The sequence below is a fragment of the Saccostrea cucullata genome, unplaced genomic scaffold (genome assembly GCF_032062105.1).
Source record: "Saccostrea cucullata isolate Sc308-1 unplaced genomic scaffold, CSIRO_AGI_Scuc_v1 ctg125, whole genome shotgun sequence".
Classification (NCBI taxonomy): domain Eukaryota; kingdom Metazoa; phylum Mollusca; class Bivalvia; order Ostreida; family Ostreidae; genus Saccostrea; species Saccostrea cuccullata.
Window position 1 is genome coordinate 133,089 of NW_026936290.1, and position 72,089 is coordinate 205,177.

At 34.3% G+C, this 72,089-nt stretch overlaps 5 protein-coding genes across 6 annotated transcripts in view; 2 read left to right on the top strand and 3 right to left on the bottom strand.

Annotated features, from left to right (window-relative positions):
- The first annotated feature begins 199 nt into the window (after positions 1 to 199).
- On the top strand, positions 200 to 7,114 carry LOC134245292 (uncharacterized). 2 transcript variants are annotated; one of them, XM_062727599.1, is made up of 11 exons: positions 200 to 343; positions 2,474 to 2,641; positions 2,922 to 3,144; positions 3,357 to 3,471; positions 3,614 to 3,805; positions 4,059 to 4,206; positions 4,383 to 4,531; positions 4,727 to 4,991; positions 5,542 to 5,737; positions 5,880 to 6,243; positions 6,351 to 6,435. In XM_062727599.1, exons 1-10 carry the CDS (start codon positions 289 to 291, stop codon positions 6,217 to 6,219), a joined length of 1,851 nt encoding a protein of 616 aa, XP_062583583.1. In that variant the 5' UTR covers positions 200 to 288; the 3' UTR covers positions 6,220 to 6,243; positions 6,351 to 6,435. The 2 variants fall into 2 exon arrangements, with proteins under 2 accessions (XP_062583583.1, XP_062583584.1); XM_062727600.1 differs by lacking the exon at positions 5,880 to 6,243 and having other exon boundaries at positions 6,351 to 7,114.
- A 12,097-nt stretch (positions 7,115 to 19,211) lies between these two features.
- LOC134245295 (uncharacterized) lies at positions 19,212 to 32,220 on the bottom strand. The gene is made up of 10 exons (XM_062727604.1): positions 32,184 to 32,220; positions 30,302 to 31,542; positions 29,773 to 30,162; positions 29,245 to 29,454; positions 28,054 to 28,121; positions 27,594 to 27,854; positions 22,403 to 22,671; positions 22,028 to 22,171; positions 21,449 to 21,635; positions 19,212 to 19,978 (listed from the first exon to the last, which is right to left on the bottom strand). Exons 2-10 carry the CDS (start codon positions 31,506 to 31,508, stop codon positions 19,868 to 19,870), a joined length of 2,847 nt encoding a protein of 948 aa, XP_062583588.1. The 5' UTR covers positions 31,509 to 31,542; positions 32,184 to 32,220; the 3' UTR covers positions 19,212 to 19,867.
- Positions 32,221 to 32,257: 37 nt separating this feature from the next.
- LOC134245294 (lambda-crystallin-like) lies at positions 32,258 to 36,479 on the top strand. The gene is made up of 6 exons (XM_062727603.1): positions 32,258 to 32,348; positions 32,888 to 33,122; positions 34,408 to 34,569; positions 34,950 to 35,144; positions 35,460 to 35,565; positions 36,208 to 36,479. The coding sequence occupies exons 1-6, from the start codon at positions 32,320 to 32,322 to the stop codon at positions 36,426 to 36,428; spliced, it is 948 nt and encodes a 315-aa protein (XP_062583587.1). The 5' UTR covers positions 32,258 to 32,319; the 3' UTR covers positions 36,429 to 36,479.
- A 9,753-nt stretch (positions 36,480 to 46,232) lies between these two features.
- Positions 46,233 to 48,957, bottom strand: LOC134245293 (uncharacterized). Its single transcript, XM_062727602.1, has 2 exons — positions 48,908 to 48,957; positions 46,233 to 47,784 (listed from the first exon to the last, which is right to left on the bottom strand). Exon 2 carries the CDS (start codon positions 47,745 to 47,747, stop codon positions 46,332 to 46,334), a length of 1,416 nt encoding a protein of 471 aa, XP_062583586.1. The 5' UTR covers positions 47,748 to 47,784; positions 48,908 to 48,957; the 3' UTR covers positions 46,233 to 46,331.
- A 21,920-nt stretch (positions 48,958 to 70,877) lies between these two features.
- LOC134245296 (nacrein-like protein) overlaps positions 70,878 to 72,089 on the bottom strand; it is a 4,081-nt gene continuing 2,869 nt past the window's right edge. Inside the window, exons 6-8 of the mRNA XM_062727605.1 lie at positions 71,616 to 71,973; positions 71,360 to 71,520; positions 70,878 to 71,109 (exon numbers count right to left, since the gene is read on the bottom strand). Of these exons, the coding sequence (XP_062583589.1) occupies positions 70,936 to 71,109; positions 71,360 to 71,520; positions 71,616 to 71,973 (693 nt within the window). The 3' untranslated portion in view covers positions 70,878 to 70,935. The remainder of the gene's footprint in view (positions 71,110 to 71,359; positions 71,521 to 71,615; positions 71,974 to 72,089) is intronic.

The window sequence follows — 72,089 nt, forward strand, 5'->3', positions numbered from 1 at the left end:
AAACCTCCCGCCGTTATCCCCTCATAATTAAAATCACATTCAGGGACGTGCAAAATTAATCACGTGCTTTTAATCTCAAAGGAACCGTTCTTATGCTAAATGTTGGAACATCCATTTCCAGAATTTTCACGTTTGATCAGAAATAGGTCCCGCCCCTTGTCCACGAGTGATGGCATGTGTTTACCGGTGTGTGTCGGTGATCCGGTATATAACACAGTGGGGTACAGGGGGTAGTCAGTTCGTACTGTGGACCCGTCATCCTAAGGCTGTTACAGAAGAGAGAATTCAATGTTCGGCATTGCCCTCCAGTTTGTTCTGTACTTGTTTCTGCTGGATTTGGGAGGTTGGTTTATTTTTACTTTCACTGTACATGTGTATATATTATATTATGTCATTCTAATCTCAATTTATCATACACGTGGTCATATCACTTAACACTTATGTCGAATGCTGGTTCAGATAAAGTTATTTTTATATCTTTAAATTTTATTTAACGTTGTTTATATGAGATTAGAAAGAATATCTAAAAATTTAGCTAATAAAAATACTTTATTCAACTGAACTTTTAGTGACTTGTTTTGATAATTTCGTTCTAGCATACTTTTATCATATAACATTTTCCATCATATATCAAAACCAACTAAATTAAGTAAAAAGCTGAATTTTGAATTGAATGTGAAAAAAATCTTCATATATAATTTGATTCAATAATTATATTTTTGAACTCATTTTTAACTACATATCTTTAAAAACAGTAAATACAAGCATATACCGGTATATGCCGTCTACCAGTTTGTAACAATTTTATTTTACACTATATTCCAAATATGAGAGTATTTAGTATCTTGTTAAACTATTTCCATTCAGTAAAAGGTTAAATTCAGCAGAACATTTTAGGATTCCTATCTGCATTAAATCAAAATATCCTGCTGCAATGTGAAGAATTTAAGTTTTTTCGAAGTTGGAATTATATAAGTACTGAAACCTTAGATTTATTCTTGCTATAACTACGAGTAAGCTTCAAATTTTAAAAGGATAATAAAATCAGGTAATTGCTTTGTCTTAAAATTGATTGTTTTAAGCAGATTTTTTTTTTAATAAATTTTATAATGTTTTAATTTAATTATTTTGTCGAAACGATACATTCATGTGAACTTAAAATAAAGACACACCAGAATTTATCCTGTCTGTTTCATATGAAGAGATTTTAATGACTGTAGATGGCAAGGATCTACTAATAAACTACCTTGTTTGACTGTCATCATGACTTCAGCTTTTTCATCGTAAACTTTCCCTATATGTGTAGGAATAATTCACTATCACCTGCTTACTAGTATGATGTTTATATCTTTTATAACTTTTATATAACTTACAAATCATTTATAAAAAAAACATAACTTGAAATAAGCTTCATTCCTTATAATTTAATTTCAATGTAGACAATGATACAATTTTTCCATCGGAAAAAGGCTTCAAATATAGCATATTTTAATAGTTAACGGCAAGCGGAGTAATACGTTTTTGACGTAACTCATTGTGACGTAGGCAAGTTATGGTATACAAAATGGATAAAACTGTTTAACCAATCAAATGACGTGTTACAACTAATATTAAATAATTTTAAAACAAAACATGCTACTAACTTATAAGTTGATGTAACAAGGATTTTAACAATCTTGATCAAAGTCGGCATTTCGTACATTTTATGGCCAATATAATTATGATCTTGTTAGCAAATATGACCAAACATTTGGTCTTTGGTCATATTTTGGCTGACGTTGTTTCATACCATCTGAAAATCCTTTAATTCCATAGTGAATTGACTTCAAAATGTTTCGCCCACCTTATCAGTAAAGAGAGATCACAGCGACCGTGACTGATCAACAAGGGAACATTTGCTCCTCTCAGGCTCCCCATCACACTATTTCCAAGGGCCTATGTTTTATGCACTTTTTACGTGTTTGTATTGCTTATTAGATTATTTAAAGTCTATCTCTATTTGTTATTTGCGCTTTTACATAACATTTGGATACAGTACTATTGAAAGCCTCCTCCGTCGAGCGCTCACACCCTTCGTAAGCCCATAGTATCAATTAGATGGCCGAATATTTCGTAAAATAAAAAAAAAAAAACATTTTGATATAAAAAAGTTTTAAGATCAGTCAAAATATGATCGACCCAGTGGTTAGTTTTACTTGCTTAAAAGGTCATTATAATAATCAAAGACTTTTCATGAGATCGTTGAAATCTTTGTAACATCAAGTTATCCATCAGTAGTCTGTCCCATTTTAAACATTGATCACAAAGTCTACACTCGTAATATCATTCTGAGTATGGAACAAGATAAGGAGAGGCCTTATTTTGATGTATAAAGTTGCCAAAATTTGTAGATTTTCAAAATTCGACTGCTAAAATTACAATATAATTCAAAATAATAACATGATTGAAGCTAACACACAAAAATATTATTCAGGGATATATGCAAAGCAGGTGCAATTTGGCGACACTTCAAACTGTCCGTCAGTGTGGCTGCCCGTCAACGGACAACGCCAGGACAACGTACTGTATAAGACCAAACCTATGTTTGTATTGGACGACAGAAGTGTCAAAGAGGGTTATCTTCCCGGAAAGTCATACTCACGTAAGTTCTGATCTGTTGCAACTCTTTGTAACTGAAACAAATAAAAAGAATTAGGAAATTAAGAAAATATGATTGTACTGTGAGATTTAGGGCGAAACTATTTTGCGAATGGTGTTTTGCATCATTTTGGACTCATTGTTCGCACACTAAATGTCTCAGTTATAGTAGCTTAGATAGATTTGGTTGAATCGGACACCTTGGCTTAAATTTGAAAACAAGCATTGTGTACCGAGACAACCACAAAATAAAACTTGTCAGCCAGCCCTGTCCATTTCTACAGTTCACGTGAATGCCCAGGACAGCGATAGGAAGTTCTCGGACGTTTTGGTCTGGGCAGAAGGAAGTGGGCTACAAGGTTGTAGCACAGGCAGTTTTGATACAAACCCAACCTACTACCATCAACCGGAAAACTGCTCTCATTTGGTTAGCCGGAACTCCAAGTTACCAGGGCACACGTTCCTTTTCACCTGGACAGCACCACTGTGTGGTTGCATTACCATTAGGTGAAGTTTCAATCTAAAAAAATAAAGTGATTCCTTGAAATGCTTAGAGTGGTTGATATTGCATTGATAGGTGTATATACATGTACTGTATATGAATTTGCATCTATTCATACGCTTTTTATTGTTTTGCAATGCAATGTCTGAATTTTAGGACAATAAATCAGAATAAATAGTTCAAGTGATTGAAACCAGCCGTATTCTTTTACCTCTAGGGCACGAGTGTCCATAGCTGATACTGGTTCGTTTGTTCTGGATGACAAATCTACAAAGGATGGGTATCTGACGTCACAAATTTGTCCCAAGGATGTCCATCCAATGTTGTCAACTGTAAGCATCTGTGTATTTCAAAAGAGAGATATAGATTATAATGAATTAAATTCAAAACAGTTCATTTCAGATAGACAGGTCCTAATATAATCCCTTTGGGGTTATAATTTAATACTGACAAATCCATCCTGTTTTCTTGTAGCTCTCTCTAAGGGAGAAGGAAGACCTTTTGTGTCGAGTAGTCAGTGACATCACTGGGTCTGACATAGCAACCAGGAAAGATGTTCTGAAAAGGCGTAAAATGGAATACAACGCCATGTCCCAACTCCAGAAAGAGGCTTGGGAAATTGCCCTTGGCCAAAGAGTTTACAACACGAAGAAGTGCTGTGGTCTGGTGTGTACCGAAAATCAAAAACAATGACAAACTGAAATATTAAAGTTTAAATGATAAAATAGCAAAGAAAGACCAATCCTAGAGTAATAAAATCCAGTGATGTACATGATATTTTTCTAAAAGCTTAAAAGCTATTAATATTCATTAATGACTGTTTCGTTATAAGACAGGGATGAACCATAAAAAGGTAAAATGCCAAACAAATTCTTTGAAAGCAATGATTGTTTATGAGGTTTTGATCTCTTTCTTGCAGACTGGAAGTGAGAGAAGCGAGTGTCTGGGAGATGACCGGCGACATCGCGTGGACAGGTTCTGTGCCTACGGAGAATCCGTCATTCCATTCACCATTAAGAGGCGTGCCTTTATGGACAAACGACGGGAAGAATGCTGCTGGAAACTAGGTAATGCCATGTGCTTTCATGAAAGACTGTGTACATTTATTAACAAAATCAATTTACATTTCTTAAGATCAAAAATTGGTCTAGTAGATTTTTAGCCCCATTTCGTTATAATACATGTAGATATTTAACTACTCATGAAATAAGGGAAACTTACGTTTTAATCATTTAATACACAGGTGAACGTCGCTACCATTGTTTTGCGTATGTGCCTACTCAGCAAGCCAACAATCCCAACAGTCTCTGGAATGTGAAACACGTCCAAGAAATGGACGAGTCGGATCCAATAAACGACCTGGAGGACTATGCACCAGAAGTCCTGAAAGAGGTATGTAAATCAGACTAAGAGAAAAATAAATACTTAAAATAATTTATTCATGAAGATAAAATTCACGATTGGGGCGTGTCTCTTTAGAATCATTGATGATAACCAATCTAATTAGATTGTGATGATAACTTGAAAAAAAAATTTGCCATGTATCTGATGAAACATGTCGTTACGTTTAATTGCTTTCATTTGCAGCTATCAAAACTACCTGCCTTCATGAACGCATATGCTGATAGTGCAACCTTAGAAGTAAATCTCAGTACAGAGGAACAACATCAAAAAGACCTGAAGGTTTCCAAGGAGACCAAACCTGTATCCTCTAAAGAAACAACCAACCTGTTAACAACAACTGCAACAACTAAGGCACGTGTTGTCCAGACAACTACTGAGTCGCCAACGACTGTCTTCGTGACAACTACAGACATGGAAGAAAGCAAGAAAACAACAGACACAAGTAAAGGTAAAGTGACCTTATTTTACGCATTTTGTATCATCACGACTTAGTAGAAAATTTGCCATGATTTAGAAGTTAGTAGCATTAGTTTTATTAACATTTCTTAACGTTCTGTCCTACGTTCTACCCTTCAAAATACTTTATCATTTATTCTGCATCTGATTAAAACTGTTGGGAGTCCCTTCATCACTTCTGGGTTTTGAACTGCCAACTATTTTCACATTATATAATCTATCATGAAAGCAAAGATCTTAATTTGATGACATACTTTTAGTATTCTGTACAATCACATATTTTCATGTGTGTTAATTTTCGATGTTTTCGAGGTTTAAACAGACACAAAAAATGGAGTCCACCATAAAATATATTACGCCAAATTATTACGACTCAACAATTCTTAACCCTTCAAAGCAAATCCTCAGATCACACATTATTATTTTTTCTCAAACCCCACAAAATACATGTACATGTATGTGATTTTACAGTTATACATGTATTATTCGAAAGAGTTGATTTATGAGATTTAAACTTAATTGACATAGCTTACCTTTTGTAGATTTGCAAAGGAAGATGAGAAAACTAAAGCTTCGTCTTGATTGCTGTGAGTCTGGACGTCAAACAGCGGAGGATGTGGAGGAGGATCCTTGGGGGAAATGTACCACTGCCTCCTATAAATACACCAGAAAAATGAGGGGCGGAAGGCGCATGTGCCGAACCTACTTCCTGAAATGCTGCATCGAGGAATCCCAAAGGTGAGGGACCTCATTAGACCACTGAAGATTGTTTGTTTCTAATTAATAGTTGTGGCGTATGTGTTTCTTTTTTAATTTAATGTCACTTTTTGTGTTGTCCTGTCCATGTGTTCCTATATTTCTTCTTTTTATCAAATTTCAGTGGATCCTTTGGAATAATGCTTCTTGAGATGAAGAATTTAAAACGAACTCTAGATATTTTAAACTTGAAAATGCGTCAGAATTCTAAATCAGCTAAACTGAGATCGAAACAAAAAGTAAAATATTTGATTCAGAAGGCACAAACATCGATAAAAGTAATGCTGAAGATTTTAACAAATAATGCCAAAGACAACAATATGAACAATATGCCAGAATCAAAGTTATGGAATTTTGATATTTCAAATGAAGTTCCTGAAATGTTAAACCAAGTGAAAATGCGTTCTCCCAATGATTTTGAATCTTTCAACCAAATTGTTTTGCGTCTTCATCAAAAACACTAACCAAGACAATGACAGCTGTATGTGGTATGTGTATATAATCATATACATACATGTATGACTGTGATTTTGTAAAACATATAACTTTATACTCACCCTGATGTTGTTACCAAATCTAAGTTTGATATTTTTAGTGAGGAAGAAAATTCCGGCCATCAAGATGACGACGATGAAGACGATGATATTGACGATGAGGATACTTCAATGGTGAATTCTGAAGAAAGTGGCGATTACAGCGACGCCGGTGATGGCAGCAACGAGGATAACGATGATTCTGATTTTAAGACAACTAAATCTGTGAGTCGAATAAATCGGCGAAAATTAAATCGAAGAAAGAATAGCCTCAGGGGAAGACGACGAGGGCGAAAACGAAGCTCCATAAAACGCAAGAGAGGCTGAAAACCACGTGACCATAAATTCTCACTGCCTTTGTTTAGAACATTGTACCTGTAGTCATTTCATAGAATAGGTAGTTCTACCTCTAAAGGAATAGTCTTGTCCATGTATGAACATTTAAAGGAATAGCTTTGTCTGACCTTTGTAGTTGTACGTACTTCTAAAGGGATAGATGTGTCTGATTTTGTAGTTTGTGTGTGAAATGTGTTGTAGGTCTAACCTTGCAGTTGTGAACTGTATTTTATTTCTGGTCGCCTCTTAGCATCTTGTTTCGTGCCATTTATGCGAAGACAGTGCTGTTTATGTTCAGTTAATGAGATTTTTTTTTACCTGAAAGACGCTTTTTTAAAAATATTTTTTGTTGTACTTTTCATAGGTGCTAGAGGATGTGGCATATACGTTTTGTGTTATTCTCTGTGAGAATTTGATGAGCATGATAATTGTTTTACAATATTATTTGTAGTTTTTTAATGCATTTTCAAATAAATCATTTTACAATGAATATATGCCTTAAATTATTTCTATCGAGTTTTAAATTGAATTCAAAATTTAAAAAATGATGGATAACTTTGACATACATATAAAATATAAACTAAAGAGAAATCAACAAAATCTAAGATCCTCAATCTGTTTTTTAAATAAAATTATTCATACTTTCGTGTTTCGTAGTCAAATGACTTTGTTGTACATTTGGATATTCTCTTCGAAGAAAGTTCTTGTTTGACCAGCTTGAGTTTAATTTGCTTGAAAATTTGCAATTTTATATAATATGTTAAAACATGTTTGAAGTATAATATATGATTTTTTTGGGCAAAAGTTTCATTTGTTTGAAGTATTTCAAAGTATATTCTTAATTCATCATGGTCATGGGGCAAGGTCTCATCTACTTCCTTACGTATATATTTAAAAAGTAATTTTAAATAAGTAGCTTTTGATATTAATGATACACTTTTTAAACTCTCGCTGTAAAAAGCCGCCGTAAACATACTCCTAGAAAACGTAAAGTTTGGTTATGACATGTTTGAGTAGGACTGTGGTTGAAATCTCCATTCAGTAAAACGGTGAAAAGAATAGCTTTCTATCCTTCAATTAGTGCATTTGGACGTATAAATATCAGAATATTTTAAGGCCTGCGATACCTTTTCTAAACGCTTTCAGAGATAATATTCCTTATATTGTAAAGTTGATTTTTTATTGCCTTCGCCAGTTACAGAGCAAAGGTGTAATGTGTCATATGTGTTTTGTCAATTCTACATGAGGATTTTAATAACTAACATCATCGGAAATTTAAATGCTAAAAAATCTTTTATTATATATTTTCAAATGCAAGTAAATCACTTTGCATTTATTGTATTGTTAACTAATATCTAATCTTATTTCAACAACTATTTCAGTAAAAAAAACTAACTTCGTTTAAAGTCATCATTTTGCGAATTTTATGGCCGATGTTATGGCCTTGTTTAAAAAATGCAATAAACTAGTATAGCATCTTTAAGTTGTATTTTAATCAATGTATGAAACATATGAATTTAACAAACAGTATTCAAGATAAAAAATCCATTTAAAAAATCCAAAATAGGAGCAGATTAAATACGGACATTTCAAACACCAGAGATTGTATCAGGTGCCATGGAGGAGTGAGTATCCCCTGCCGACCGGTCACACCCGCCGTGTGCTCCTTGTCATGACCGTGAAATAACGGAAATACCGTCGTCAATTCAGTGTATGAATAAAGGACTAACAATTCTTATGAAAAACGTCGGTCAGCATTTGTCTCGATGATAAATTGTTTTTGCTGACAAGGTCATTGTATGTACCATAGAAGTTACGAAATGATTACTTTAAACGAGACTGCTGATATTCTTGTTTCAACAACTTGTTTTTTTCAAATAATTTACCTCGGTTTAGAAATTGTTCATACGTAGAATATGCTCTTGCGTATCGAATCAACTGAGATATATAAACTTCGTAAAAGGTGATGAAGGTATATTGCTGGATTAGTATGGGGAGTTGACGATTGAAAAGGTAAGGTCATCACGTTTATCATAAAGCTTGTTGTTAGATTACCGTTAACGTATTTTTCAAGTAAAATATCCAAATATGAAACAGATGTGTCGGAGTCTTTTATCTCAAGCTCACCAGGATATATTGTATCCAGATCAGAATGGAAATTGCCATTGTTAATTGACAATACGTCGTCTATATATCTGTATGTGGAGTTGAGGGCCACAACAAGTGTTTTCTTCTAATATCACTCATGATACTGGACAAAATTCTACTTCATATGAAAACAAAAATAGGTCAGTTAATAACGGGGCGCAATTGGTACCAATGGGAATTCAAATATATTGTTGGAAGATCTTGTCTCCAATTGTAAGGCTTTTTGTTTTATACTATAATCAGTACACAACACTCACAGGGGGCGCTACAAGTCGATAGAGAATGCTACCTCCCCTTGAGCATCTGATCCCACCTCAGGACTTTCCAGGAATATGTTTTAAGTCCTGTTTAGAGATTTACATTCTTTTTTCAGAGCACTTTTCATTTTCTTCATCTATTTTAAATTGAATTACATATATACTTTGACATAACAACATTAATCTTTAGTTTGATTGGTTTGATAGCATTCAACAGTCTGATATTCCTAGGCTTATTTTTCTCAATAAAATCATTCACGGTTTTGGTGATTTATAAGAGCAAATTAATTTGAAGTTGAAATATGTTAATCTCTATTCCTTGTAATTTCCTTTTTAAAAAAGTCCCTACGTGCAATTTGTCCAGCGTTGGAAATTATCTAATCCAAAACAGAGAGCAAAGATTTATATTTAAAGGATTCTTAATTATATACAAAGTAATGAATGAGTAAATATTGTCGAAAATAAACTTCCTATAAGCTTTCCACTGTGCTGTAGTCTTAGATAATAGGATGACGTTTCAAAAATGATAAATTGTCATTCGGATGTCAAATCGATTTATTTAAGAAATGAATTTCATTTTTGAAGATTCATGAGGTTATGAACTACGACGCTTCACGCCGGCATATTTCATGAAGCGCGTTAGCGCTTCATGATAAATATGCCGGCGTGAAGCGTTGTAGTTCATATACCTCATGAATCTTTAAAAAATTAAAGTCATTTCTTATATTTACATTATTTTCCTGATAACTTGCCATAAATTTACGCCGTTCAACTGTCATTTTTAAAACAAAACAGTGTGCACTATATTTTTTGACTTTTTGACGTCAAGAGCGGTATTATGACGTAACAATGCAGATATTCCTGCTTATTCGTGATACATGATATACGAGGGCTGTTCGAAAATTATTGAGACAATTTCATTTACTGCATAAAGGACGGAACGGAGATACTTTCATGAAAATTCATCAACATTTTATATATAAAACTCTTATGCAAAATTTCTTATTCCTATGATAATAAGAAAAGTTTCGGTGAAATGATAAACATGCATATGTCTATCGACCCGGAGCAGCATCGCTACGTCATTTAACGTCACGTCAGCCTGAGATGGTTTCACACGTAAAACGATCAGGAAGCATGTATACTTTTCCTTCTTTGTAATTACATATAACAGTACAAAAATCAAACAGTCTCTTTTCTTAAACTTCCTTAAAAATGTATGCTGTTGCTACCTGAGTGTAAAATTTTCATTTGTGGAAAAAGATGACTTAAAACCATGCAGTTCTGATTTGTGCAATGCATGTCAACGATATTAATACCGTAACTACGTTAATACCGTACGTAGTAACTGATGGTCGTCCGGAGCTTTTGATTTTACTCTGGTTGACTTTAAAAAAAATGTATACCAATAAAATAACAAACCCTAACACATTTTTCCTCGTTGTTATTGTTTTAGCAGGTCGTTGAGTCTGCAAAAGAGTTCTAGATTGCGCTACACAAAGTTTTAGGTATGTTCGCTGCTCCGCCATTGACATCAAAATCCATTTTTTCGTTCTAAGCAGATTTCTCTACCGCGCTTAAATTTTTTATGATCTTCGTATTCCTGATCAATATTCTAACAAATTTGCACAACATGAATTTGAATGACAGCTGAAAAATTATAACATAAACAGAATTATTTTTTGCTCTTATTATGGGTCCACGAAGAGTTAGAACGTTGGTGTTACATATTTTCAATATCTGATTTTGAGACTGCTCCGGGTATCCCTACTGATGACGCATTTATATACCATTGTACAGAAAATATTTAATGTTTGTAAAATATTTTTTGCTGATATCAATTTTTAGTGTATGTCAAACGCATATGCAAATTTTCACCGAAAGACGTTCATTAGAAAGCAAAATATACACAGTGTCTCAATAATTTTCTCGTATATATACTGCATTTTATTTTGTAAAGAATCATAGGGGAAATTTATTGAAAATGTAAATATATATATACCTTTGAACATGAGATTTAAAAAAAACGACATCGGGGATACAACATGTACAATGACCTTTTTAGCAATTTAATACAATTTATCGTTCAGTCTAGTGTTAACTTTTTTTTTTCAAAGAAAATTGTTAGGCCAATATTTTCATTCTGAATTGTCTACAAGTTTTCCTTTTACCTCGTCATTATAGAAGGAGCACACGGCGAGTGTGACCGGTCGGGAGGGGATGCTTATGCCTCCATGGAAACTGATCTCATCTCTGATGTTTTAGACTGTTCTCAATTAGTACTGTTCTAAATGACTTTTGAGCTTGATTACTGTTCTTTATCACAGAAACTTTTATTTTCATGAGGAATTAATACAATGTAATACTTTCTGAGAAATCTGTGACAAGTGCCTAATCTTTCAATATTACGAATAACGACTACAGAGTATCCCATACTGACAATGTAACATTGTTTGCTATGTGCTAGAAATACATGTAGTTGTTATGGATGAAATGAGTTTAAAAATACTTTCGAAAAACAAACATTTCAACATCATTTATTTTTCTTCATGACATGATTTAGATAAAGATTTACAGGTAACATGAATAAAGGTCAAACTTTCTTTGTGTTGTTGCTAGGGGAGTGGTGTTGTTGCTATGGAAATAAGTCATCGAACAATATTCAATAACTTGATACAATATTTTAAAGTCTTTCCGAACTATCAACATGCAATTATCAGCATATTACTTAAATATCCAATTCCATGACAAACAATACAATCTCAAAGTCAAATCTGTTTTACAGGAGACATAGGAACTTTGGTTGTCATGTACACAGAACCCTTGACATTTGGGTTGATTAAGTACCAAAAAACAAGATGTGTTTGTGAAACACTATGCGCCCGGCGGCAACAAAGTTCGGAAAAAGCTATTTTTAGCATTAAGATCACAGTCAAGGTCACAAGGTCATTGACCTTGGTGTCACCTGAAAGAACATAATTAGTGGAGTTTGCATACCAAATATGAAGTATCTATCTTTCATAGTTCGAAAGTTATGGCGAAGGTTAAAGTTTGCAGAAAAAAGCTATTTTTAGCATATAGGCCACAGTCAAGGTCACAAGGTCATTGACCTTGGTGTCATTTGAAAGAGCTTAATTAGTGGAGTATGCGTACTAAATATGAAGTCTCTATCTTTCATGGTTCAAAAGTTATGGTGAAGGTTAAAGTTCGGGACAAACAAACAACAGACAGACAGCTAGACAGACGGACAGACAGACAGACAGGACAAAAACAATCTACGTCCTGGATCTATCGATCCGGGCGCATAAAAAATAACAATATTAAAACCAACATTTCATTGTCAATTTGCTCAACCGGATTTTTCTGACTTATTTTGAATAAGCCTTAATAAGATTACACGAATACATGCCAAAATTACCTTTCTTTGCCTTGTTGCTATGGAGAACCTGCTGTTGCTATGGAGATAAAGAATTATGCAATATTCAATTATGTGCTATTGAGTCTAAATTTAATTAAACTATTTTAAAATTGGAATCTCGTTTATCATCAATAACCGTTCATTTGATTTTTCCCTAAACTTTTTACATTGTTTCTCATTTTATGCATCAAAAAGCCCATTTTTGTTGCTAGGCAACAGATTCGATTTTCAAAAGAGCCCATGGAATTGACTTCAAATTCTAAAAGAGAAATACCTCTGCTTTTATGTGAGATACATGCAACAACTGTATTAATCTGGCCATTTTTGAAATTTGGCCTTGAATATTGCCAAAATCACGAAAAATGCTGAATCAGCAAAACTTGTAAAACATGTGTACCTTCCAATGTCTACCACGGAACTGACTTAAGACCTAAATATTTTTTATTACATTATTAGAACACAATAAATGTGTATCTTTATTACACTCATAAATAAGAATAATTCTCATGGTATTAACGTGTTATTTTAAGCCTCAAAGATAGATGATTTTTTGTCCTTCAACACTGAAAAATCCGCCCGTTGCTAAGGAAATTTCTTTGGCCGGGTTTCCATGGTTACCAAGACTCAAAACATTTTTCATTTTACATACATTGTTCATACTTCAAAATAAATCTATGAGTGAAAAATCATCAAATTCTGAGAACCCTCATATATCACCCTTTGTCTGATTTTTATGTGGACTGGTACTTAAATATATATGTAACCGAGCAGAAAGGCAGATGTTGTTTTTATCATTAATTAGGTATATAAAGGCATTGATCTAAAATGAACAAAGTACATAATAAGTCAAAATTACAGAAATGGTGAAACAGTAGACGTTTAAGAAAAATGAACTCCATGAAAAAATGTGTACTGTAAACAATTCAACTTGAAATCTTACAGACTCATTATTATTTCAGTAACAACTTTGAATGCAAAAATACAATAAAGTAAAACTTTTGCAATCAAAATAATAACACAAATCGAAACTTTATATGGTAAGGAAACACATAATTAAATATATGTTACATACCATAAGATGCGTATGATGGACACTGGATCATAAATTTAACTTCTTTCTTGAAAACGTAATACTGCTCTGACACACATAGGTAAAGCGCGGTAAATTTATACTTATAATGAAAATGTATTATTGGATGAAAAAATAGGAAATAACCAAGCAAATGAAAGAGCCAATGAAATGAGCCATAGAATAAAACTTTACTCAGGCAACTCAATCCAGATGCGCAATCGAAGTTTTAGTTAATCAAATTTTAAGATTATATTTCTGAAAACGATATGAAAATATAAATAAAAACGAATAAATACATACAGAAATAGATTTCATAATATCACATATACAAAACTTGAAGTTATACCGGCTGTCCACAATCATTAGAATTGTGAAATGAAAGGCCCAAAATAATGGTCTTACAATTGTATGAAGAACCTCAGTCGCTTAATGAAAAACTTTTCTTGCTGATTGGGTCACTGTGTAGACCATAGAACTTGCAAAATATGATGTTTAAACTGAAAATGTAATATGCTTAATCAAATTGTTTGTAGATAGCTTTCCTCATTTTAGAAATTGTTTGTACATACAGCAAATTTTTATGAATTAAATCAACTGATAGATATAAACCATAAATCCATTAGAGTGATTAGGGTATCTTGCTTCACAAGTAAGGGAAGTTCAATTCCTTACCTTTACCTTAATTCTCTTCGTGCCAGAAGGCACACAAGGCCTGAACATCTCTTTTTCACTGGGGCCGGTCTGCGGCTGCCCGGAATGCCGTGTTCCAGGAATTCCAGTCTGCATTATTTCGCATCCACCACAATCCGTCGCCATATTGTCTTGGGGCGGTCTAGTTTCCTTCTCCCCTTAGGCGTCCTCCCGAAGGCCACAACACAGCCATCTGTGGGATCCTTTCTAAGCACATGGCCGATCCAATTCCATCTCCTCCTCCTCACCTCGCTACTGATGCTTTTTGATTCTGACATTTCCAGAACTGTCTTATTTAATATATGATGTTGTCATCTGACATTAAGATCCCTCTGAGGCACTTGGTCTGAAAGATGTCAATCTTCTTTTCCTCTGTCTTGATAAGCTTCGAAGTCTCACATCCATATAACAATACAGAGAGGACCAGGCTCTTAAAGACGGAGACTTTTATCTTTCTACTGATGTCTGTAGTGTTCCAGATGTTAGCAAGCATCCTGAAGATTGTACCGGTCAGTGCTATCCTCTTCCTGGTGTCAGCAGTTCCTACTCCCTCTTGGTGACATTGGCGCCGAGGTAAGTAAAGCTGTCCACCTCGTCGGCTTCGCTGTTTCCATCTGTCGGGCTGATTTCACTCCTGCTTCAACACTTTGCACTTCTTGGCATTAAGCTTGAACTTTTGCGGAGTTTTCTTCCAGTTTTGTTGTCTTAGATTGTAGATCGTTCATTACTAATGACAATAAGGCAATGTCGTAAGCAAAGTCAAGGTCTCCAAGCATAGTGGTGAAGTCCCATCTAATTCCTTTTCTCTGACAGTCTGTCGCATCACCAAGTCTATATAACTAGGAGAAACAAGAAGCCTGACATGTAGCAGCTTTGTTTGACACCAGTCATCACAGGAAAAGGGTCTGTGGTCTCGTTGTCTTCAATCACAGAACACCGAAATATGTCATACAGGGCTTTGACCATTAATCAATTTTCTGGGTATTCCATATTTCTTCATTATGACCCAAAAGCTGTCTCTGTGCACCGAGTCAAAAACTTTCTCAAAGTCCACAAAATTGATGTACAGTGTAGCATTCACCTCGTTGACTTCTTCCAGGATTTTCCTAAGGATGAAGATCTGGTTAACAGTCCCTCTTCCTTTCCGGAACCCTGACTGCTCTTTCCTCGGGATGCAGACAACTCCAGCCTGTATTCTGTTGATGATGATCCTGCTGAGTGCTTTGCTGGGTAGGGGCAGCATTTAGACTCTCCTCCAGTTGCTGCAGTCCTGTAAGTTGGCTCTCTTGGGAATTTTACAGTTCAGTCCTCTGGTCCATTCTTTGGGTACCTTTTCCTTCCATAGCTAGTCAAAGGTGTGATTCAATTCCTGGTTGCCCTTATCAAGGTCTGCCTTTAACATTTCTGCAGTTATTTTATCTGCTCCAGTGACCTTCCTATTCCGAAGCGTCTTAAGTGCAGTCCTTATTTCCTATGTGGCGGGTGGCTCAAGCTAGATGTCTAGCTCTTCTCCCTCCTCATGTTCATCTTGTGGTGGTGACTCCAGAGTTTCTCTGTTGAGTACTTCCCCAAAACGTTCCCTCCATCTGGCAAGCCCTTCTTTATTTTTCAGCAGCTCTCCATATTTGCGCTTCACCGCTGCTGTTTGTTTATTACTCTTTCTTCTCAGCTGCTTTACTATGCTGTACAGTTCCTGCTGTCTCCTGTTCTCGGCTGCTTTCTGTGCTCGCTCAGCTTTCTCTGCCATCCATCTCCTCTTGTCCTCTCTCGCACTTTTCTTGACTAGTAGTACTTTGTCTTTCTCCCTGTAATTTTCCTTCAACTTTGCCTTGACTCTTTCTGATCTTGTGCTCTCTATCTTTGTCTTGATGTCTTTTCTTTCATCTATCAACTTCCAGGTGTTTTCGCTGATCCAAGGTTTACTTTTGCCTTTCCTGTAGCCAAGTACTCCCTCTGCTGAGTTCACATATGCCATCTTCTGCTGTTCCCAAATTTTATCAATAGGTCTTTCATATCCATTATTGTTACTCCCTACCTTAGAGTTGAGGTCCCCCATGATAATAATGATGTCGTTGTTATTACATCCATCAAAGGTCTCTTGTGACTCCTGATAGAATTTGGCTTTCTCTTCCTCTTCCTTTTTATCATGTGGCGCATAAGTTTGGATCACCGACACCCTCCTGTACCTTGAATAGAATCGTGCTGTAATGATTCTTTTACTGACAGGTGACCTACCATGAGTGATTTCATGCCTGCCGGTTGGTCATTATAGAAACTCCTCACTCATGGAGTTCTTCATCCCCGCTGTATATGACGGTCTGGCCCAAGGTCAGTCTCATCTTCAAATTGGTGTTTTTTTTAATAGTAAAATACAGATGGGTCAGATGGCTTAACACCAATGGTAATTTAATATCAAAGCTCTATAATAAACGTGACGACTAACTTTTCAATCGTCAACTTCCCTTACTTTTGCAGCAATATACCTTTACCACCTGTATACGGAATTAACATCTCTAAGTTGATTTGATACCCAAGAGCATGCAAGAATATCAACAGTTTCATTCAAAGTCATCATTTTATAAGTTTTATGATCGATACATTAAACTTGTCAACAAATACAATTTACATTTAAGTCAAATGGTGACTCGCTTTTTACATACTGTTAAGCCATTATTTGCACACTGAGTTTTCGATGGATTTTTCTGGGTTTTTTTTCCAAACAGAACAAGGAGCACACGGCAGGTGTGACCAATCTGCATAAGACGCTAACTCCTCCATGGCACCCGATCCCATCTCTAATGTTTTGGAGGTCCATGTTTGCTCCATGCACCTTTTGTAATGGTTGATGGACTTATGAGCTCGATTGCTGTTCATTATCTCAACATTTCAGTAAGAAATTTAGCTGATATACGGATACATAATGTTATAGAAAATGACTAATTTCTGTCTCCCGCGTGGCACAGTGGTTAGAGCATCTGCTCTAGAGTTGTGAAGTAAGGAGTTGATCCTTACGTCACAGGTTCGAATCTCATTGTAGGACATGGAGACTGGTCCTTTGGATAAGACCGTATAAACCAAAGTCCTGTGTCCCAGTGGGTGCTGGCACGAAAAAGATCTCTCCCTGCTCAATGGCCCCGAGTGTCGAGTATAGGACAAACTTTGCAGCTATCCACCGGCAAGTGGTAGCGTCTCCATATGAGTGAAAAATTCTTGAGAGGGATGTTAAACAATATACAATCAATCAATCAATGTACATATTTCATTATTTATAAATAACAAACCTTTTTGATCCAACAAAGATTTAGAGGATACTAGTAACATGGGTTCTTAATTTGTCTTAGTTTTACCTTGGGCAGGAGGAAAATCATTTTTCCTGTAAACTTTGTATAAATATCACACAAGCAGTAGTTTGAATGTTGATAAATTTATTATGACTTCTTGTCATCAAATATAATTATCTGAAAAAAATCAAATGAAGAACAAAAAAGAATAAAGAATCTATAGAGCCTGAGTAGAGATACAGGGACTCGACAGATCACAGGGTACAATTAGCAATCTGCTAAAACAGTGAAATGTATAAAAAGAATCTCAAAGAATGAAATAAAAAGTGATTATAACAAACAAAGATGGAATAAATACAGGTAACAATGAGAAATCCTGTCTCTACACTTTGGTCTAATCGGACACTTCCATGTTACTTAAAATAGCCCCCATGACTAGTGCACACTGGGAAAAATAAAATCCACCATCTCCTACTCTGTAATTTTAAAGTTTTAGAGGACCAGGTAATAAAGTACAATTTGACTGGAACTGGTCCATTTTACAGGTACACTGTGTACTCTATTTTTATGTCATCTGATAAATAAATTTTATGTTCATATTCAGTGATCAATGCATTGAATTACTACTGTAAACGTATTACATTTGGCTGTGTATTCTTTTTAGCATTTTTGGCGGAAAGCAATATCGGCTAATTCAAGTACTACGCTAAATGTCTGGCACATATACCTATAAAGAAGTAGATTAAGATATAAGCTAAATCAAATACACACTAACTTGTTCAAAATCCAATTTCCACCAAATATCGTACACGCTAAATATAATACATTTATAGTATTTAAATTCTTAATTCATTTTGTGACCAGTTAATATAGTTTATGAATTTTTTGACCTTAGAGGTATAAGTTAATAAAGATGCATATATTAAGCACTAATTACAAAGCCATATACAATCATTACATGTATATGCATGTATTACCAATTATATCCCAGATTTGTTCAACAATGAAGTACAATGTACTCTAAATTCATTCAAACATATACATGCATTACACAGTCATGGACATCTCTAAGTGACTCTAACTTAAAAAAAATAGGAATAAGAAAAAAACACAAAACACAAACTAAAATTACATTTTGTGGCATAATTCAAACAAATGTGACCAATCAAATTACAAACAATTATTATTTTATAGTATGTATGACACCTTTGCATGAATTGTACATAATGAGAAGATCAAGTTTAGAATTGGCACACGTTGTAGTGATCAGAATGTTGACAGAGGTTTGATTCTTAACAAAGATGGACATGAAAAGGTAAGTAGATTCATTGCCAATAGTTTATGTTCATGAATCATGATATTATTTACAGTAACTGATACACAAAACACTTTTTTTTCTATTTTACAAAAGTATTTTCATAACATAATCTGTCTTCATCATGTTTATTATACAGTATTTGATTTTTACAGGGCAAAAAATTACTTTATGCTCATTACTACACTGTAATTGCAGAATGGTACAAAAAATATTTGTGTTGTAAAACAAGCATCTTCACTAGTACTGAACATAACCACAATTAAAACTCAAGATTACATGATTGATTGAAAGAAAGTGATTGGAATATTTACACATGAATCAAATAGAAAACATAGGAATCCAAACTACATGTATATGCACACCAAATTTATATTTTAAAACATTCTTTAAACAGGAATATTAAGGTTTAAAGTTTGCAACAATTTATATTCATTTTAATTAGGTTCAGAAAAAGATGCCAAACAACTTAGAAAATTTAATTACTGTTAACTGAAATTAGAGTTGAACCACAAATATGAAATAATTTATTCTAAAACTAAGTTCTAATAAATATATTGCTTCTAGAATCTACTGCACCATAGATGCCCTATATAAAATCTCCTGCTAGGGTGTAATTCATTGCATAATCTACCTACAATCTGAGCAGATTGGACACACAAGGACACAGTGTTACACACTGATATCCTGGGTGTTGAGATCAGGGCTTGGAAATGAGCTGCTTTCAGGTGACTTAACCATTTTAAGATGAAAAGTAAGAAAACATAAAGATGGATTCTCCCTGCCACATTTCAATTCTGATTTCAGAAAGAAGGAATTTAGAGATTACAGAAAATGGTTAAACCATTAAGACCTTGAAAACATTATTTCCATGGTGAATATCCCTACAAATGGTGAAGTTCACTTCAAATAGAATTCTTTCGGCACACATTTGATGTTCAGCTCATACAAAGGGACACATTCCTGAACTAAATGATCACAGATCAGTTTGTCAGTACACTAAGAACCAGCAGTCAGCATGGTTATTGTGCGTGTTTTATGGATTTCCGTTATCCTCGGGCTTCAGCTCTTCTTGCTGAAGTAAAATACTGCTGCTATGGCAACCATACAGGATCCTACAACGATAGAGAGAGTGGTAAAACTCGGAGAGGGGGAGTACTGGAGAGCCGCACTCTGTAACGAAAAAAAAACAAAACATTGTAATAATCAGTTACCTACACATGTTTGTCTGGTGTTTTGATGCATTCAGAAATTGGTGTACCAGTAAACTGCACACATCACTGTATTTGTTAAATATACCCTATACAGTAAATGAAACTTTACTGAACATTTTTTTTGGTGAATGCTTTTCACATTAATTTTTTCTACTGTATATATATGTCATTGAAAACACAATAAATTACACAAATGTCAATATAAGGAGAAATGATATTGCTCCTATTTAAGCAATAATTGTATATATATACATTTGTGGTATCTCTCCATTATGTAAACATACAGAGAGCAAATATCTTCAATTCTGTATGAAGTTTGTCAGAGGTCAGAGGTCAATACGTGACCTAATCACACGGCGCAATAATATCTACCGGTACACACAGGGACTGGGGGCAAGTCCCTGTGCAGTACATAAATTATAAAATGACCTGCTCTACTTGCTTTTCTCGTATAAAAATGAACAAAATAAGCAAGTAAAATGATAATTATTTTATTTACAATGTAAACAAGTATTTCTTACAGTTTTTTGGCTATCGACTCAACCTATGTACATAGAGAAAACTAGCGTTTGTTTACATTTTTTTTTTTTACACTTTTGTCAGCTGCACAGTCTTGACGTTCATTCTTATTTTTTTGGTAGACCTTTAGTTAAATTTTCATGATAAACTATTATTTTATCTTTAAATTTTACTCACGATAAATGTGTAAATCTAATGGAAAATATCATTGCATTCATGCCATGAACAGCTGCCAAACACATTGGCATTTTCGTAGTTCAAAGTAAAGCTGTCGCCAGTGTCTCCGTGTTTACCAGTGTTTTACGATAAGTATGCCTCTAGTTATTACTGAAATGGTAGAATGTTTTCGATCAAATTGCAAATTAACTGGCTCGGGAAAGTGTCTCAATCCATCGGATCCATCCATCCATTTCCGGCGACCGAAATTCCTCCAACTTTTATCATCAAACCTCGTACGTGTTTCTTGTGTCTTTTCAGCATCGATTATCAATTTTCACGAATAAAAATATTCCCAGAAAACACTCTGTTCACTATTACTGATCACAAGTAGCCTTTCACAAAATATTCCCTTCGAAATAGATTTCTTGGCCGAAGCGTAACCGCCATACAAGCCGATTTACACATTGCGTAATTTTTCAAAATCTACGACGGACGGTTAGTACAATGATTTAAATTCGAAAATATTCAATTGTCTGTCTCAAATGTATATATAAGTAATAAATAACAAGTTTATAAACTTCAATGGGAATTGAAGTGGGTCGGTACGTGATAAAATCTTCTGAGAAGACCTTCGGCCTTCACAGGATTTGATCACGTGACCGACCCACTTCAATTTCCATTGAAGTTTATAAACTTGTTATTTATTTCTTAAATACATGTCAATTATATATTGTATACAAGGATGACATACCCATCCCCCTTGTTGAGCAATCCATCCAGCTATCTTCTCCTTGATGAATCGAACCACATGACTGACAATGATCTTCAGGAATTGTGCAAACTTTTTGGCTCGTTCCTTGACTACTGTCATGGTGATTCGGTAAGCGAGGCACATAAGAGCGGCTACACGTCCCCAATTAATTTCATCAGCAAACAGCCTGCAATGGTACAAATAAATCATCATAACAGTATGTAGATGGATTTTTTGGGTGAAGTATCTCAAAGATGATGGTAAATGCTGAAATAACTTTAGTTTACTTCAGCTATACCTTGCAACAATTGCTCAACTTGCTAAACATAACAAAACTTGCATAAACCATAAGCATCCTCTGCATGTACACTTAGTTTTTCAAAGTAAAGTTTGCAAAAATTAGAACTCTTTAGTCCCCTTTGGGAATGGTGAAAGAAGCTCGTAAATGTTAGTGATTCATACCAAGGAACACAGTGTTTTACAATTATTTCGAGACAAAGCTAAATCCATTTATTTTTTAACTCTTCCATTTTGACATTGATATAAGTGGGACATAATCTAATAGAAATTTATACCCACTTTTTAGCCACTCCAGCGAACACGTCGTAAGCCGTTTCCTCCGTCACATTCAGCTGAGAGATCATGTCTTTGAAATCATCAGCGTATCTCCTGTTAATATCGTCACCTATTCTGGCCAACTGTCTACCAACCTGGGAGGCTCGACTACAAAATAGAGGACATTTATAAAATAATGTTGATTTGTAAACAGTTTTGATAAATTACAGAAATAATTTATGATAAAATTAGAACATAGTAAGATGTTATTATAATTATTTAATAAATTTTCTATTCTTTTTAACATTTGAAAAATTCACTAAAAAGATAAATCTTTAATGCGACTTTGACAATCAGTGGAAAACTAATTCAGTGACTATTTATCTCCTCTTGACAAACCTGACTGGATCTGTTGTAAAATTACACAGCTCCGGGACTGTTGGCGTGGAGGTGTCGGGCGGCTCTTCCTCCAACTGATGCCGATAACTCTCGTAAATAAAATTCCTGATCACGTCCTCCGCCTCGTCAATTACGTTTTCCTCTGTGTCTGGAGTCATTTGCTCGGAGTTAGGGGACGGAATCTGTCGGACGTCGGAGGTGGGAGGTACTCGTCTCCCATCGTGGGTCCCAGACCCTCCGTCCCAGTACGCCATCTCTGGGGGGTCTCTCTCCTTAATCACACCATCCAAACTCAGTTCTCAGTAGGCTGGAAGCAATTAAAGACTTTTTATTATAAGTTTGTGACCAAAAAAAAAAAGGATGGTGCAGGAAATACGAGAATATGTATAAAACTTGATTTCTCAATTACCTCAGTTAGAAGAGAATACTAATTATGATGTCATAATGTGTATTGAATATCATAACATGTCCAAGGCATTGAGTATGCATTAAAGGTGAGTTTAATAGAGAAATCTCTTATGCATTTAAATTGACTCATTTGCATAAAAATGCCCATACTTAGATTACACTCACTTATATTGATATAAGAAGAAACCATAGAGGGAACTAAATATATATCATAAATACACGTGCTTATTGAGACAGTATTAACTTCATAAAGAGACAGTGTTAAGTGGATGGCACACACTTAATGCATGTGACATAGTGTGACCGATCAGAACTTAAACAATGGGACAATAGTGAATACAACACCAGACTACTTTACTATTGGTCGAAAAACATGATAATGGTAAGTATTTTTTTTTTTGGAATGCAATAATTTCATTAAATTTGGGAAAGGTACACCTTGTGCAGGAGAGGGTATTTACATTGTGTGTATGTTGTCTATTCTGTTCATTAAATAATTAGAGTACAAGAGGAGGGTAGGGTGCTGGATATTCATGGCTTCATCTTCGTCTGGTCACTGAAAATTCAGCTGTATAGAGAATAACCTGAATGATTTAAAACCTTATTGAAAAAATTTTGTAGTTTATATTCAGTGAAGTCTACAGACAGGGCATATTTGGTGGACAATGATTTACTGTTAAATCACTAAATATTTGTGATACTTTATTTTCGTGAGATTGCCATCAGCTCTTTATTAGCAAGACAAAATTTCCACGAATTGTGGTTTTTGCTCTATATAATGGAATGCTATTATATGCGAAAATGAAATTTTCCCAAGCAAACTGTTCTTGCATAATTACAGTATTTTACTCCATGATTGACAGTGTAATTACACAGGTTAAAATTTGTTGCACAAATGGTGAATAAAATCTATAGATTAGAACATGAAAGAATAAACTTGGTTAGAGGAGTTCGGGTTTGAAATAAAAAGCCAAACACAAAGAACAGACAAATAGATTTTCATAAAAATTCCTCATCACAAGTGTCCCCACCACTGATAAGTGAGCTCTCTGACCATTACCTGATCAGACGGTGATGGGGACACTTGTGATGAATTTTCATGAAATTCCGCATTAAAGCATAATTTATGAAAGTGAGCTTTTTGATCATGTTGATCAAATTGTAAACTGTGCTAGTTATTAATATATTGTTTTCTTGAGGGTCCTTCATAGAAGTTGGCTTTCCAAGGAGGTGCAATGACTAGCACTCAAAATGATTCAAGATCAAGGGAGGATATTTAGTAAGGGATTGTCTCTAAGACCTGGAGGCCAGGGAATTCCCCACCTAATAATGATGTAGTCCCCTGGCTATTTTGGTTTTCCTCCTAAACTCCCAATCAGGGGAGGAACCCAAAATCCCCTTCTACTTTTAAAATGCCTCATGGACAACCCTGGAAATGGAATGCTACTGTCTATCCATGTTGAGGCTTCTGAATGTTTGTCAAATCAGTGTTTATATGGTTATCATCATTTATACTGTACTATGTTTGGAATGATAATATAATTTGACAATTTGATTTACATTAAATACAACCTTGCCAAGAAAAATTCTACACATTTCTGTTCCCTGTTTGAAAACTTTTGAAAAAAGATGAATGATTACATCAGCAATATAACATCTAAAAATAGATTCAATCCAAAACGTATTACAAAACATTAAAGATCGATAATTATTCACGTGAAAATGATAACAATTACATATATGCACATATATTCAGAAGTGAAATCTCTGGATAAAGTAACTTAAACAATTGATGCAGCGTAGGTCATTCACCCACCCCGTTGACCATACGCGTAATTTCAGAAGCATGGGGCATGTGTTCACTATAAACTAAACAACTCAGCAAATCTTCTTAGACAGCCGTGTAAATGTGCTCTTCTTATAGTTCTTATTGTGCATATTTATATAGCAGTGCGTGTAAATTGTTTTATGAAATATTTAAATAAACCTACTTGAATTCTTGAAACCGCGGAAATATCGTGAAGGTCGTTTTCCAAATATCTTCTGCTCTAAAAATATCTCGATTCCAAGCTATCGTTAAATTCTCAAAAGAGCAGAATTTACATCATCGTTCCAACTTTAATCAAGCAATGCCTGCTGTGATTAATCTCTTCTAAAAAGTCTTTGTTTATATGTTGTGTCATTCTGCCAAAATATTCCAGTGGAACTCTTCTGTTTGATAACTCGTACGAATTTTATTCGTGTTATCGAAATGCCACCATGCATTTAAATGGACAATTTAAAATTATATTAAGATTCGATGAATTATGATTTCTGAAAAAAGTGATACCCTAACTTCATTGTTATGGGATTATGTAGCATCTCGGCTCATTATTAAGCTGTCAGACTACAGATGAGTAAAAAGATGTATGTAAATTCACATAGAATTACACAACATGTGTGTAATTGAAGATATAAAATATATATGGGAATGAAGAATCAAATATATTTTAAAATATATCTATCAAAGTCAACCTTTCAAGAACACTTGATCCTACATTGCTAAAAAATCTTTTCTGTAACTGATTATGAGAATCAGATTATACGATCATAATGCCCAACATTGGTGCCACGCACATTAATGGAAGAAGAAATCAAGAAAATTTTTGCAATGTCTATGCCAAGAGATGCAATGCATTATGTTTAGATTCTGTATCACTAGTTTTGTAGTTTTGAATCTACATTTCCTTTTTCCAATAAAATCAAAAGCAAAAACAAAAAAAAAACCAAAAAAAAAAAAAAAAAACAACCAAAGTTTCATATTAGTAATTTATTAAATCAACAATGACTTTTATTTACAACTTAATATAATGCATTTAAATTTTGTTTTGGGAGGGTAACCATAATGAGAAAAATTGATAAAACATTGATTTTGTCTCTTAAATTCTGTCTCTTAAAGAAATTATTGTTCCTCACTGAATTCATAAAGATGATCACAGATACCTGATACAAATATATATTAATGATAATACATGCAGATCTGATCATTACTTCTGATTTTAATGAGATTTTCAGCATGGTAAAAAAAATGCCCCATCATATTGAGAGAATGTCGAAATAAACAAATACATGTAATAATGAAAATGACTGTAAAAATGTACGATTAATTGAGATCTTACAACGGTCTGAGCAATAAAAGAAGAACAACCTGCATTTTCACATACATGTATATATTGTTTATAATAATACTCCAATACAGAAAAACCTGAAAATGGAATGTGCATTTCAACAATTCTTGAAGACAACAGTCCGTAATTTCAAGCATTCTCCACTAAATTACAAAAAAAAGGTTTACGAAAGATTAAGATTTGACTATTACAGTAGCTGGATGCTCTCTTTGATTAACAATGTATAAGATACTATCTACTTAATACTTAAAGAGAATTCGAAAAAGAAATGTTCTTTTCAAAACAGGGATGAAGAGTCAGCTAAAATGACAACAATGCTCGTGGAATAAAATGTCTTTACTTTGAGTGTACACAAAGATCATGGCACTTTTACCCTGAAATCAAACTAACTTAAATCATGAGGCACTTATTATGAAAGAAACTGCACACTGCATCAATTTGAACAAAGGCTCATTCATTGATCAAAAGCACTTTTGGATGCATAACATGAAAGGCAAACTAAAGTCATTATCAAAAACAATGCAATAAACATCATCTCAAAGACATAAAAATGTCTCATTCTCAAACAAATTAAATAAATGGTTTCATAATAAGCTGCAAACCACTAACACAATAAAACTGATCAGACATAGCTGTCATAAAAACAGACTAAAACTTCAAGGCCTATAACAATCAAATTCTTAGATCCTCCTAAATATCACCTAGTGAAAATCTTCACAGTATTCTAAGATCCACCTTCCCATTGTGATGAAGTGAGTGTTCCTTCCAAGGAAATCTGGCAGCTGCAGTACAGTGTGTACACTTATTGGAGCAGTGGTCAGTAGCTCAGTCAATCTCCAGATCTGTGTCACTGTCCAAACAAGTGTCCTGAAATAGAGTCAAAACAAAAATAATGAACGCAAAAAAAAAAACCAAAGTAGGGCTTAATTAGAATTCACTCATTCTTAAAAAAACAATTAAAACAAATTTAATGTGTTTTGTACTGTATTTGATTTAAACAGGAATAAAAAATAAATCAGGCCTAGAGACCATGCATAGACTGAGAACAGACTTAAGTCAAAATTTGATATTGAATACTCCGGTAGCTTGTAATTTATAACACAAATGTTATGTAAAATAATCCAGTTTGTGTAATATTCCAATTAAAACATGATTTTAGGTAAAAATTTTGTTTTGGTGTTAAAATTAATTCAAAACTTAATTTGATTGAAATTTTGACATAAGCCTTATCTCCATGTATGCCATGGTCTTGGGGCCTGATCTCACAAGGGCTTATCATAATCTATATGCACATATGCCAACTTTCTAACATGATATGTTGGGACATGGCCCCTCATTCATGTCAAATGTCTGGTCATATCCTGTGAAGATATTTTATAAGCTTCAATAGGGGGGTTGAAGGATCATTGTTGAGGGGTGATGATGTGATTTTGGGAGTGTGGCCTATGTATATGGGTCCAGTTTTGGCATTATGCTTTTCATTTTTCTTGATTTTAACCACCCCTACATTATACTAAACATAAATATGGTCACAAATATGAAGCCTGTATATAGGTTTTCTGATAAGCATCTGTGAGTAATGCTAGGAAAATGCCCCTTCCCCTGATTAGCCTTACCCATCCACCCTGATCCACGATCCAGGAGGCGAACTTATCCGCCACAAACTCCGCCGCTAAGTCCTTCACCTGCAGCGCCACCGCCCCTCCGGCCCCCGCCAGGGTAATGGCTTTCTTTGTGAGGTAGAACACAGCTGCTATCTGATCCCAGCTGTTTCCGGGCCCCACCGTGTTATTTACCGTCTCCTGGAAAGTCTGGTAGGTGGCGTGCTTAGCGATCTCCAGCGCGGCGTCCTTCACAGAGTCAGGGGACACATTCAGCTACAGAATAATGTCATCAACTGGTATGTATAAATACAGGTATGACTACTGACATATGGTGCGTATATAGAAAAGAGTCTTATATGTATATTTTGTGTGTATAGTTATTCACATTAAGAACCAGTTTATAAGAAATAAACCAAATGACAGGCATTAGCACACTGAAGTATTCATTATTTGGATAATTGTAAAAACTCACAGCAAAACTATCCCCAAATTCCCGAAGCCTGTCTCTTAACTGTCTCTCCAGCTCCGTCAATCCTTCACCTGTAAATAGCATGTACTTAAAGATGACACATTTTATACTTTATATGAATTATTACATTTATATATAACTTTCATTCTAATAATTATAAGTAATATTGCATAGCCAAAAAATCATGGCAATACAAGCTCCTTCCAATTATATTTTGGATTAAAAAAAAAGTTACTTCAATAGACAAAACGGTTTACAGTCAACTCGTACACAAACCGACTCATACACAAACCGAGTCGTACACAAAAAGTCAACTCGTACACAAATCAGAAGTCAACTCGTGCACAACATTTTATTTACAACTGTTATGAATTACTTTTATATGAATGGAGTATAATCAAGAAAAATACAATAAGGACAAAGAGATGTGTTAATTTATTATTTTTTTATAAATATTTTAGAGGTTTAATTAAACAATAAAATGCTTTCTTTGTTTGTTATTACTGGAATTAACGGAAGAAGCTGTTGCAGAAAAAATACATAGCCCGAGTAAGTGGGTTATGTAAATTTTTTCTGCAACAGCTGCGACCGTTAATTCCAGTAATAACAAAAAAAGAAAGACATTTCATTGTTTATATTTATATCTGTTTAAATAATCATTTAAAGTAGGATTAAAAAGATTAATTATTGTATTAATGATGCGAACGTCTTTATACGTTTCATTGATGGAACAGCCACTGATCAAGAAATCTGTACAGGCGACATGCCGACTGTAGTTCATGCAGTGATTAATGCAATGGGTTTTCTTAAAATATAAAGGAGAAAATATTCAGCGGATGTAAATATCATTTAATTAACCTGGCTTCTCTTGTTAAGAATTCAAACAATTATTGTTAAACCAACACAAGCGCGGCGGTTTTGTGTACTGTACGAGTTGACTTCTCAATTTTTCTACACTAAGGAAAAGAATTCCTTAAATCACACAGGAAAACCTATGTAGGAATGACAAAAGTCTTGTGTACGAGTTGACTTCTGCTTTGTGAACGAGTTGACTTCTGCTTTGTGTACGAGTTGACTTTTTGTATACGACCTGGTTTGTGTACGACTCGGTTTGTGTATGAGTTGACTGGACACCGACAAAACACATACAGTGTAAATTATTTCTTAATCAGCTGAATAACAAAATGTACCCACCATCTCTCTCATCGACCCCCGTTAAGTTTGGCGTCCTGGCACTGACGCGTCTGCCGAGAGTGTGTTCTACAGAACTACTGCCGCTTTCCGATAGTGGACTGGTGGCCATATACTGGTCTCCTATATGAGCTAACTTTTCAGCCACGGCGGAGTACAAGCGGTCCTTCTCTGGGTCTGATGGCTGGGACACTGCATGTCTGGGACACATTCCTAAAATAGAAACTGAACTTAAGAGATACATGGAGAATAGAGAGGGTTGCCTTATGTAATTCAGTTAAACTCGGTTATAATGAAGTCACTGGGACCTGTGAAATTGCTTCGCTATATCCTTATTCGTAATATCCGTATAAGAATTCATTAAATTTATGTAGCTGGGGATTCAAGATAACTTCGCTATATCTCTGAATTCACAATATCTGTGTGCGTACTAAACAAGTTTTACTGTATCTGTTAGTTGCCGATACTAAATTTGGAAAATACGATTGGATGTGGAACAATTAAATTTCTAGTGTTGCACTGAAAACTAACCTTGATCTTCATTTCCATCTACTTCAACATCATGACCTTCATCAAAGTTCTTGACCTTGAACCTCTGTTTGACTGTTGTGTCCACAGTCCCGTCTGGACGTACCAATACCTGCTGCCTCTCACACGTATCAAAGTCCAGGACAAAGGACTTGTTCCTACTGGTGCGATCTCTCACCTCACCCTGAATCGGCCCCTCTGGTATCAACTCGTCAGTTTGTCCGTACGTCTGCTCTCCGGTGATGACGGTGGTGGTGGTGGTATGGTGGGTGTGATCTCGGCCTTCCTGCACTCTCTCTTGATAACCTTGACCTGTGGACACTGACCGGTTGTAGGCTGCTTTTGGAGATTTATGACGTTTATGGTCAAAGTCAAGCTCATCTGATTTGGATACTGCAATAAAAAAATTTCATGTAGTTGAATGATCCTTTTAGCCTCAAAACAATAACAAATTATAAATAAGATATGGCCAAATTTATTCACTCTACTGCTTTTAGCTTTTTATCCTATTCCTTCTACAACATCTACCTACCTTTGATAGCGGAGGAAGATTTGTCTTTCTTGGATTTCCTGAAGGATGTGATTTTTTTCAGTTTTCGGAGGATCCCGCTGTCACTGTCTGATAATTCCGTGCTCTCCTTGACGCTGGCATGCTTCTCTTTATGCCTGTGTTCTGACTCTCCTGTCACGTCAGTCGTTTCCCAGACATCCTTCTCCACCAGCATTCCCGACTTCGTCCCGTTGGTATAATGGTGTTGTTCAATATGTCCATGTTTGTGAGTGTGAACATTCTGTATTACTCGGCTATTCTTATCGACACTGGTGCCTTCGTCCTTCCTTTTTCTCTGCTTTCGTCGTTTTTTGATGGAGGCGTCTGATTGAGATCTCTGTCGTGTAACTCCCTCGATTTCTTTCGCTCTTCCTCGACTCAAACTCCTATTCATACGTTCCCTCAATCGAGTAAAAATCGATTTCTTCTTGCGTCCAGGGGAGATAATCTCTTCTTCGTCTGTGTCTTCAGAGGACTCTGTCCCTGACTTTAATCTCTGGCGTCCCCTGGTTATACCCACCTCTTCTATGTCCTTAAGTCCGCTGGGTCTTTCTGAGATTACATCTACCAGCTTATCTTGTCTCTCCCTTTCCTCTGTAACCTCAATCAATGCAGATTTAGAATCAGCAATGATTTCTCTTAGTCTTGATGGACTGAGAGATTTTGATAGGTCAGAGGAAGGTTCGCCTTTATTTGTGACTTTTGACAGGACACTTGATGGGAGACTATTAGACCGCACTGTGTGGTCTTTTGGGGGTGGCTCTTCATCATCTACTCCATCTATGAATGGAAAATCTACAGTTCCATCTGTGAGAGACCGGATAGACCCTCCAGGAATGGACTGGCCCGCCTCGCTGCGACATTTAGCACAGCTTGTCCGTGATGAATACCTGGACCCCTCCTTAGACGTGCTTCCACTGACTGGTCCATCAGTTTCTATGACATCTTCCACAACCACTTTTTGATAAGATGTCGGTATTGCAGCATTCTCTTCATTATTGTTCAATAAGAGTTGTTTCTTGAGGAACTCTTCTAAAATCCTATGAACCCCAGACCTGATTTCCTCCTCTGTTGGGGGAGGGAGTGGGGATTTCTTGCGGGTTTTCCCTCTTGTTTCTTTCAGATGAGTTGACAGTACATCAGAGGCCTGTTTATGTGTCTTTAGTACAGGATTTCTTCCCTCAGCCATGCTTGTCGGTCATTTTCTTCCCTTTACCCTTGTTCTAAAATGAAATTGTGACAGATGGATTTTATGTCAATTCCTTTACATTCTAAATTTGGTAATTAACTTTGAAATTATCTAATTTAAAATAATTAATGAATAACTCACTCCTCATGGTAATTTGATATTGAAATCATTACTTATTATAATTACCTTTATTGTCAAAACTCAATGGTACCCCCTACTCTATCACTTTCAAACAATACTATAAATTAAGATAATTACAAATAACATTGCAATTAAATAATGATTATTATGTAATCAGTATTCATTAGAGACCATGACACAATTTCAAATCATAACTTCTATCTTTAAGCTTAGCAGGGTTACATTTCATCTGCTTTTTTTTTAGTTGATTCATTCTCCTGGAGAAAAAGTATATTAAAGGTACATAACATTTGCAAGGATAAAATTGGGTATTTTCTCTATGGAACACAAATATTTATTAACAGATAAACAATCAACCGACTATGTCACAGGCTTACGTTTATGTTGACTGGTTGATACCATAAAGATGTGCAGAGGAAATTAGGAATGCTTAAAAACTTACCACAGTTTTTATCTCACTTTCAGTAGTGATCAATAACCCATAATATAAATATCAATAAAGATTACACATTATCATAAATACCCTTATCTCACCTATTTAATCTTGATATGTTTAGAAATCGCAAAAGCTGATCTAATAATGTCAGGAAGAGTTCTAATGATAAGGGAAATAACTCTTCTAGTTTCATTTTTGTCAATCCAGATCCCGACCTTACAATTTGTTGGCAGTATGTCGGAGAAAATTGCAATCGTTGGGAGGTAAAAAGGGAGTGTCATCTGTATTTGTCAGAAAATATTTATTAATTGTATTACCAATAAACATTTACAAATGCCTGCTATGCTATGTAATTTTGTAAAAGTCTTAGTTTCTGTTTCTTAATTAAATGCAAACAGGCTGCACTGTAAAGGGCACCTGAGGCCCAATTAGGATCTCTTTTAGCTGTAATAATGTAGCTCTCTCTCCATTTTTTCCTACAGAAAATATCAGATTTAAAAAAATCAGAGGCCTACATATGATTGCATCTAGTTCTTGTTTAGCTCAGTAAGCAAATTAATTTTGCTCACCATATCTTGTCTGCATATGACAAATAATGTTTTGAGAATATTTTACATGCATTAAAAACTTTGATCTTCTATGAATGTTGAGCAATACCAGTAGTTGCTAGGTTGAAGTATCTGCATCCTTGCTTCCATGCTTGTAAGCTCATTTTTATATTCAAGTAAATATTATACACTTTTCCATGTTATAATTACCATCAAAATAAGAATGAAGGTATTCCACACTCTTTTGTATACAGTGGGCTGATTGGTCAGAATTGGTCAATGATCTTTGCTGCCCAGGGATACAAGGTCCACGTGTTTGATGTAGATCCCGGTCAGCTGACTCGAGCGGAACAGAACATTTCCCGGACTCTCACGCAGTACGAGGAGGAAGGATTCCTCAGAGGGGACAGTCCTGCGGCCGAGCAGACTAAACTGGTGACCTTTACTAGTTCTCTACAGGAGTGTCTGACCGAAGCAATCTATGTACAGGTCAGTGATTTTTGGTAGATATCAATGCATGTAGATAGAAAGAAAATGCAATGAACCAGACACTGATATAAACATTGGCCTCCTTAATCTCCAGTCAGGGGCTCTACCAACTGATCATGATCTAACTGACCACTGGGTTCAAGTCCCAGTCTGTTCCACTGCATTTTTCTCCTCTTTGGTTATATTTGGTGCCATATATATGCCCTCATAGCTCTGGAAGTGACAGGTGATCAAGAGACCTGCCAGGGAAGAGGCTGGGTTGATGCTGAAGACCTTTAAGGAGGGAAAACGTGGCAGTCAGACTGGTTTAATTAATCGCTGGTAGCTAGATAGCCCAGTAAGTAGAGCTCCTGATCGGAGATTCGGAGGAATAAAATCCGGCTTGGTCCATTGCATTTATCTCCTCTCCTGTTACAAATACATCACCTACAAAATATGACTGTAAGAAGATCCGGTAGTAACAGGAAGGAGAAAATGTGATAGACCTGACCAGGATTTGAACCTAAAACCCCTGAATTGTAAACAGATATTGATGCTCTACCTATTTGGCCAATGATAATCAAAGCTACCTGAACACTACAACTTACAGCAAAGAACTTTATTCGGTAATAACCAATATTTGCCCCCCCAAATCAAACTTTGATGGAGATATATTTGATGAAGTTCTTAAACAGGGGAGTATATGCTGACTTCAAAGCACTGAACATGACGCCATATATACGTAATGAACGTCACAAACATGACGTAAAAGTTTTTTTGAATTTTACAGAAAAAACAAGATATTTTGCTCTACGCTATGTGTGTTCAGGATCAATATTTCGATATAACGTGTAGAATGATAATATCAATGAAATATGTCAATATTGTTCCTGAACAAACTTGGTAAAATTGTTGAAATTTTGTCAATTTTGCTGAAAAAGGATATAAAATCGGACTAGTTTGTACGTCATAAAAACAAAAATTGTGACTGCTTTGACACTATAATACAATTTATTGAATTCAGCACATTTCAGGAAGTTTTCAAAATTTGACTTTTTTGGGGGCAAATATATGCAATATACCGCATATAGTTCTTTTGTTTAAAACAATTCTTTTTAAATGGCACTTGGTAAGTTATTATGCCTTAGAGACGATAGAATAAATGCTTTTTACACTAAACTTGGTCAGCAAATAGAATAAGGGAATTGTTTTCTTACATAGATTTAAAGACAGATGCTGTAGCATCAATACATTGGAGATACACAGTAGATGATTTAATCTGATATATTTGTATACCCATGTCTAGGAATGTGTACCAGAAAACTTGGATCTGAAGAGGAAGGTGTTTGCACAGATTGACCAGATCGTGAGCGGAGAGACGGTAGTCGCCAGCTCCAGCAGTTGTCTCCCTGCTTCCTCCTTCACGGAGGGCCTGAAGAACAGAGAACGGATGCTAGTGGCTCACCCAGTAAGGCCACAATTAAAATATTGGTATAATAAAAATAGAACAGATGTAGTGGCTCACCCAATAAGGAACTCTGTTGTCAGGCAGGGCCAATAAAGACATTTACCTACTGAGTCTTTAAGAATAAAAAATGAAAACTTCCCCTTTAATTGCAGGGAAGATAAATTAGTAATACTTTGTACACCATACATGTGACAGATAAAAAATATAAGGAATTAATGGGCAACTGATTTGTATATATTCCTTGTTAGTAAGATTCCTTGTAAATGTCGTAGTGAAATGAAAGCAAGTTTTGCAACACATCACTATGTATGGCACATAATTATGTAAATATGTAAAAGTTGGATTTTTTCCCTTTAATTTTATAAAATTTGACACGACAGATAAACCCACCATACTTTGTTCCTTTGGTTGAACTGGTTCCCGCTCCATGGACTAAACAGGAAGCTCTGACGATGGCGCGTGAGCTGATGGAGAAAGTAGGTCAGTCCCCGGTCACTCTCCGGAGGGAGAGTCTAGGGTTCGCGCTCAACAGAATACAGTATGCAGCCATTAACGAGTGCTGGAACATGTATCAGGTACTATTCAATTCAAGCACGGGCAATTCCAAACAATGATCAGTCTGTCATAAAAAGTATTACTTTTCAGAAAAAAAATTTCTAATATACAATAGTAAAAGTTTGCTGTTTTTAAGATTGGTACATTGATTTAACTACTTGAAGAGTTCAATATTCATTAAGGCCAAAGATCTTTTGCATTGCTCTCTAAGAGAACTAGGCTTATTCAATCAAATAATTCTCAAGATTAGGTTGAATGTCTTCTATATGTAAAATTTTTATCTTGTATTGTACACAAATTCTGTAAATGACTAGAGTATTGTCCCTTGGTTACAGTCAGGTTTGTTGAGTGCTGAGGATATTGACAAAGTGTGTTATGACGGACTCGGTCCCAGATACGCCTTCATCGGACCACTGCAGACAATGCATCTTAATGCTGACGGTTTGTGTGTTAATTGTTAAACTGAAATAAAATTAAATGATTGAAAAATCAGCCAAACATCACCTTGGTTAAATGCTTATGGAAGACAGGTTATATAAAACTGATAAGAAACTGAGATGATAAATCTGATTTTGTGATAAATTATTATTTAAGATATAAGGTATCATTTTTTGAGTTTTATTGAGATGTAAAATGGGTTGGTCACGTGATCAAATCCCATAAAGCCCGAAGGGCTTTATGGAAGATTTGATCATGTGCCAACGCGTTTTACATCTCAATAAAACTCAAAAAATGATACCTTATTACTTATATTTACATTTGTGACTTATTCATACTTTATATTTGCATGATTATTACTTTTAATGTGTGAAATGCGTTAATTTTTCAAACCCAACGGCATGTATGTAATCCACTTAACGCGCGTCGACCCTTTATGACGTCACAGAGAAATTACGTCGAACGTTTATCCAAACGCACATCTATGACCTCTTGACCCCGTACCTGTATTTATACAGTTATAAAAACGCTTGCCTTCAGTAGTGTTATATAAAGGAAAACATTTGCAAATGTAAATATATCACTATCAGGTTTACTGTGATGCTAATTTGCTAAAGTAAAAAAATCTTCTTTCTGTTGAATCAGGCATCGTGGACTACTGTAAGAGGTATGCTGACGGAGCCTATAATGTTCAGAAAGAGACTTTTAAACCTATCCCTGTACAGTATGATGTAGAAACAGCAGAGAAGATTCAGGCTGAATATAATGCTTCAATCCCATTGGATAAAATTCCAGACAAGAGGAAATGGAGAGACACCAGACTTGCCAATTTAGCTAAAATGAAGAAACAGTTAGAAGATAAATAGCAAGAGTGATCTTAGATTTTGTAACCACAATATATTTTATAATGTATAGTCTATTGAAATTAATTTTTAAATCCATGCAAGTTAACATGTAGAGAAAATGTATACATTATTATTATACTGATGATTCTGATGTGTATCCTAAAAGTGTGAGATTGTAGAAAATACTAGTCTAATATGTCTTAAATCAACAATTTAGCATTATCTAATAATCTCAGGGAATTTGGAAAAGGATTAACGGATTAACAGCTTTGACATTTAGTTGTTTTAAAATCCAAGGAAAAATTAAGTATTTACAATATTTATGATTTAATATTTTTATTTCCAATGTCTTTCAAGGTTAAAAATAAATCAAATGCGGAGCGGGACAAATAGAGACAGAAGTGGGGATTGTAGCATGTGAATTTGCGGAATCAAGAGAATGTAAATGTAGGGAATAACTGTCGGATTTGTTTTTTAATGTAACAGGCGGGGAAAAATGTCAGCCAGAGTGGGACGAACCTGGTGCTCTAACCACTGAGCTACCAGGCCGACGTACCCAATCCACTCTTTCCCCCTTTTTCATAGACAGCTATTCCCTAATTACGTTTACAAATCATTTAACTTAATTGATTCTGATCAATGTGTCTAATTTACCTTAAAAGTCTAAAGGGAGATAAACATTCATTTTTAGTTATTATTTAATTTACACATGTTGATTTGCATAGGAATTTATGAGATGTTAGTAGTTTTAAATAGAAAACGGCACTCGTACATAGCCTCTTAAGGAACAAGACTCTTAAGTTGAAAGGAGATCCTTTGGATCTGACCGTAAGTCTTCATCTAAGCAGGAATTAGAATAAAACGGACTATTTTCACCAGGAAATTTTTTAAATAAATATTTTCCCATTCGTTCCAAATGATAAAAAGATGTTTGTATTTCCTACAAATATACATTGACTGTTGCTTCCAAACTTTTTAATTACCAAAAAATTTACATGGCATGGATATCGAGTACTCAGTATCTGAATCATAATCCTCCATCATGTTCATGTTCTTCTTCACCCTATAACTATAGTCCTGCTGAACACATTATTACAGGGATGTAATTATAGTTAATAATTAGGACCATATATTACTAATTTGAAAAGGTCCTAAATATAGGGAGCCTTGATCCTTCAAATGGTATCGGAATTTCATAATATAATGGATTCTGTTGAAGATTATGCCAGGCGATGGTCCAGATATGAAAACACTTTGTCAGAATGGATTAAACATATTAGATCCATGTTAAAATCGCGTATTAAAAGATTGAGGAGAAATATGAAAACCATCAGTACGTACTGATCATTGTTGACAAAGCAGGTAACAACATTGTCGTCGTTTGTAAGGCTCATTATATAAGTTGTATTTTAGAAGAACTTGGATTTAATTCTACAAGTGTTAATTCATCTAACACTCATGGTCCCCTTTCTAAGGAAGCAATAATTCTTCAAAATCATACGTCAGTTTTGAATGAATTTTTAATACCCCAAAGAACCAAAATGAATTTGAACTACCATATATATATATATATATATATATATATATATATATATATATATATATATATATATATATATATATATATATATATATATATAAATCAAAAAGAAAACACAAAAATCCTCAGTTAAGCTTTAGCGCTTTCATTTTCAATCTTCAGAAGCTTACAATAGTATCATGATACTATTTGTGTTTTCTTTTAAAAAAATTTTTTTAATATTGTTATCCGATTATGAGAACTATATATATATATATATATATATATATATATATATATATATATATATATATATATATATATATATATATATATATATATATATTGAATTCCGAAACTTCATAAGAATCCTTACAAACAAACATACATAGCGGGTTCCAGTAAATATTCAACCAAGCCTCTTTCGTTAATCCTCACTAAGATATTGACAGTAGTGGAGGAGAAACTTCGAGAGTACTGTGCACCAATATATTCTAGAAGTGGTGTAAATCATATGTGGATACTTAAAAATTCCAGGGAACTTTTGGACAATTTTACCAAAATCAACAGCTTAAAAACTTTTCGACTTTTTAACTTTATACACATTCATTCCCCACAATAAGTTAAAGTCCAGACCTTTTGATATCATGGACAGCTGCTTTTTCAGTAAAAATGGAACTTAATTTACTTAACTTGTCATTTGCAAAATTATTTTGTCAAAATAACATTCTGATATTGATTGAACACACCTGTACTCTGAAGTTGACATCAAAAATATGATTGAGTTTCTGATTGACAATATCTATGTTATTTTTGGAGACCAGGTCTTCTAACAATCTGTTGGAATTCCCATGGGTACCAACTGCGCCTCGTTTTTAGCAGACCTATTTTTGTATTCATATGAAGCTGACTTTGTGCAAAATCTTATGCGTGATAAGAAGAAAACACTTGCTGCCGCCTTCAACTCATTTAGGTATATCGACGACGTAATTGTCAATTAACAATGGTAATTTCCATTCTTATGTCGATACGATATATCCTGGTGAGCTTGAGATAAAAGATACCACAGAGTCTGACACATCTTTTTCATATTTGGTTATTTTACTTGAAATTAAAAGACGATAATGGTAATCTAACAACCAGGCTCTATGATAAACGTGATGACTTTAACTTTTCAATCGACAACTTCCCTTACTTATGCAGCAATATACCTTCATCATCTGCATACGAGAGCATGATCTATGTATGAAATATTTCTAAAACGAGGTAAATTATTAAAAACAAGTTTAAGAAACAAGAATATCAGCAGTCTTGTTTAGTCATTATTTCGTAGGTTCTATTGTCGATACAATGACCTTGTCAGCAAATACAATTTATCATTGAGTCAAATGCTGACTGACGTTTTTCTTCCTAAATGTTAGTCCATTATTTATATACTGAATTGAAGACGGAATTTTCCTTTATTTCCCGATAATGACAAGGAGCACACGGCGGGTGTGACCGGTCGACAGGGGATGCTCATTCCTCCATGGTACCTGATCCCATCTCTTATGTATTGGAGGTCCGTGTTTGCTCTGCTCCTGTTTATGGTTTTTTTTTTATCTTGAATACTGTTCGTTATCTCCATGTGTTTCATTCTGATACTTGTGTATTCATTAAATAGATGTTCTGACTTTGTCATATTCCTGCAACCATTATAGAATGTATACCAGAAAGCCTAGATGTTATTTTTAACATACGTAATAAGTACTTCATGGGAAAACCCAAAGTAAGAAAAAGAAATGGTAAAATACACTAGATTTTTTGGTCGATCAATGGTGAAACTTTCCAAAAAATTCATTGGATGATCGACTTGATGACGCAATAAGGTCATGGCTCGTAAGTCATTTGTCTACGACTCTTTGTTGTTCAAACTGACTTGTATTTACACTGACAGCAGACGATAACACGGTAGTTTATCATGACGTGGCCTCTTTGCCTACCCAGGTATTCCCGACTGGCTTTACAATGATTTAGAATACACTGTCAACTACAACAAATAATTATCAAAGATCTGTTAGATACGAAATCATCGTGTTAGATACACCTCTTTCTTAATGAAGTTTTGGTTACTAAGGATACTGAATTTAAAGCACTTTTTGTCATTAGATAAAGGTAAGATGGTTGTTAAATATCCAAAGTAACCATGTAGATAATTTTTGAAGCAGATTCCTCTAAGAACAATAACCGTATATCATTACTAGAAAGTGCACTCGTTTTTCGACAAGGAATGATAAGCATTTCAAACTATCTTCCTCGTGCATACTGCTTGTTGAATGCCAATAACTATTAAAAATGCCAAGAGGGCTAATTTCAAGGTCACCTGAGCAAATCAGATGACATTGTTATTATATTATTGGACAGGTGATAGCTGTTATTTTCATTTTTTTTTTTTTTTTTTTTTTTTTGGACAAAAGTTTGAAAAACAAGAGTTTTTTGTATTTTATTTATTCAAATGTATATCCTGGAAATTTATCACTATTTGCATAATTTGCAGATGATACAAACAAAAAAGAAGATGCCTGGATTGGTATATGTTTTTGGCCTCAATACCTTAAAAATGAGAACAGGCTTACATCAAATATACAAAGAAATATAATTTCTTAAAAATTTTTGATAATTAAATAAAATATACTAACACGGGGCGTTTTTAAACCCTATGAAAAATAAATTAAAGATAAATGCAGAATCAAACTATTGACTCGAGCTGCATTTATTCTCAGTTTATTGGTCATTGGGCTTGGTTTCAATGTTCAGGCCCCAGAGTGGGATCGAGTTGGTGATATACATATTTAAAAATCTATTTCAATATTTATTATTTACTTCTGACATCATAGAGAAAAAAATGGCATTGATTATAGTTTGAAATCCAACGAAAAAGTGGGAAATTCATCACAAAAGTATTCCGTGTTCAAATCATATGGTTTTGCTGTCTTGGTCATATATTAAAAGAAACCCCAAATTATTATCAATTAATCATGAAATGATATAAATGTTTTTATTCGAAGGAAAATATCTAAATACGAAACAAATGTTTCAAACTCTCTGGAATTTATCTTTTATTTCAAAAGTTCAAAGGAATATATCGAATCAACATAGGAATTGAATATTGTTAATAGATAAATCGTCGTCAATAATATGAAATATCGATTGGAAAACAACAGCAAGATACTTTTTTGTAAAAGTTTTTGAGTAAATTCTGTTTCGCATGAATATAAAATATAAGGCATGTTAGTTACTGGGTGCAATTACACTCGAGGGAATTAAACAGATTATTGGAAGACTTCATCAAAAACTAGGCCTAGTACACTGAAATTGGTCTCCAAATACCACAAAGATGTTGTCAATCAGAAACTCGAACATCATTTAAATTTCAACTTCTTAGTACCCTTGTATACTACTGAAGGTGTTTAAAAAAAATTAAAATTTTACAAATGGCAAGGAAATTTACGAGTTCCATTTGTATTGCAAGGGCAGCTTTTTATCATTTTTAGAGCCTAGACTTTGATTTATGGTGGGAAATGTAGTACATGTATAAATGTTTGAGGAATCCTACGTTTTGTTGTAAGTGGTGAAGAAAACAAGCAGTAGTCGATAAAAAAAAAATCCATACACAATACAAATCTGTCAAGAGGCCATAAAACCCGATCCTTAGAGGAGTAACCATCTATTGACCTGTCACGTGCGCCGTAAGTCCCTCTTATTGATTCAGGTAGACAGAACTTCCGCTGTCAAATTCAGTATAAAAACAAAGCACTAACAATTGGTACGAAACAAGTCAGCCAAAATTGGACCCTATGTGGTAGAAAGATCATCATAGCGACAGTAGATTGAAATATATGGAGATAACGAACAGTACAAATCAGGACTAGTACAAGCATGTCAGACGTGGGATCAGATGCCATAGAGGAGTGAGCATCCCTGATCAAACTTGTCACACACACCTTGTACTCTTCGGCATGACCGGGAAATGACGAAAAAAATCCTTTGATAATTAAGTGTGTAAATAATGACTCTTTCAATTAGTATGCAAAATGTCAGTGTCAACATTCGACTTAATGATAGATTGTATTTGCTGACAAGATTATTGTATCGAACATTATATACTTACGATTTGATGACTTAAAAAAACTGCTGATATTATTGATTAATCAAATTATTTGTCAGTAACTTTCTTTTAGAAATTGTTCATATTCAAATCATGATGTTGTGTATCGAATCAACTGAGATTTATAAAGTTTATAAACCCTTTATGCAGGTGATGAGGATATATTGCTGCATAAGTAAGGGAAGCTGAAGATTGAAAAGAGAAAGTCATCAAGTTTTTTATAAACCTTGGATATTAGAATACCATTAAGGTTTTTTTAAGTAAAATATCCAAATATGAAACAAATGTGTAAGACTCTGTGTTTATATTCATATGAAGCAGAATTTGTGCAATCTCATGCGTGAAAAGAAGGTCAGCAAGGGATGCTCACTCCTCCATGGCACCTGATCCCACCTCTGATGTTTCGGAGGTCCGTGTTTGCTCTGCTCCTCTTTTGTATTGTTTTATGGACTTTGAGATTGAATACAGTTCGTTATCTCCACATCCTTCATGTAAGACTCTCCAAGAAACATCGTATCGACATAAGATGAAAAAAAAAATTAATTGACAATACGTCGTCGATATATCTAAATGTCGGGTTGAAGGCCACAGCAAATGTTTTCTTTTTACGTAAAAGAAGAAATTCAGATTTATATGAATAAAATATAGGTCTGCTAATAACAGGTTGCAATTAATACTCAGTGGAATTCCAATAGATTGTTAAAAATCTGGTCTCCAATAACCAAATAGATATTGTCAATAACAAAACTTCAGTATTTGTTTTATCTCAACTTCAGAGTATTTGTAAGTACCATCAAATTGTTTTTCAACAAAATAATTTTACAAATTACCATTGTCATGGTAAGTAAATTTACAAGCTCCGTTTTTATTGAAAAAAAAACTGTCAGTGATGCCAGAAAGCTTGCGCAATAATTTATTGTTTGGAGTTGTTTAATAAATATAAAGTTGAAAAATCGTGAGTTTTTATGTTGTTGATTTTTCTATTTCAAATGTTCCTAAATTTTCTTGGAATTTTTTGGCATCAAGATCTAATTTACACCACTTCTCGAATGTACTGCTGCATACGATGTAATTCAATACTAGTACTGCTAATACCTTAGTAAGGGGTAAAGAAGGAGGCTTTGTGGAACATTTACTGGAACCCGCTATCACCATCTCATATAAAACATCCAAATATGAAAAAAAAAAATTCGAAAGGCTCTGTTGTGAATGGAATCCGGAGAGGGCCATGCAGTTCACTGTCGCATCATCGCACCATCGAGGTTTGGGTTGATAATGCGATGACACGATAATGCGATGACGATGAAGCGATGGTGCGATAACGATGAAGTGATGGTGCGATAGTGCGATGACGATGAAGCGATGGCGCGATAATGCAATGACGATGGTACGATAGCACGATGAAGCGATGGTGCTATGACGCGATGGTGCGATAGCGATGACACTATGGTGCGATAACGATGGCGCGATGGTACGATGACGATGAAGCGATATCCACTTTTACTCTATCGTTCTATCGCATCATCGCCATCGCATTATCGCACCATCGCATTATCGTCATCGCGCTATCGCGTCATCGCTTCATCGTTATCGCACCATCGCTTCATCGTCATCGCACTATCGCGTCATCGTACCATCGACTCAAATCTCGATGGTGCGATGATGCGATAGTGAACTGCGTGGCCCTATCCGGATTCCATAGTTGTGTCTTAAATTTCACTGGGATATATCGAGTCGACATACGAATGAAAATACCTTTTGTTAATTTTGAATACATCGTCGATATATCTGAATGCCGATAGGAAGGCCATAGCTAGTTTTTCCTCTTCTCATGTAGAAGTCTTTGAATAAATTCTGCTTCATAGGAATAGAAAAACAGATCAGCTATAACAAAGGATTAAAATTGGTGCCAATCGGATTTCTAATAGTTTGTTTGAAACTTTAGTCTTCGAAGACTCTGTTTTTCAGTGAGGAACTCTTGAGCATTCTTTAAATATCAACTTCAGAGTACTTGTGTGTACAATCAGAGTGCATGGTTTTTAACGACGTATTTTTGCTGATGACCAAACACAAGATATTAAACTTTCCGAGTTCCATTTTTATTATTGAAGCAGTTGTCTATGATATCAAACCGTCTAGATTTAAATTTATGACGAATTGTTGCATAAAATATTTTAAAAAGTCGTAAGTTCTGATGTTAAAGACTTTCGAAAACTTAAGTAATTTTAAAATTTCTAAAAGCTCTTTCAAAAGAGTTTTTGGGGATCCACAACTGTTTTACATCATTTGTAGAATAAGCTATACACAACATAGTACTGTACTTCTGCTTTACATAAAGATAAAGACTTGGTAGAGCATTTGCTGGACCCATCAATGTACTAATATCTTTCTTTGTAAGTATTTTTATGAAGTTTAGAATTCCAGTACAGGTAGGGTAGATCGGACTCAACTTGGTTGACTAGTAAATTAAAAGTACTACAAACTAAAATGTGATTCTGAATGATTTCTTCCTTGGAAAGTGAACTTTTAGTATATGTTGGGTTTCCATACCCATAATTAAAAAATGAAATAATTTATTCTATGTGAATTGTTTAATTTATTCATGAACATCGAGATACAGTAATTGCTTGATATTAAAAAAAAAACACACCTAAAATTGTGAACTTCCGGGTCCGTAGGTCAATGGGGGTTCACTCCCCAGGTCATAAATAAGTTTGCCTTGTTTACTCACAAACAGCTAGCTAGTAAAAAGTATATAGGACTACAATATCAGCAGCAAGTACCCCCTCTATCCTTATTGTGAAATTCTAACATGTATGATATAGAGAAAATTAGGACTCCCTCATCGAGTTATATTCTTCCTCTCATCAATGTTTCACTTTACGGTTATTTTAGAAAAAATCCCCAAAGAACAGAATATTTCACATTTAAGCATCGATATTAATATGCATGTTTATATTTCACGTCATTCTTACTAAATGATTAAATGCCCTTCGTACGTTGTACTTTAAAAGGCAAGGCGAGAAGGGGCAGGATTATTGTGTTGTCAATGAGAGAAAGAAATTTCAGCAATCTTTATATCTCCCATTTCCGTTCTAACCCAAGTCAAACTTAAAGTTTTGATTTAAAATGTTTGTGGAACACTTCAGATTCTCCCGCGCTTGGGTAATATGTTTTGATCTTTAACCTAGAAAAAATGAATTATGACCTGTTTGTGTGTCAGGAAATCAATCAGACAGGAATTTTATTAAGCAAGCTTTTAATTTTTTTTTTCAATCTGAGTTAAAAAAAAATATTAAGTTGCTTTTTAATTTATCACAATTAAATATAAAATTTGAAAAAGTATAAAAGTGATTTTACATCTGTTCCACTTCGAATACCCGGTATGATCAAGCAAACGTGTTAAGGTCTTAAGAATAGGGCAATCAATAGATAAGAATGACTTCAAAAATCTTATGTTTATATTTAGATTATCTTTAAATTAGGAAGAGGAAGTATATATGTACTTGATAATACTTTAATGAGAACGTTTTCCTCTTTAAAATCTATATATTGTCGGAGACCCACAAATTAATTCGTATAAAATTGACTATCTATGCGAGATTAGTCACGGATTTGCAGCCGATAGACTGAAACTTTTTCAGAAAAAATGAATATTTCATTTCTCATAACTATTATTCATATTGCTGATTGCTTCTAAATCCTAAAATTATGATGAAATTTCATTTTGCAAAGGTATAAAAAAAAATTCCTTTAATTCACATATTTTGATGAGAGTTTAATTTTCGTTGTTTTCAAGATGGGTAGTGATCATCGGATTAATGTCAAGCATAAAATGCAAAATGTCATACATAAATACTCAACAATTCTTCATCCACGGAATCAATTCATCACGATCTCATAGTTTATTCTCTTATCATGAAATGTGGCTCCGTTCATATTATGTGATTTTACAGTACGTAGCTGTTTGTTGTAAAAAAGTGATTTCTAACGATAAATTTACCATACATTAGTCTTTAAAAAATCGGCAGGTATACTAGTATATTAAAAAAAATAAATTTTAGACCTTATTGTTAAATTCAATGTGTTTATAATACGGAAAAAATATTTTTACAATAATTTTATTTTCAACAAAAACAAGTTTGATCAAATGCTTGCAAATAAGATACTTCATATTTCAAAAAAGTCATTTGATGAAATTGAGTAGATAAAAAATAATATCAGTATTTTACTCCTGAGTATTTTAAGACAACCAATTTTAATATCGTAATACGTGAACACATCCATTACCCTGTCCAACACACAGGTGACCGTCCTTTGTAACACACAGTCCCATTGGTCTACTGATGCCCAATGGCTGCAACTTTATCGAAGTTAGAAATCGGCCATCTTGGAGGAGAACATCTATCATCTTATGCCCAAAGTCCGAAACAAGTACGTTATATCTAGAATCAGAACATATACCTATTGGTTCAAAATTTGTTCGGCTTCCTGTGTATTCAAATTTAAATATACCCATACTGTTCATTCCAATGACACTTTCAGAGGCGGCATCAATGACACAAAGATCTCTATTACCATTCTCAATAATCTTAATAGGCTTCTTAAGAAGGGGCACCCCCTTTCTGTAGCAAATTATTTCCAACCAATCGGCACATTCTTCATTAAAATAATGCACTATTTTCCCACTAGTCCCATGTTGGTGCATAGATACATAGAATCCACCATTACTGGCCAAACACAGGCCACATGGAGAGTAAGGATAAGTGTGTTTTAAACGTACGGTTAACGCCGGGGTTATTTTGTATATACAGTGTTCATTAGATACAGAATATATTACTTCACCGGAAGTTGACACTATAAAACCGGAAGGATGTAGAGAACAGAGCTTCCTTTCTACCTCCTCGCCCGTCTTTGGTTTCACGGACACAAAAAAACCCGTTTTACTGATCCAGACACAATCATTTCTCGTGAACAGGTGCTCTATGTAGATGTCATAGCTCCAAGATTTCAACACTCTTATTTCCTCTTTGAAAATAGTCCTAGACTTCCGTATGTTTCCAAAATAATCCCCGACCAGAGATCCTGGCCTAGGTGTGTGAAGTTCTAATGTTGGGATCTGTCTCGGTGAAGAGTGTGTTGTATGCAACTCAGAAAGTGGCTTTTTAGCTGTATTGAACTCCAATATTTCATAGATGTTTCCAGTATTGGTCACATTTTCACACGTTTTCATCAGAAAATCAATTTCTCTTTTCTTATCCTCAAGATTTGCTATTCTACTCGCTAAGCCTGGACTGAATTCCAGTCTGTGTCCATTAATACTGTTTTTCAATTTCTGAGATGTCCTTATTATCTCTTTTATAAAGCTTTCTTTTCTCTTCTCCACCTCTCTGGTCAGCTCATCACAGTTTCCTTCAAGGCGAGATTTTACTAAGTAGTGCTCATGAATAATTTCCCGAAGAGGATTAAGACATATATCGGTTACATTATTGTGATATTCTGAAATTTCTTCTTTTAATTCATTGGTCTTTTCCGTAGCTGACATATATTGATGACCTTCATGTTTTCCGAATCTAGACTGTTTACACAAGTTGCACACAAATTCACCACAAACATTGCAATATGACGTCAGTTTTGAATGGTGAAGGAGACATAAAGTTTCTTGCCTTGCCATTCTACATGTATTCCGTGGTTTAGAAAACTTCTTTGACCTGGAAGAGAATTTCCACATGTGTATAAATCTTTCCTCTGTCAAAAATATATCTTAAAGTAAGTCAATCTGCATGCATATATGTAGCCAACCAGTGAACCCTCCTTTAGCAATAAAAATCTTGAATTGTATACTTTTATCATCTAGCTTTAAGGGTATATGGATGGAAGGAAATGCTTCTCAGACGATAAGACATCCTCTACACTAGAGAGACACCCGTTTGATAGACCATTTGTTTGTTTTTTGATTGGCTACAACTTGCATTTTTAAGTCTGTCCCACTGTAGGTCGCACTGATAAGGCTGACGTGGGATAGTCGTGCATACGTTTGTCAAAGCAATACGGGAATTTTGATGCATTGATAAGCAGCTCAGGTTGCATGGGTTAGAAAGAAAACAGGAGACCAACATGCTAAGGATTTTTCATGTTGACAGCAAGAAAAACAAAAAACAAGACCATTTAGAAATTTTATCTAACAAATACTGTTACAGTAGCCTTTCAACATTTTTTTTTGAAAAAGTGATTTACTTTACTTCTTCACTATTCACTTAAATGCCTGCTTATTTTATTCACCCCTCAATTAACTAAGAACACTTGTCTTGTTTTAATTTGTACACGTATAATGTTATTGTGTAGATATTTAAACAAGGAACCATTGTCTAAGTTTGCTTCACTATTAAACGATTGTCTCTATTATACACTGTATGTTCTTATATTTTTCAAAAAAGTATTTATGGGCATGTTTAGTGGATGCAAAAAGTGTACTTAAAAGAGACCCATTTTCTGGACTTCAAAATTAATTCTTAAAATGCATTTAATGGCCTGACCTCCCTGTTGAATGAAGCCAACAATCTTTCTAAATGTGACATGTGCCTACATAAAAGTGTAAGAATCAGAAAAATATGACATTTCATAGTATGCGTTCATTCTTCCTGTTACACAAAAAGGCCAACATAGAAAACCCTGGTTTTTCTGTGTCTAAAAATACAACGCAGCATGAGATTTGATTTCTAGTATACCAAATGCATAATCATGTCCTATAAATTATCAGAAATCTTTTAAATTGATTCTTAATAAAAGTACACCTAAAACAAAACAGGCAACTATTGTACTAAAATTACCAACCTTTTCTCCTTAGCTTGCGTTTCAAAATGTTGTGTAGTTCCTGTATTTAAACAGGAATTAAAACCGAAAACTAGGTCAGCTCCTACATTATTCCGTTCTCTGGGATACAATCTCATCATTTATGTTAGAAAATGAAATTTCTAAAAATTTGATTAACCTTCAAAATACTATTATATATAAAAAATATACTTTTAATTATGAAAAATGTCAATGTTTATAAAAACCTTATTATTATGAGAGGAAAAAAAAAACCCTGAACTGACAAATAAAACAGGCAATACAGTCAGGTAATAGAATTAATACATGCATATATATTCGTATTCCTAATAATTATTAAGCCTAAAAATTAATGTACAGATATACACGGTTTTCTTAATTAGCAAGATAACATTTACACTCACTCTCATGCTGAATTCAGTACTTGTATGTGGTATAGCTATAAGGACCGGGCTGTGAGGTATGACTGGTATGCTGGACAAGCAGGTAACACAGGAAACCAGGTACTTCAGTTTCTTTTTGCAGATTATAGGTACGGTTACCTTAAACCTTTCAGGGTCTGGACTTAACAGCGCGAGGTGAACCAGGTATTCATTCTCTCAGAGTATAGGTATCGTAACCTTAAACCACTCATGATCTGGACTTAACAGCTATACAACATACAAACACAGCTCGGAGTACGCATGTAAAATTACTACGTATGTTAAACATATGTTCGACGTATGTTTTCAAATATATGTTAAACATACGTTGTTTGTTTTTTTTATGTTTAACGTATGTTTCAAACATATGATAAACGTATGAATAACGTATGTTCCAATTTTACCTGTTTATGGACCCTACAAGTATACAACATACAAACATGGCTCGGAGTATGTTCTTCACAAGTATATTACATACAAACATACGCGAGGGTCTGGACGTTGTAAATAGAATTGTCAAAACCTCTGCCACCTTTGCCAACATACGGACATCTGAAAATTCAGAACAAAAACAAAAATAGATATTCAAAACAAATGTCATCGAGATCCTCCTCTTCGGATCTGAGTCCTCCAAGTTGACAAACATCACTTAAAAATTAAAAACTTCCCAAACAATAAGTCACCTATAATACTCAAAACATTCTATTCGAACAAGATAAGCAATGAGGAGCTGTATGAAAGAACACAAACAGCTGCCGTATCCGACCAGATTAAAGAGAGACGATGGTAATGGATTAGCCATATCCTGCGAATGAAAACATCATATATTCCAAGCCTTATAAATGACTGCACCAGGAAAGCGAAACAAAGGGCGACCAAAGGAGACGTGGCGATCAGTAGAAAAAGAAATGAAAGATCAGCGATAGACATGGAATATTGTACGGTAAATGGCAGCAGACAGACAGAGATGGAAGTCATCGTTGGAGGCAAGTACAACTGAGAACGTGATCTTTACAACTTTAACCCATACAAACGTATGAATTAAAAGGATTCGAAACAAGTTCTTACAACTTTCTGGATCCATACAAACGTAACCCATAGTCTGACCTTCACAACTTCACCTCATACATGTACATATCGTAGAGCCTGATCTAAACAAATTTACAACATACAGAGCTTTGTTTTAACTTCAATAACATAGAAACATAGAGCAAACATTGATCTCTAAAACATTAGGAGTGGGATCAGATTCCATTGTGGAGTAAGCATTCATTGCCGATTGGTCAAAACAAGTGCGCTCTCTGTCACAATCGAGAACAGGGGGAAAATTTGTAGACAATTCAAAGTGTAAATAATGACCTAACAATAAGTACATTGTATAATAAACGTCCATGAGCATTTGATTTGATGATACTAATAAGCTGTATTTGCTGACAAGATCATTGTATAGACCACGGAATTCGCAAAAGGAATGCAAAAGGATGATCATTGATATTCCTCGTTCATCAACTTACCTTGATTTAGGAATTGCTCTTGTGTGTCCAATCAACTTAAATACATTAACCCCATGTGCAGGTGACAAGAGTGTATTGCCATGCATAAGTGAGGGAAGTAAACAATTTAAAAGTTAATGTCATCACTTTTATCATAATGCTTTATTTGGTAACCATTAAATTTTTTTGTGTACTTAAATATCCAAATATGACAGATATGTCAGATTTTTTGGTGTCTTTTATAAGAACGATACATATCCAGTTATAGTTCAGGGTAACATCCTGATAGCTATGCAACGTTCCATAGGCAACGTCGCCATGCGTTTAGGCATTGGGACATTCATAGAATACTTTTGTAGCAATTAAATTCATTAATAATATGAAAAAGTAGACTACATGTAGTACAGTGTATTAATATGTTTTAGGAACTGAAAACATATAATTTAATGATGATATGATGTTTTTTTTCTTGTGTTCAATTATTTATAAAGAGTTAGAAACATATGATAAGAATAATTTATATGCTGTAAAACAACGCACACACAAACACTGATAAAACGACAAAAGTGAGAACATTTTCCAAGTTTATACCAGTATCCTGTGCAAAGTTCTATATTCATCAAATACTGTACATTGTTCATTTAAAATTAATATCCTGATACGACAGAAACCACCCCCAAAACAGGAAGTTATTGTTTTCCGACGTTATCGACAGTAGAGGAGGGATTCTAACTAGGAAATAGAAAAATAGGAAGATGAATATAACTCAACAAAAAACCCCTCATCCAGGAGGAATTTAAATTAGTACTCATATATTTTTCACTCTGTTTGAAGAAAGATCTTTTTTTAAATCGTTAATATATACGTCATCGATGTCTTAATCGTGAACAAACTCAATTTGTATACATGAATGTTGCTAGCCTAGACTAGAATGTTGCCAATATGACTTATATTTTATTGAGTATCATGTGCTTTAACTCGTGGATATTTCTCGTACGCTAAAAATATTTGGTTTACAATATGTTTGTTTTATATACTGAGCATTGTTGCATAATTGACATAAGTGATGACACATGTAACAAACAGTGATTCGATATCATCTCAAATTTATATTTATATACTCACCGTCAATAGAAACGTAACATCCTAATTTAAGGGGTGAAAATTATGTACGGGATATAACTATGTACCAAAAAAGTTAGGACATCTTTTACTTTGCCAAATCAGTTATTTAACGGTTGAACGATTTTCATTCCATTACCGGAAGTTGATTTTTTAGCCCTTTTAACAGAAATCAAAAATTAGCATTTTTAATAAAATTATTGACAATATTTTGGGTTTTCAAGGTTTTGTACCTGTTAATCATAAGTCTTGTACTAAAATTCCGGAAAAAAATATCCTTCTTTCTTTTCCGGATGTGATGCCTTTATTTCCTCAAAATTACTGAAAGCACGCAAATTTTCATTGCTCACGTTGGAAATTTTCAAAATAAAGAAAAGGGAGAGCTACAGATGCAAATATACACTACATAACGACTTTTCGGGCTCATGTGTTTCAAAAGCATGAATGACAGTTCCTTGACCGGAAGTACAAGGGTTACTACACTACGCCAAGTTAGAGAAAATTCGACCTCTATATATATATATATATATATATATATATATATATATATATATATATAAAGCACATTTTACAACAACTCTTAAACTACAACAACTCTTAAACTAACATAACTGCCCTAAGTGAAGAAATATTAATATAGAAAGCACAAAGAAATTCACTTTTACATGGATACCCACTTCCGCCCCAGCCCGGGGTTGAACTCTCGACCTTCGGAATCTGTCTCCTAGCAGTGCAGGAACAGCGCGCTAGACCGCTCGGCTATCTAGGCAAGTCAAAGAACTTGCTTTCGATGCCGATGGAATTCTCGCGGCACTGTCCTACACTACACGGTCATTGAGAATAGAAGTGAGATACAGTTATTTGGATATTAGTTTTAACAGAGGATTGTTACCAATACATGTTGTAATGAAATTAATTATTATTTATAAAGCACATTTTACAACAATTTCTTTGTGCTTTCTATATTAATATTTCTTCACTTAGGGCAGTTATGTTAGTTTAAGAGTTGTTGTAAAATATGCTTTATAAATAATAATTAATTTCATTACAACATGCATTGGTAACAATCCTCTGTTAAAACTAATATCCAAATAACTGTATCTCACTTCTATTCTCAATGACCGTGTAGTGTAGGACAGTGCCGCGAGGATTCAATCGGCATCGAAAGCAAGTTTTTTGACTTGCCTAGATAGCCGAGCGGTCTAGCACGCTGTTCCTGCACTGCTAGGAGACAGATTCCGAAGGTCGGGAGTTCAACCCCGGGCTGTGGCGGAAGTGGGTATCCATGTAAAAGTGAATTTCTTTGTGCTTTCTATATATATAAGCAATCCTGTGGATCATGTGTCCCAAAGAAGGGTAATCGTCAACTGTTGACCATCACGCCAGCCGTAAGTCTTATGTATTATGTAAACGGAACATTCTTTAGATTTCTTAAAATTTACGAAAATCAACTTTCAAAGACAAGTTGTTGAAATCGCTGTTATATCAACTTATCTGTAAGTAGCCTGTTCCGGTTAAAAATTGATCGTAGTTGGAACATCTAATAAGTTGGGAGATGAAATCATTTCATCATAAACCTAGTAGTGTATCAGCCCTGAGATAGCCAAGAGAGCACCAGGGAGGTAGAGCTGACTCGCTCTCAGGGCTGAGATATCTCTGAAAATATAGAAAAGAAGCTCTTGCATTCAATGCCAAAAAAGAGAAAAAATTCGGCAATCATAATCATCTTTGTATTTCTACAAGGATTTGCAACATTACTGAAAAATATCTGTGGAATCTTTTTTCAACTATTAAGGACTTTTAACATTAGAAACTCCTCTATAGGGAATTACTTTTAGGAACTGATAATACTGAAATGAATGAAAGTCCGTTGCCCGTTCGTCCACATATTCAAAAAAAAACAAACTAAAATATAAAAAACCAGTAATTATTTAGCTGTTTATTAATTCATATGTACTTATTTCAGATGAGTTTGCACTCAAAGACAGACAACTTTTGTTTCATGAATTTTTAAACCTTTTCAAGAATTCTGTTCATTAGTTATTCCCACTTTTTTTCAATCCCGCATGAAGTCGATTTGTTTGGGAAAATAATTACACTGGGCACATTTATGGATGTACGAAAGCCCAGAAGGCTCATTCGAGATTTGAGGTTCGAAATTCGAGTTTCGAAATTCAAGATCCAAACTAACCAATCAAAAGCGGGTTCAAATGTTTAACATGCGTTTGATTGGTTAATCTGGATCTTGAATCTCGAAACTCGAATTTCGAATCTCGTATTTCGAACCTCGAATCTCGAATGAGCCTTCCGGGCTTTCGTATGGATGAGAATCATATAACTTATCATTTTTTTTGTATTTCTGTGATGAAGTAAAAAAAATGTGTACATGTGACTTTTTAATCCCCTGTTTCTTTATATTGTTCTCTTAAACTAATACTTTAATTTAAATGCACCAATGTGTATTTAAAATTCTTAATACAGAACGACTAGATGATTTTCATTTTGCCCCTCAATCGCCCAATGTGAGATCTTAATAATCATCTGATACATTTAACCCAGTCCTCTTATTATATCAGGCCCTTCATTTGGTGTAATTTCACAATATTTATCATATTTATAAAATAATAATGCCAGGTGTTAACGGGCTTTAAATTGTCGGTCCAAAATTAGTTTTAGTGAGTTGGAGTGGATTAATTAATTTATTGAAACATGACAGGACTAATTACAAACAAATGGACACGCAAGTAATTTTCAAAACAATGAACTCATTTCTCGAGAGAGATGGGTTTATTAATATTTGAGAAGTATTGTGGGAGAAACTTGTTTATATGCTGTAAAAAAATGGCTAGGTTGTAAAATATAATACAGGCTATGGTCATTAAAATTTATTTCACTAAGATTTGCATAATTAGTAAACAGTATAAAAACTGGAGGTGTCGGGTGTCCTCACTATGGTGACTTCTGATATCAAAAAGGTATGTTTATATAATTATATACTAGTAATACTGACACGCAAAACAAATGAAGAAAGAATGCTCACTTAGAGATATCTTTTATCTTATGATTTTCAAAATGAATGAAATGATGTAAATCTTTATTTTAAAATATCACAGATTTGATTAAAGAGGTGCATTTTATAAGGCTCATTCGAGATTTGAGATTCGAAATTCGAGTTTCGAAATTCAAGATCCAAACTAACCAATCAAAAGCGGGTTCAAATGTTTAACATGCGTTTGATTGGTTAATCTGGATCTTGAATCTCGAAACTCGAATTTCGAATCTCGTATTTCGAACCTCGAATCTCGAATGAGCCTTCCGGGCTTTCGTATGGATGAGAATCATATAACTTATCATTTTTTTTGTATTTCTGTGATGAAGTAAAAAAAATGTGTACATGTGACTTTTTAATCCCCTGTTTCTTTATATTGTTCTCTTAAACTAATACTTTAATTTAAATGCACCAATGTGTATTTAAAATTCTTAATACAGAACGACTAGATGATTTTCATTTTGCCCCTCAATCGCCCAATGTGAGATCTTGATAATCATCTGATACATTTAACCCAGTCCTCTTATTATATCAGGCCCTTCATTTGGTGTAATTTCACAATATTTATCATATTTATAAAATAATAATGCCAGGTGTTAACGGGCTTTAAATTGTCGGTCCAAAATTAGTTTTAGTGAGTTGGAGTGGATTAATTAATTTATTGAAACATGACAGGACTAATTACAAACAAATGGACACGCAAGTAATTTTCAAAACAATGAACTCATTTCTCGAGAGAGATGGGTTTATTAATATTTGAGAAGTATTGTGGGAGAAACTTGTTTATATGCTGTAAAAAAATGGCTAGGTTGTAAAATATAATACAGGCTATGGTCATTAAAATTTATTTCACTAAGATTTGCATAATTAGTAAACAGTATAAAAACTGGAGGTGTCGGGTGTCCTCACTATGGTGACTTCTGATATCAAAAAGGTATGTTTATATAATTATATACTAGTAATACTGACACGCAAAACAAATGAAGAAAGAATGCTCACTTAGAGATATCTTTTATCTTATGATTTTCAAAATGAATGAAATGATGTAAATCTTTATTTTAAAATATCACAGATTTGATTAAAGAGGTGCATTTTATATTTAAACTTAGAAAGTCATAAATAACTGTTACGACCCCTGCTCTCCCAGCCATTCGGCGTACAGCGTGCAAGTCCAGCATCCAAAACAATTCCAGCTCGATTTCTATGAGCATAAGGTTCATCTTTTTTTTTCTGGAGAAAGATATAAATTTTGGCATTTTCAGAACGTTTTTATATACGAAAGTCTTTTGTTATTATTAACTGGAATGTACTTTAATGAATTAGAATGAAAATTAATTTATATTTTGTTCTGCTTTAGTATAAGCCGAAATACTTTTATTCAAACCTTTGCATTACAGATCTCGAAATGCCAGGGGAACAACTGACTTGCGTATTGCAGCTTTATCATAAATTACATGGAGGATCAACTTTACAAAAATCAAAATTATCTTCAGTTTTCTCAAAATTAAACGCAAGCAGTCTCACCAAGAAAGATCTATTCCGTGAACTGACTGATCCAGTAACATTTTCACAAATGAAAGATTTCGTAATTTCTAATCGAAGCAAGAGCACGAAAATAGAGATACAGGACAGCATTGAATCGTTGTGTTGGTCAGCCTGTAAGAGTGCATTCTCTGGACAATCATTTGATGTGTCTGATGTTTTCAAACTGTGGCAAATTTTCAACAGACTAACTAACGAGGAATCGTATCCTCCAGTGATATCAATCCAGGACTCTGCATGGCTCATCGAAAAGTTTGTTGGTTTTACTGACGGCACCAAAGGATTCCGATTCGAACGTACTGAGTTGTCATTTTTAGGCTTTCTCAACTGTCTAGAAAATCTGTTTACGTCTACTTCTATTACACAAGCCACAAAGGAGATCCATGATTGGTTGGTAAAAGAAGTGCTCAAGGGTGGATGGGTTTATATGAGAAGTAGACGCCGATCAAATTGGTCGTTATGGTCTAAAAAATGGATGACATTGTCTCCTGGAAAACTCCTTTTTTCCAAGAGAAAGACTTCCGAACATTTATTTGTAAATAAAAAGGTTGTCTTTTACATCTCTGAACAAATGAATGTCAATATAATCGAATCGACAGCTAAGCGAATGACACATATCATACAAATATCCAATACAGATTCTTTTGAATGTCAAATTGCAACTTTGGACCAAAAGAAAATGGAGGCATGGTTAAGGGCTCTTAATAATTCAGTTAAATACTACGTTGAGGACACGAGTCCTATTCGCCGTATTTTAATGGGACAAAATGCCAGTGACGAGAAAAAGACCGATTCCCTTCGTTCCACTGAGCGAGAGAAATCGTTTTTACAGTCTAAAGAAGAACAGAAAGAACGCAAAACCGAGAAAGAAGATGGACTATATATGTCAGATTATGAAGTGTTTGAAAGCGATGCGTTTCACCTGCATTCCGCAAACATTGAAAGAGATAAAATCAAGGCAATTTTTCTTGAATTAGATAAAGATGGAAATGGAGTACTTAATGAACAAGAATTTTTTAAGGCACTTGAAGAATTTGGTTTAGAAATAACTGAATCAGAAGCCAGAAAAATCTTCAACGACATAGATGTTGACAAAAACGAAAAAATAATCTTTACTGAGTTCTATGATTACTTTCTTGAGAAAATCCTAAGTGGCAGTAATTCGACACTTCCTAAGGCATTCATTGAAGCCGAACAGAAGCAGAGGGGTGCAATCAAATTCAGGCAGTTTTCAGAAAATATAAGACAGAGAAGAGATTCCTTAAGTCTTGACAAAATATTATCAACATTTGATAAAGTTCGGAACGGGGATGATAAAAACAAACTCACTTTTCAAGATCTTCAGTCAATTTCGTTTCTCGATGAAGTTTTTGAATTCCGATTGAGGTCAAAATTTGATACCTGTAATATAAAAGAACTAAGAAATAGAATAGAAGAGAGATGGGAAAAGTACCAATCTTTTAGGCGCGAAGGAGAAAATGGGGAGATTGTCATGACAGGTGCAGACAAAATCGTCGAAGACATTGTTCCCGGAGAATACAACCTACGAGAACTTGCCCAGTTTGTAGACTTGCCGAAATTACTACCCAGGAGAACTATTTTACAAAATGTATCATGGGAAACAGGAAGTGTTCCAAATACTTCCGGGAATCTTGTTTTTCCTGATTCATTTGACGGCATTATAGAAGTTGAAATTGCCACCAGTGAACTCCTGGCCTACTATGGATGTACATTTGCTGATGATAATGCAGAAAAAATATCGATTCCATATCGGCATGCTATACAAGACTTTACCTATGGAAATGACTATTTAGCTGATTATGTGGAGAAGAAAAATGGCGGAGCGGGGGTGGAACGGCATGGATTCTCCCATATTGATTGTCCCTTAGATGACGAATCAGGCTATTTTATTCTGGGAAAAATGAGTGGGGAAGAAATTCACTTTACAGCTTTTAAAATCCCTAGACGACACACTCTCTATGTGCCAGGACATTGTATTCATTCAAACGATTACTTAAGGGGGACATGGCGCACAATGTTGTCCGATGAAGCCGATATAGATCACGTGTTCTTGAAAAGAAAGATTTCAAATAATGAGAGACACGGTCTTAAGGCATTTACATTCCAATTTTCTTGATAATTATCTCCATTTTAATTGCACAATTTATTTCGAAAATAAAATTGAAAATGATAATGTTCTTTGTTTGTCAAAAATATACAATCGCGATACCTAGTATTGAATATTTGTTTACGACTTTGCTTCATGGTAAATAGCTCAAAGGAGAAAGAGAGGGGAAGGGAGGGAGAGAGATTGCATATGGGTTATTAATCCATGAAGGATATGGAGATAACGAATATAATACAATATCAAAGTCCATTAAACATAACAAAATAGAATCAGAGCAAACACAGACCTACAAAACATCAGAGCTTGAATCAGGTGCCATTGAGGAGTGGTCACAACCAATAGCAAAAAAGTCAGTGATTGGGAAATAATTATCGCTGTATGTAATTACTGTTTTTCGATATGTAAAATGTGGAAAATTATTTATATACTGTGAGTGTGTTTGAGCTATTATTCGTCTGAGGACGTACACTATTTAGCTGTATAGTTTGAGGAAGGACCCTTTTCCAAATTTGAGATGAAAAATTCATTTTCACCCCCTTTTCTTGCATTTATTTAATATTCGAATATTGTTTCATTATTCGATCGTCGGTCGAATAGTCGACTATTCGTTGACATCCCTAATTAAAATACATTCTGATTTTATATACAAGCACTCTGAAGTTGATATAAAAAAGATTCTTAATTATTTAATTGACAATATCAATGTGTTTTTTCATACCAGGTATTCCAAGAATCTCTTGGAATTCCCGTGGATACCAATTGCACTACATTATAAGCAAACTTATTTTGTATTCATATGAAAAAGAAAAAAAAAATTCTACTGTGGACCTCAACTCTGCATATAGATATATCGACGACGTGTTATCAATTTACAAGAGTTATATTAGTTTCAATATGTTGACACGGTAAATTGTTTTTGCAAACAAGATATTATAAACAATTTAATTTGTTAATTACTCACTTCAAAGAATATAATTAAAGGTCCTGTAATATAAACTCATTTTCAGTTGTCTGTCTCTTTTTAAACAGATCATGCCCATAAAATGTTCCTTAGTAGTTCCTGTAGTCTTTATATATCGGTACATAATGAAGAAAGTTGCCTATGTAAAGGTTGTTAGATAGATTTCGTCGTTAGTGGACTTTTACATCTAGTCAGTAAACATGCAAATATGGAGATGCTGCAGAATATGTGGAGTCATTAATTTCGAGCTCAAAGGGAAACACGAATGAAAACAACTAATCTTTATTTTAAAAATATAAAATATAAGGGTTATCTTTGAAAAAAGTCCACGGGGGAGTTTTCTCCATTGTAATTTAAGGATTCATCTAAGTATTCAGGGGGATCTCTAACCAGTTAAAAATGGTCACACAAAGCGTAAAAGCTTACACACGTTGATGGCTTTATTGTTCGAAATGTATTAAGATTAATATTAAAATTTTCTAAAAAGATCTTATCTTTTAATATTTACATCCACTGAATATTTTCTCCTTTATTTCTTAAGAAAACCCATTGCGTTAATCACTGCATAAACTTCATTAGGCATGTCGCCTGTACAGATTTCTTGATCAGTGGCTGTTCCATCAAAGAAACGTATAAAGACGTTCGCATCATTAATAAAAGAATAAATCTTTTTAATCCAACTTTAAATGATTATTTAAACAGATATAAATATAAACAATAAAATGTCTTTCTTTGTTTCTTATAACTGGAATTAACGGTTGCAGCTATTGCAGAAAAAAATTATGTATTTTTTCTGTAACAGCTGCTTCCGTTAATTCCAGTAATAACAAAGAAAGCATTTTATTGTTTTAAAAACTTCGGTAGATGAAAATTATTCCTCCGAAATACAAATGAAAAGAAGATAGGGCTTGCTGTGGCCTTCAACACATTTAGATGGATTTTCCTGTTAATTCCCGGCAAGTGTGGTTGATCGACAGGTGGCCGGTTGCTCACTCCTCCAGGGCACCTGATTCTCTCTCTGATGTTTTAGAGGTGTGTGGTCTGATTTGTATTTTTGAATAGACTTTTGAGCTTGCATACTGTTCATTACTTCTGTAAAATTTCTTTATAAACGGTCAGTTATTGCATAGTGTTTTTACAACCAAAATAAGAATACGGACCAGTTTGAGCTTTATTGTGCCCTAAGCCCTAAAAAATTTAATGTTCTTAAAAAGTTATGAAATTGGCTTTAACAATTTTTGAGTAGATGAATATGATAAATTTTTTAAAGAATATGGCATGTAAAAGAGCCTTTCTTGAAATATGACGTCATTAATTTGGTACATTTTTAAGTTTAATGCAGAAAAGCTTCAAAATGACTCGTTTTTCTTCTAATTTTCCTCCAGAAAATAGTGTCTGCCACCGTCGCCCGCTTTAAGTTTTGGATATTTTGTGCAAACAGCTATGAAAAATCACATATCTCAAAATCTTTCCGGGCGACGGTGGCAGAGTATGTTTTCTGAAAGAAAATTCCACTGAAAATTGATGTCTTCTGCAACTTTTTTAAGAAAATACGGGAAAATATTTAGGAGGTCATATGAGAAAATCCATTTCTATACTCTTTTTCCTATGATTCAGAAAGAATGAATTTCAATTTCTTATATCACTTTTATATTTCAGAAAAATATAGGGCTTAATTTGTATTGAAACTGTACCTTCTTCTTTGTAAATAAATTTAGTATATTCTGACAAAATCATGCTGAGGCGGTAGGAAAACTCTTGTTGTCTGATCAAACGTGTAGGAATTTAGGAGAACCTTTAGAAAAGAAATATTTCTTCAATGCCAGAAAAGGAAAAAAAATATACAGCGATCATATTCCATCTATGCATTTTTGCATGAATTCTTTTAAGAAGGTAAGCAACATCACTTAACAATGATGTTGATTCTTTATTTTTTAAATAACTATCAGGGACTTAAGTTTTAAACCTAGGAACTTAACTATGGCTAATGACTTTAATGAAATGATAATACTATAATGAATGAAAGTTTGTAGCTAACTCGGCCACGTATTCCTGGAAAAATAAAATTAAACGAACAAGTAATTATTATTGTACATGTTTCAAATGAGTTGGCATTCAAAGACAGACAACTTTTGTTGAATCATTTTTTAAACCTCAAGAATTCTGTTTATTTATTCGGATGTTTACCCATTTTTCATTTGTGCATGAAGTCAATTTGTGTGGGAAAATAATTACATTTTTATTTTATTTTTATTTTTTGGTCTTTCTGTGAGGAAGTCACAGAATTTTTAATCGCTTGTTTCTTGGTATTTTCTCTTAAAACAATACCGTACTTAATTTAAATACTCAAACGTATAAATATAATTCATTATTCTAGATGCAAACCATTGTTTCAATCTAAAGTATTTCAATTAGAAGTATTCTCTCTCAATGCAAACAGATGTTTCTTTCTGAACTGTATCAGTAAGATGTACTCTCTCTCTCTCTCTCTCTCTCTCTCTCTCTCTCTCTCTCTCTCTCTCTCTCTCTCTCTCTCTCTCTCTCTCTCTCTCTCTCAGAAGTGAAAAGCTGAAAATACAGGAAATTATACTAAAAGTGAGCAACGAAAAACGGCGGTGAAAATCGAATGTTTTTACAATGCTTACAGAGAGCTACAGTTATGCATCTCTCTCTCTCTCTCTCTCTCTCTCTCTCTCTCTCTCTCTCTCTCTCTCTCTCTCTCTCTCTCTCTCTGAGCTATTTAATGAAGGTAAAACATAATAAAAAACATATTCTATACTAGGTATTGTGATTGTATGTTTTGAAGAACAAAGCACATGATCATATGATCATTTTGAATTTCATTTTCAAAATTAATTGCAATTCAAAGAGAGACCATTACCAAGAAAATTTAAATGTCAATGGCTTAAGACTGTGTCCCTTATTATTACAAATCTTTCTTTTCAAGAACACGTGATCTATATCGGCTTCATCGGACAACATTGTGCGCCATGTCCCCCTTAAGTAATCGTTTGAATGAATACAATGTCCTGGCACATAGAGAGTGTGACGTCTAGGGATTTTAAAAGCTGTAAAGTGAATTTCTTCCCCGCTCATTTTTCCCAGAATAAAATAGCCTGATTCGTCATCTAAGGGACAATCGAGGTGGGAGAATCCATGCCGTTCCACCCCCGCTCCGCCATTTTTCTTCTCCACATAATCAGCTAAATAGTCATTTCCATAGGTAAAGTCTTGTATAGCATGCCGATATGGAATCGATATTTTTTCTGCATTATCATCAGCAAATGTACATCCATAATAGGCCAGGAGTTCACTGGTGGCAATTTCAACTTCTATAATGCCGTCAAATGAATCAGGAAAAACAAGATTCCCGGAAGTATTTGGAACACTTCCTGTTTCCCATGATACATTTTGTAAAATAGTTCTCTTGGGTAGCAATTTCGGCAAGTCATCAAACTGGGCAAGTTCTCGTAGGTTGTATTCTCCGGGAACAATGTCTTCGACGATTCTGTCTGCACCTGTCATTACAATTTCACCATTTTCTCCCTTGCGCTTAAAGGATTGATACTTTTCCCATCTCTCTTCTATTCTATTTCTTAGTTCTTTTATATTACAAGTATCAAATTTTGACCTCAATCGGAATTCAAAAACTTCATCGAGAAACGAAATTGACTGAAGATCTTGAAAAGTGAGTTTGTTTTTATCATCCCCGTTCCGAACTTTATCAAATGTTGTTAATATTTTGTCAAGACTTAAGGAATTTTTTCTTTGCCTTATATTTTCTGAGAACTCCCTGAATTTGATTGCACCTCTCTGATTCTGGTCGGCTTCAATGAATGCCTTAGGAAGTGTCGAATTACTGCTACTTAGGATTTTCTCAAGAAAGTAATCATAGAACTCAGTAAAAAGGATCTTTTCGTTTTTGTCAACATCTATTTTGTTGAAGATTTTTCTAGCTTCAATTTCAGTTATTTCTAAACCCAGTTCTTCAAGAGCCCTAGAAAATTCTTGTTCATTCAGTACTCCATTTCCATCTTTATCTAATTCAAGAAAAATTGCCTTGATTTTATCTCTTTCAATGTTCGTGGAATGCAGTTGAAACGAATCGTTTTCAAACACTTTATTATCTGACATAAATAATCCGTCCTCTTTTTCGGTTTTGCGTTCTCTCTGTTCTTCTTTAGACTGTAAAAACGATTTCTCGCGTTCAAAGAAACGAAGGGAATCGGTCTTTTTCTTGTCATTTTGTTTCATTAAAATACGGCGTATAGGACTCGTGTCCTCAATGTAGTATTTAACTGAATCATTCAGAGCCCTTAACCATGTCTTCATTTTCTTTTGGTCCAAAGTTGCAATTTGGCATTCAAAAGAATCTGCATTAGATACCTGTATGATATGTGTCATTCCCTTAGCTGTTGATTCGATTATTTTGATATGCGTTTGCTCAGAGAGGTAAAAGACAATCTTTCTCTTAACAAATAAATGTTCGGAAGTCTTACTCTTGGAAAAAAGGAGTTTTCCGGGAGACAATGTCATCCATTTTTTAGACCATAACGACCAATTTGATCGGCGTCTACTTCTCATATAAACCCATCCACCCCTGAGCACTTCTTTTACCAACCAATCATGGATCTCCTTTGTGGCTTGTGTAATAGATGTAGACGTAAACAGATTTTCTAGACAGCTGAGAAAGTCTAAAAATGACAGCTCATGATCAGTACATTCGAATCGGAATCCTTTGACGCCGTCAGCAAAACCAACAAACTTTTCGATGAGCCATGCAGAATCCTGGATTGATATCACTGGAGGATACGATTCCTCGTTAGTTAGTCTGTTGAAAATTTGCCACAGTTTGAAAACATTAGATACATCAAATGATTGTCCAGAGAATGCACTCTTACAGGCTGACCAACACAACGATTCAATGCTGTCCTGTATCTCTATTTTCGTGTGCTTCCCTCGATTAGAAATTACGAAATCTTTCATTTGAGAAAATGTTACTGGGTCATTAAGTTCTCGGAATAGATCTTTCGTTGAGAGGTTGCTTATATTTAATTTCGAGAAAACTGAAGATAATTTAGATTTTTGTAAGGTTGATCCTCCATACAATTTATGAAAAAGCTGCAATACGCAAGTCAGTTGCTCCCCGGGCATTTCGAGATCTATAATGCAAAGGTTAGAATAAAAGAAATTTATTTTAATAAATACTGACACGCAAAAAACACCCAGCATCCCTTTACCTAAATGTGCAAGATATAATTTTGTACTTAAAAAGTAAGAACATCGTAAATTCTGCTGATTAGGTTAATTTTCATCTCAATACCGAAAGTAAGGTCTGAGTCCTTACAGTAAGAAATCAAGAAATGCATATTTAACAAACATTTGGTAATAATTTTGGGTTTCAAAGATGTGTTTCCCTAAATTCAAATCATTGCAATAATATTCCGGAAAAGGGTACCAAAAACAAATTCCAGTTATCTTATCGAATTGATGCTGAGGATTCCTCAAAAAGCTCATATTTTCATAACTCGAGCTGGAGATTCTCAAAATAAAAGCGAAGGAAAATTACAGTTACATTACTCTTCATCATTCATATCTATAGCATTAAAGACAGTCCGTGGACCGAAAGTCCAAGAGTTATACTAAAATGTATCAGTTTCGCAAAAAATAATAACTTTAGCATATAAAAAACACACTTAGAATGCCAAAGAGTATATCTTCCTCCAAATCAAATAAAAATACCGTGTCAGTATTATTAGTATATTATTATATAAACATACCTATTTGAGATCAGAAGTCACTATAGTCAGGAAACCCAACACCTACAGTTTTCCTGGTACAAATCTTATTGAAATATATATTATTATTATTATACCACATTATAATTAATTTACACAGCGCGTTCTTTGATTTGTTCTAGATTATCACGTGATCGAGCCATTAAACTTCGTATTTCACGGTCGTCGGCATGCTTTTCATTATATTCCACCTCTTCGGATACCAGTCCATTTACCGCAATATAAACAATACAAATTTGCTAAACACCACTTGATGTTTGTGAATTGAGCATTTGCCTAATTGTTACTATGTTACTAATACTTAGTATGCTACATATTCCAATACAGTGAAATTGACAAATATCTTGGTGCCATGACAAGCACCTTGAATGACCAAACACCAATTTCCAGACGTTCACTGTGCACTGTTTTTGTCCAGATGTGAATTTGAGGACTACTGATGGTGGCCCCAAGAGGTTGCACCAGAAGCAGTCTCCAAATTAGAAATCAACTATTATACAGCAATTGACCATCATATAGTCTAGTATCTATTCACTGCCTTGTTGTCAATACCCAGTCCACGCAACTTCCGGTTGTCCCAATTTTGTGGAAGGATTTAAAAATTGCCGTGTGGTGCTTACGTAACGCCATTACTAACAAACATTTTTATATTATTTATCTATCTGCAAAAGAATTTTACTAGTGGAATTAATCATTTTTCAAGTTGTTAATTGTTTCGCAATATTATCCACTGTCACCCCCTGCAGACGTCTTTGCTTTAGCACGCTCTTCAAGGGTCAAACGCCGCATACAGTGGAATACATTTTCTGATTTTTTCGATCAAACACAACGAAGACACACACAAAGAAAACAGTACAATTTATTCCTTAAAAAATAAATTTTTATAGGCATGATTTTCATTTTTTCTATGAAATGCTTACGTTTCAGTTAACATTATATTACAGTTATCATTCAAGACATTTAAACGCCTCGTTTTCTATTAAAGTACACTTATTATATACCATCTACATCAATAACAACTTTTTAAAAGTAAAATATTTATTTCCTTTGTTGGTGCGTTATGAATTATTTTATCTAGTATGGTTATTGTTTGTTGAAAGAAAATTCCTGAGAGTGATAGACGTCACAATACGTCATGAAATTGCTAGCGCTGATTAATGATGTTTCAATCGTCAAAGGGTTTCGGTACTTTTGTGTAAAAGAGGAAGTGAATTTGATACGATGAGAAAGCTTATGTTTATTTAATAAAAGTATTAATTTGTTTTGTTTCGGTATTATAAACAATTCATTGCATGAATGTACGTTTGGGAAACATGAAGATTAAATATGAATAAATCTTCACATTTCCTTCACTTTCATGCAAGAAATGTATGATAGCCTGGTTTAAGTCACAAAATTGATGATAAGTGATGTAATATATGAAAGTGAATTTGAAAGCGGTGCTGAATTTGAAAGTTTATGTTTATTTCAAAGGTTTTGCTTGTTTCGGTATAATAAACAATTCATTGCATGAATGTTTGGAAAACATGAAGATTTATTCAGCCAAGAAATATCATATTACCCTCGGGCGAAGCCCTCGGGGAATATGATTTTTCTTGGCTAAATAAATCTTCCTATTATACCTTTGAAATTTGTTCTTATTCAAATGTATATAGAAAAAAGTCTAACATTTCTAATGTTTTGCTGAGCGGCCATAAAGAATTCGATGTTTGACCGCTGATTGATATATCGGACCCAGTCGATGAGATGTTGGACCGCTTAATTATGTCACAGAATGGGCGGAGCATATTCTCGTTTGCATCAGTGACAGACCTGAGATTTACATCACGGAAGACTGTAAAAGATACATGTGTGTAAAAAATATAAAAATAAAAGATTTGATAAAACATTTATTGACTGTATTCTCGGGCAAAATGTGTTTTGTCGACCCTCAAACCAAACTGTATGCCTTCGACCTAACGACTTCAGGCAGACAGTTTGGTTCTTGAGTCGACAAAAAGCATGTTGCCCTCGAATTCAGTCAATAAATGTATAATATTTCCATCACTTTCATGCGATAAATATATATTATTATATCTCATTGGTTCTAGATTATCACGTGATCGGACCAAGAAACTTTATATTTCACGCTCGTCGGCATGCTTTTCATCATATTCCACCTCTTCGAATACCTAGTGCATTTCCCCCCAATATAGTTATCGTTCGTTGAAAGGAATTTAAACTCCTTTGAGTAGTGGACGTCACAATAGCCTAGTTTACGTCAAAAAATCGCTGATTAGTGATGTGTCAAAGGGTTCCAGTAACTTTACCTTAAAAGTGAAGTGAATTTGAGCGATGCCGAATTTGAAAGTTTATTTTTATATGCAATAAAAGTTTTTGCTTGTTTTAGTATAATAAACAATCCATTGCATGAATTTCGGGAAACATGAATATCATTCAACCAAGAAATTTCATTTATGATTTTTCTTGGCTGTATAAATATTCATGTTTCCCTCACTATCAGGCAATAAATGTATAATGGTCTTAGCCTTTTTATATTTTACAACCTACGTACCTTTTTTTTACAGCAGATAAATAATAAGTTTCTCCTACTATATTTCTCAAATATTAATGAGCCCATCTCGTGAAATGAGTTCACTGTTTTGAAAATTACTAGTGTGTCCATTTGTATGTAATTAGTCCTGTCATGCTTCAATTAATTAATTAATCCACTCCAACTCACGAAAACTCATTTTGGACCGAAAATTTAAAAACAATTATCCACTGGCAATATTATTTCATAAATATGATAAATTCTGTGAAATTACGCTAGGTGATGGGCCAGACATGATAAGAAGACTAGATTTAATGTATCATATGATGATTAAGATCTCGCATTGGGCAAATGAGGGACAAAATGACAACCATCTAATCCTTCTGTATTCAATAATTCGAATGCGAAAAAGGAAATTATTTTTCAAAATTTAAATTTAAATCGAATTTTAATTGACAATATTGATTTGGTTTTTTATACCAGGTCTTCCAAGAATTCCCATGAGTACCAATTGCGCCCCATTTAAAGCAAACTTACTTTTGTATTTACACAAAGAAAAAAACATGTGGCCCACAACTCTATATATAGATACTATATACACGGAAATTTCCGCCCTTTTCGACCTCGGAGGAAGTGGGTGAATTGAAAACAGGGCAAATTTAAAATAAATAGTTTAATGTCTTAAACAAAAATCTTTCCAGTCAAATTTAAATGGAGCAAACTTGTTTCCAAATGTGAAAGGGGGAAAATAACTCGGGGCAAAAATAACCCTGTATACAGTACATCGACGACATATTATCAATTTACAACAGCTATTTCTATAAGTTGTTGACAAGATATATTCCACTAAGTTTGAAAAAAAAATATGTCAGACAGTCTGTTACATTTGTATCGTATTTGGATATTTCTATCTTCAACTTTACTTATGTACATGTATATCTCTACTGTGAATTGCAGGCTAAAATTCTTAGAATATTTTTATTTTGCATATTTGAACGATTTTTATATAATCTTTATTGGCCTAAACATACTTCTTATAGAATTTAGTAAATATAAAAAACATCAGAAGTAAGTACTGTAGCATGGTTAAATAAACATTAATTTTGAAGTATAAAATCTTAGATTGTAACAAAAGGAATACTAATACATGTATACAGTTTCGCCATATACATTAGGAAGAAAATGACTGACACATTCACGTACTTCAAAAGCATGTTAGAGGTAAATACCTTAAATGCAAAATTCCGTCATATTTTTTTTTTCACTGAGCAACTATATTTACTTGAAAACTGCTAATGACAGCAATTTACCTTCAAATGCAGGTGTCATTGCTTCATTTCTATATAGAAATTTTTGCACATTATTTGTCAAAACACATTAACAAAATTATTTCCTTAAGCTATAAACAATTGATATACAATGTTTATGCTAACGTCGTGGTTAATTATGATTGTGCTTATTAAAATATTGCAAAGTTAATTTGTTTGTATTATATAATTCATATATTTCAAAAAATGGTGCAGATCATGTTTTACCTAATTAAAAAAAAGGTTTCATACATTGCATTATGATAGAGTGCATGACATGACAAGATCATAGAATGCTGTCATTAATGTATATGACATTAACCCCTAATGAATCCGGAAATGTTTTATAAGTATCATTGTTTTATTAATTTATAAGAATGAAAAAAAATATCGAGAAGTATTAAAAACATCATTATATATCTCAGATTTGTGTTCCAGAAGAATAATTTTAATTCAATAGAAGAATTATTTTGAAACATATTTCCTCGTTTTTAAGCTTCTAGTGACAATGTTACTGTTTTTTATATATATAATTTTTTAGAAAAATATTGAAAAAAATAATGAATTTTGATATTAAAATGCATAACTTAGCAATCTTTTTTTTCGATTTGGAAGCGTTTTGGAAAATGGAATGACTGGCATCACTGCATTGAGAAGCCTTTATATTTCGAAATTATACTTTGTCGGGATGGGGTATAGCGGGAATATCTTTTTCGAAGCAAACTCATTGCCCTTAATCTCTTCTGAAGATCTAGTGTAGATCTTTTTCAAAACTAAATTTAACTCTTTGTCATCTTTGAAAAGTCAACGCTTTTTAATGTACACTTACAATAACTTTCAGGAAGAAAGTGGAAGATAACGATCAGTAAACAAGAACAAAAGATTCATAAATCATTCATTATAACGAAATAAAATTGGAGCATGGCAAACACGACCCCAAAAACGTTACAGGTATAGCAGGTGCCATGGAGGAGAAAGCATCCCCTGTCAACCGGATACACCAACCGTGTGATCCCTGTCATGATCGGGCAAAAGAAAAAAAAATCAGTAGATACTTTAGTAAGTAAATAAAGGCCATACAATTTGTCGACAAGTACTGGCATTGGTGATAAAATGAATGGTGAAGGCATTGTTTCGACCATAGAAATTGCAAAATGTTGCCTGAAGACTGTCGGTATGCTTACTTCTCCATGGTACCTGATTCCACATGCATCTATTTGTATTGTTTCAATAGACGTTTGATCTTCATTAATGTTCTTTATTGCAATATTTCTTTCATCAACTTGCTTGTAAATAGCTAACCTTCCTTTTTTTTTTTTTTAGAAATTGTTAGTATGTAGAGCTTGTTCTTGCGTATCGAATGAACTGGGAGGCATAAACTGTACAGTATATGCCTGTATATAATAAGAGTATTTACCATGATCCAGATTGATATTGACTTATTTTCTGTTTATTAAAGCTTTCTTGTAACAGATTTGTGAAGTTAACACCAATAAACTAGTACCATTTGAGGGCTAGATACTTTTAATTTAAATTAAAAGTCAACAATTTCATTTTTTTGTTTTATTCATATATTTAATTGAATATTCAAATAATTAACAATTGTATAAAAACACAAAATAACAAGAGGTAGAAGAGAACAAAAATAAGTTAATAAATCAGCACACGAAGAGCTCTCATTGATTTACATCGCAGAACGATGTTTCATCTTGGGCTTCGTTCCAGAGGAAATTTCTTGATACCTCTACACGATGGAGTCCAGATTTCCCGCGCTGAATGGGACGTCGCGTCCCGTGGGCCATCAGTGGGATGTGGGTTATATCCTCCATCAGCTGTAACATCAGGTAAGCCTGCAAATAGAGATTACAATGGCTCTCAATGACCATATAATCAAATTAAAATGATATATAGGTCTTTAGATGATCGTTCATAAAGGACATATATAGGTCACCAATGTACATGATGCATGGGGCTGATGCAAAAACTTCGTCAATCATTTACGTATTATTAGCAATCATATTATGCACAAAGATCAGAAGAGGGATCTTAAAAGGTCCAAACGAAACTCCCATCAACTGTTTTACGAAGATCTGTAATCACCTTTCTGGATATTTTTATTGGACACCTCATAACAATCCACTGGACTGTCTCATAACATGGCGGTGCGGTCAGAGAGCCCGAGTACGTGTAATAATTCCAGCTGTATGGCAGAATGTCTCTGGGGGTGATGTTCTCCAAAATCCTTGTAAACCTTTTAGCATCTGTAGAAACAAAATAAATTCATAATTTGTTAAGAACCTTCCACCTGAAAATTGTCAGTGTCAAAACATCAATATTTCCTGAAAAGAGAGTTTACCTGGCGCAGTTTTTGGCTTGTATTCATGAATTTTCTGGTAATATTTCTCCATAAGATGACTGAGCTCGTGAGCATATCTTACTCGGCAGACTTTTGGAAGCGAACAGAAATTATTTGGTGTTTGATTGGCCTGGACGAAGTCGTTCCGTCGACATTTTTTCAGTCCACTGCACTGCTGGTCTCCGGTACAGCGAGCAATACCAGAGGCACGACAGACGAGGCCCTCTCCAAACTTGTCAGAACACATGTGGTTCTTGGTTGCTTTGCAGATAAGATCTTTCGATCCTTTACAGAAACATTTTTCTTTTCGACAGTTGAGATCTAACGGAGCACAGGGACAAGCCTGATTTATGCTTTCCTGAAAATAAGTGAAAGTACACCAATGTTTTTTCATTCTTCTAAATATGTTGCTTTTTTTATTTTCATTCTTATTGTTTTGACAAAAAATGACTCGATAGAGTTACTCTTCACCGA

Bases quoted from the DNA above. Each gene is read 5' to 3' on its own strand.
- LOC134245292 (XM_062727599.1), top strand. From the start codon at position 289: ATGTTCGGCATTGCCCTCCAGTTTGTTCTGTACTTGTTTCTGCTGGAT. The intron at 344-2,473 runs GTTGGTTTATTT...AATATTATTCAG, and splicing joins GTTTCTGCTGGATTTGGGAG to GGATATATGCAAAGCAGGTG. The intron at 4,992-5,541 runs GTAAAGTGACCT...TACCTTTTGTAG, and splicing joins AACAACAGACACAAGTAAAG to ATTTGCAAAGGAAGATGAGA.
- LOC134245295 (XM_062727604.1), bottom strand. From the start codon at position 31,508: ATGGCTGAGGGAAGAAATCCTGTACTAAAGACACATAAACAGGCCTCT. The intron at 30,163-30,301 runs GTAGGTAGATGT...TTTTTATTGCAG, and splicing joins ATCTTCCTCCGCTATCAAAG to TATCCAAATCAGATGAGCTT. The intron at 29,455-29,772 runs GTTAGTTTTCAG...TTTCTATTTTAG, and splicing joins AGATGGAAATGAAGATCAAG to GAATGTGTCCCAGACATGCA.
- LOC134245294 (XM_062727603.1), top strand. From the start codon at position 32,320: ATGTCGGAGAAAATTGCAATCGTTGGGAG. The intron at 32,349-32,887 runs GTAAAAAGGGAG...TTTTGTATACAG, and splicing joins AAAATTGCAATCGTTGGGAG to TGGGCTGATTGGTCAGAATT. The intron at 35,145-35,459 runs GTACTATTCAAT...CCTTGGTTACAG, and splicing joins AGTGCTGGAACATGTATCAG to TCAGGTTTGTTGAGTGCTGA.
- LOC134245293 (XM_062727602.1), bottom strand. From the start codon at position 47,747: ATGGCAAGGCAAGAAACTTTATGTCTCCTTCACCATTCAAAACTGACG.